The following is a 72,089-nucleotide window of genomic DNA, read 5'->3' as shown; positions in this document are numbered from 1 at the left end:
ACTTTGCATACTTCTGTAACTCCAAAAATTCTAAAAAATTAGGACAATCTAGGAAATTTGTATATAAATAATCAGTATTTTAGCACTTTCCTGTAGAAAATGAAAATTTATTTTACTAGGCGCAAAAGTTTTTGTTTTTCAGCAAGATCAAATCAACTATCACCATACACCATCTCAAAGGTCTTACTTGGCACTTTATTGAAACAAAAGCTACAATACATGATTACTACAGCAGCATAATCATGTGAACACACCAAAACAGTAGGGGTAAATATTGGGTTGTCTCCCAACAAGCGCTTTTCTTTAATGCCTTTCTAGCTAGGCATGATGATTTCAATGATGCTCACATAAAAGATAAGGATTGAAACATAATGGGAGCATCATGAAGCATATTACTATCACATTTAAGTCTAACCCACTTCCTATGCATAGGTATTTTGTGAGCAAACAATTCATGGGAACAAGAATCACCTATGCAAAACAAGTGCAACTTCAAAACTTTCAACACAAAGAGAGGAAACTTGATATTATTGCAATAAGTAAAAGCATATATCCCTCTCTCATAATAATTTTCACTAGCACCATGAATGAATTCAACAATATAACCATCACATAAAGCATTATTTTCATGATCCACAACCATAGAAAATTTACTACTCTCCACAAAAGCAAAATTCTTCTCATTCGGAATAGTGAGAGTATCATAAGAAACTTGAATACTATAAATTGTTTCCACATTAGAAGAGTAATATTCAGAAAAAGGGTAATCATAATCATGACAAGTTTTATAAGTATAATCATCACTACTTTTTATAACATAAGTGTCATCACAATAATCATCATAAGTAGCAACTTCGTTCTCATCATAATCAATTGAAACCTCTTCCAAAATAGTGGAATCATTACTAAATAAAGTCATGACCTCTCCAAATCCACTTTTATCATTATAATAAGATTCAACACCCTCCAAAATAGTGAGATGATTATTATCTAAAGTTGAGACTCTTCCAAACCCACTTTCATAAATATTGCAATCATCATAAATAGGAGGCATGCTATCATCATAATAAATTTGCACATCAAAACTTGGGGGGGGGGGCTAAAAATATCATCTTCATTAAGCATAACATCCCCAAGCTTGGGACAAACATTAATTGCAGCAAATAAATTTTCGAACATGTCATTCTCATCAAACATAACATCCCCAAGCTTGTGGTTTTGCATATCATAAGCATAATCACTCTCATCATTAATAGTATGAATAACACCAATAGTATATCAATTATTATCATCACAATTTTCTAAGTTGGTGCCAAATATATTCTCAATATTATAACAAGTATCATTACTATCCCAATCATAATCATCACAAAGAGTAATAGGCATAACAATAATAGGAGCAACATCATTTGGGGGGGGGGGATACCGTTTTACCTTTGCTTCTCCATCTTTTCTTTTTCTTCTCCACATCATGTGTGGGTTTAATCACCTTTTTGGAGCTCCTTATTGATGAGATTTGTTGAATAAAACACTCCTCCTCGTTACCTGATTCATCATAAGAAAAAATAGGAGGATATTGGGAAACCTCTTCCCCTTCATTAATATTCTCTTCATCTTCTATTTGTTTTCTTGTCTTTAAGTAATTGTCAATATAAGGATTCTCAATGCAATTTACCACACAATACATATAAATTTCCTCTAGATCAAAATCAAGAAATCTCTTAAGGTTATATTCTGGAATATCCCTAGTTATATGTTTCATTTCTTCATATACCAAAGCAAACTAAGTTCATTATGATGCGCAAGGGAAATAAAGTCATCACAATTTTTGGACATGATTCGATCAAGAACCAATTTGCATTGGATATTTAAATGGCCACATTCATTGCAAAGTTCACAAGGACTGCGAGAAAAATTAAATCTTTTAGCACAAACATCTAGCCTCTCTTGCAAACATTTAGTTTCTAAATACTTATGCCTCTTGCAAAATCTATCTTCCCTTTTTGGTATGTAATTGCAAACTCTATGCACTCCACAAAAATTGACATGCTTATAAGAAACATTTTTATCATGACTAGTGCAATCATCATTAGTAGTATGGATATTCAAAGAATTCATACTAACAACATTGCAATCATGCTCATCATTCAAATATTTAGTGCCAAACATTTTACTGACTTCTTCCTCTAACACTTGAGCACAATTTTCCTTTCCATCATTTTCACGAAAGACATTAAAAAGATGAAGCATATGAGGCAGCCTCAATTTCATTTTTTGTAGTTTTCTTTTATAAACTAAACTAGTGAGAAAACAAGAAACTAAAAGATTCAGTTGCAAGATCTAAAGATATACCTTCAAGCCCTCACATCCCCGCAATAGCGCCAGAAAAGAGCTTGATGTCTATTACGCAACCTTCTTCTTGTAGACTCGTGTTGGGCCTCCAAGCGTAGAGTTTGTAGGACAGTAGCAAATTTCCCTCAAGTGGATGACCTAAGGTTTATCAATCTGTGGGAGGCGTAGGATGAAGATGGTCTCTCTCAAACAACCCTGCAACCAAATAACAATGAGTCTCTTGTGTCCCAACACACCCAATACAATGGTAAATTGTATAGGTGCACTAGTTCGGCGAAGAGATGGTGATACAAGTGTAATATGGATAGTAGATATAGGTTTTTGTAATCTGAAAATATAAAAACAGCAAGGTAACTAGTAACAAAAGTGAGCGAAAAAGGTATTGCAATGCTTGAAAACAAGGCCTAGGGTTCATACTTTCACTAGTGCAAGTTCTCTCAACAATGATAACATAATTAGATCATATGGCAATCCCTCAATGTGCGACAAAATTCACTCCAAAGTTCCTATCGCAGAGAACATAAGATGAAATTGCTTGTAGGGTATGAAACCACCTCAAAGTTATTCTTTCTGATCAATCCATTGAGTTATTCCTATAAGTGTCACAAACAGCCCTAGAGTTAGTAGTAAAATAACACCATATGACACACATCAATCAACCCTAATGTCACCTAGATACTCCAATGTCACCACAAGTATCCATGGGTCAATTATACAATATGCATCAAACAACTTTAGAATCATAATATTTCAGTCCAACACAAAGAACCTCAAAGAGTGCCCCAAGATTTCTACCGGAGAAACAAGGTCGAAAACATGCATCAACCCCTATGCATGGATTACCCCAATGTCACCTTGGGAATCCGCGAGTTGAGTGCCAAAACATACATCAAGTGGATCAATAGAACACCCCATTGTCACCACGGGTATCCCACGCAAGACATACCAAGTGTTCTCAAATCCATAATAGTATTCAATCCGATAATAGTGAAACCTCAAAGGTAAAACTTAATTCATCACAAGAACATGGAGGGGGAGACACCATATGATCCAACTATAATAACAAAGCTCGCGGTACATCAAGATCGTGCCAAATCAAGAACACGAGAGAGAGTGAGAGAGTGAAAGATAAAACACATAGCTACTGGTACATACCCTCAGCCCCGAGGATGAACTACTCCCTCCTTGTCATGGAGACCGCCGGGATGATGAAGATGGCTACTGGTGATGGTTTCCCCCTCTTGCAGGGTGCCGGAATGGGCTCCCGGTTGGTTTTTCGTGGCTATAGAGGCTTGCGGCGGAACTCCCGATCTAGGTTTGTTTCTAGGGGTTTCTGGATTTATAGGAATTTTTGGCATCGGTTTCAAGTCAGGGGGTCCACGAGGCAGCGACAATGTAGGGGGCATGCCCTCCACCCTTGTCGTTGACTCAAGACTCTTCTGGCCCAACTCTTGTGCTTCGGGGGCTTCTTCTGGTCCATAAAAATCGCCGTAAATTTTCAGCTCATTTGGACTCCATTTGATATTCCTTTTCTGCAAAACTCAAAAACAAGAAAAAACATAAACTGACACTGGGCTCTAGGTTAATAGGTTAGTCCCGAAAATAATATAAAATAGCATATAAATGCATATAAAACATCCAAGATGGATAATATAATAGCATGGAACAATCAAAAATTATAGATACGTTGGAGACGTATCAGGTGTCTTGAAGGTAAACATGAATGTTCACACAATCTTGTTCTTCAAGACATGCTTGTGATAGGCTCAACTCTCACATGACCAATCTTTGGACAACTCCATGAATAACACCTTGGTCAATGCATAATCTTCTTCTTTCAACCTTGAAACCAACATATGGTCTTCAAACATTGCCTATGGACAAACCTTAAAGTATAACTCAAAGCAATCATTATTCCATAAGGATTGTCATCAATTACCAAAACCAAACATGGAGGCACCATGCTCTTTCTGCTAGAAAATCCAAATAACGGTCAAAGGAGCTGGAGGTGCCCTAGTTTCTAAAACCCCGGGCTAGAGTGGTGGAGGTGGGGTGTCGTGTCATAGGTTGTTCGGGGAGACGCACTCCTCTCACTCCCTTGTTTATAAGCACTACTAGGGAAAACCCTAATAGTAACGCTTGAAATATGCATAGCAGTAGCGCTGGGTCCAGCGCTACCACTAAGGCGCTACACCTAACTAGTAGCAGTAGCGCTTGTTCTAAAAAGCGCTGCTGCTACTTGTAAGTAGGAGTAGCACTTGTTCTAAAAAGCGTTGCTGCTACTTGTAAGTAGGAGTAGCGCTTGTTCTAAAAAGCGCCGCTGCTAAATTTTGCTGTATTTTTAAAAATGTAGCTTATTTTCATTGTGTGGTTTTATATACAGTACTTTCATCATATGATTTTATGACCATGATTACTTATTATATATAACAGTGGGTGGAATGAACGTGGAGTAGATTCAAGTGGAGGCAACATGTGGTGCATGTCGAAAGTACTACTCTAATCCAAACTTGATCTAGTTTGGATTAGTAGTACTTTCGATGTGCACCACATGTTGGCTTCACTTGAATCTAATCCAGGTTCATTTCACCCACTGTTATATATAATAAGTAATCATGCTCATATAACAACTTAGCATCATGCATCATCGATCATAATAATAAATAACTCATCATTGGTATCATAATAACAAGTCATACTCATCATCACCGATCATACAACTTCTACTCGATACCACATCATCATCATAGTCATCTAACCAATCCTACTTAGTTGTTCTTAGCACATGATCATGAGTATTATTAACTAGGACCTACTACCTTCTCTTAGGTAAAATAGCATAAAACAAGATAGGCCCTGACTCTCCATTATGGGGAATGGAGATTATCCTGTCTTCAATTCTTGCCTTTCGCATAATGTTGCAACCAAGTACCTCCTTACGACTGTCCATACATTTTTTCCATTTTTTGATTTTTCATGTCTCCACTTCTTTTAGAAATCCAATATGGACAGGTGAATTCGTATGATGACCTGGCCATATGTTCAAAACATCAAGGCGACCATTCTGATACATTAGATGAGGCACACTCATAGTAATAACCTCGTAGTTAGCAATGTAGTTAAGTTTTAAAAGAATTTATGCAAAAGATGCACGGATGCCTCAATACTAAAAAATCTTGCCATGACATCTCCATGGATGTTACCGTATTTCAACACGTGCACTAGTGGCATGTATTGACCATAATGTGGAGGAGTTTTATAATAGATATTGTAATTCTCAAGATCAGTACAAAATGCGACCAGATGATTTTTCTCCTGATAAGTTAACTCAGAGCCATCGGTGTAGTAGGTTCTGTCTACCATGTTCCGCACATTGTTTAAACAATGAAAATAAGCTGTCAATGGAAATAAGTTGTCAACTATTTTGAAATAAACAATATAAATTAGTTAATAACTATGTTTGAGAAACTCACATAGTGGTAGAATTGGAAGCGTATCAACAAGGACCCAAATGTCCATATTGTCTTGGTCGATGTTAGGATCATCAAGATCCATAGTGACAAGCATACCCTCATAAAAACCATACATCTTGCAAAGTGATTCCCAAATTTTGCAACCAAAATGGGTTACTCTCTCAGAATTATACAGATTTACTTCAAAATCCACATATGATGGGTCCTTAGGTGAACTTTCTTTGTTTCGAAATTTTCATGGTCTTCAAAACCCATCCTCTCCAAGACATAGCATCTTGCATGGCATGGGATAAGCTACTCAAATTGTAAAAGATGAAAATTACACGTTGAAATAGTTGAAGTCATGCTTAATTATGAAAAACACTTTTCGTCTTTGTGTACCATTTCAACATCGAAGGTCTCCTAGAGCTTAATGCTGAAGCGCCAATCTTCGTCCAGGTGAGGCCTGTCGCATAGACCTCGGTCGTCGTTGCACCAGCTACACTCCCCCAGGAGACTTTCATCGCCCGATGACGACATTTCCTACATTCATAATTCAAAGACTAAACTTGTACAATTCAATATATGTACTATAAAAAATAAATTAGATCATTATTATTCATCATGGGTTGACTATCGGTTTGCCGAGTCTATATGGTGGAGACTCTCCCTCACTGATTCCTCCCTGACATTTGCGATCGTCGGTGATGGTCGTTACTCCTCATTTCCCTAGTGCATAACAAAGGTCTAGCACAAGGAAAAGAAGGAGAAATGACCCCCACGACAACAGTAGGGCTTCTTTGTCCTCTCTCATATATGGTGGATATACTCCCTCACTGATTTTTCGACCTTCGGTGATGGAGCCTCGACAGACTTAAAGTCAACCCGAAATGTCGTTTAATTATTTTTCGAGAAAATCCAGGCCACTCGATATTTCCTACATATTCTAGCACAAGTCATGCCAGAATTCACGGAAAAATCCGGCATGACCTTTGCTAAAAAAGGACATATCGAGCGCCTGAAATTTTCCGGAACGGAAATTAATCAACACTCCGGCAAAACATAGGCCACTATAGGAGGTGTAACCTGCAAACATGGCCGGCCACTTGGGCAAGCACATACTATTTTAGCAACACAAGATATACATGTTTATATCTACATCATATGAGCATTCAATAAGCATTCAAGATATACACCTAAATTCTATTAACTATACCTAATTAAAAACCTACATTTTAAACATGCTTCGATCATAACTAGGGTTCATACTATGTTATTCTAAGATTAAACACCTAAAATACCTAAATTAAATTAACAACATGGGGTTGCTGGTCTCACCTCGATCGAGGTCGGAGGGGGTCGGTGACGGGGACGGCGGCGGGGATGATGCAGGGGCTCCTTGATCTCTGCAAAAACAAAATATAAACAAAAACATTATTATCGTCATCTTAGGACTTAGTGAAACTCTATAAGCTACATTGAATTATTCTATTCAAATTTACTTATAATTTCCTATTCTTTTCAAATTTTCTTATTCAAATTTACTTATAATTTCCTATTCTTTTCAAATTTACATATTCAAATTTTCTAAAAATTCCCTAGTCTATTCAAAAGATCTACATTTACCTATTTTTTCAATTTCATATTTTATTCTATTCAAAATTACTTATTCAAATTTCTAAAAATTTCCTATTCTATTCCAAAGACCTACATTTACTAAAAAAATTAATTTCATATTCTATTATATTCAAATTACTTATTCAGATTTTCTAAAAACAGAATATACTAAAACCCTACATTTACTTAAAAAATCTAAAAATTCTAAAAACTTCCTATTCTATTTACAGAAAGGGGGAGGTGGAGGTGGGAGAAGGAGGAGGAGGAAGGAGGAGGAGGGAGGAGGTGGAGGAGGAGAGAGCGGGAGGAGAGAGCAGGAGGGGGAGGAGGAGGAGGAGGGGCCTGCCGGAGAGGGAGAGGAGGGGGCCGCCGGAGAGGGAGGAGGAGGAGGGGGCCGCCGGGGAAGAGGGAGGAGGAGGAGGGGGGCGCCGAGGGAGAGGGAGGAGGAGGGAGGCACCTTGGGGTGGAGGAGGATGACGACGACGGAGGAGGAGGGATGACGGCGACGGCGACGAAGCGGTGTACGATGTGAGTGTGAGGGGGGGTGAGGGGACGCGCGCGCAGGCGGTTTTGGATAAGGGCTTTAGTGGTAGCGCTTGTTTCTAACAAGCGCTACTGCTACGATCAATAGCAGTAGCGCTTTTTCTTAACCAGCGCTACAACTAAGGCTATGATCGTTAAGGCATCAAATTAAAAAATGCATTGGTCATCATCGATCTTTTTGTGTAGAATCTGAATTGTCAATAGGAATCCTCGCCAGTTTAAGAACCGGCGAAGATTCCTATTGCGGCCACAGATCCAACACATAGAGTTTGATAAAGACCAAGTGGTTGTGATGGTTTGAGAAGCACCATATTTAAGGTGGTAAAAATTATGTTCACGGAGCGAGGTAGGACTAAACTTTGGTCTAGGAGGGGGCTAAATTTAGCAGTAGTGTTGGTCAGAGGAAAGCGCTACTGCTACGTACAATAGCAGTAGCGCTTTTTGCACACCAGCGCTACTAGTATACCTAGCCTGCTAGCAAACGGTTTGGCAATTATAGTAGTAGCGTGTTTTGTAACTACAGCGCTACCGGTAAATGCATAGTAGCAGCGCTTTCTGCGGCCAAGCGCTACTAATAATTAGTAGCAGTGTTACCTTTCAAAAAGCGCTACTAATAAGCCCCTGTCTATAAGGTTTTCCTTAGTAGTGAAGGGGCAAATCCTTCTAGTGTTTGTCGCTCCCTTCCCTAATTGGCTCAGGGCTCAAACAACTCACTCTCTTATACATCCTTCAGCTGAATCCATTTCGACTTCGGTCCTTCAAGTGTGTCACCTTGTAGGTTCATGCTACTTTGTACATAACCCGAGTACTACGACTCCATCACTAGTTGGTAGTGGACTCTAGCAAGACATGCCAACTACAAGACGTGAGTAAAGATCATATCGGATGACCCTACACAATGTTGCATACATGATATTCTTCCCTTTGTCTCATGATATTGGTCAAGCTCATGCTCGACCGCTCTTTCTCAATTAAGTGACTCGGAATTCTTTACTAGGTTAACTATTTAACCTTAAGTAGCACGGTCATGCATTTGTAGATCTGATGACTTGAGGACCCAAGAGATGTCTCTCATTTTAGAGAGGGGCAAATCCCATCTCGACTGATCATGTCGCGTAGCATGCTTCATCAGAAATAAGTAATCAGCCTTTATAACTATCCAGGTACGAAGTAGCATTTGGCAACCCCTAAGTAAGTCACTACAAATCTCAAGTACATACAATAATCTCAGGTCTAAGAACATAACATACACATTATAAGAGACAACCAAAAGCAACCCTGCTATGTGTCAAGTTTAGCGTGTCCAACCCCATGTACCTAACACGCATAGGCCACGTTACTCGTTCGACGTCTCCATGTCCATGCTCCGTGAAACATGGTCATCGACCAATACATGTGCTAGTCTAATATTAATATGCATATGTGTCCTCACATGAATTTTGACTATGGGCTACTTTCGAATAATCATTCAAACATACTTCCTTCGTTTCAAAATAGATGACTCAACTTTGTACTAATTTTAACAAACAAGCACTAGTGCAGGATGCTGCTAAGGCGACACATGAATCAAAGACCCTTCAACAAAACTATGTGCGATGCATGAATCGCAAACGGAGTCGTAATAAAACTGTCCCAATAATACAAACCATGTGCGATGGCGGAGCCATAAAATACGATCCAGAAAAGAGTCGCATGTGTGATATGTGGCATACAGTTGATACATACGTATTATTTGCGATGAGACAAAACAACAGAAATTGTTAGATAGATCAAGGTATGTGCGATAGACGGCATACGGGTCACTCGGATGAATTATTTGCGATGAACGAAAAAGAACACAAACGATTGCCCAGGACAAGATGTGTGTGATATACGGCATACAGGTCACCCGGATGAGCTGTTTGCGAGAAGCGAAAACAACACAAATGATTACCCAGGACAAGATGTGTGCGATAGATGGCATACAGGTCACTCGGACGAACTAATTGCGATGATCCAGAAGAACACAAACGATTCAGCTTAACAAGATGTGTGTGATACCCGGCAAACAGGTGAGTAATAAGAATTGTGTGGGAAGACTGATAATAACAAAGACGATTCCTCCTAATAAGTTGTGTGTGTTGTGAGCAGACGTTTGCTGGTAAAGAATTGTCAGTGATTGAAGAAATCATCACCAACGGTCAAAGACCTTTGACCGGACGAAAACGACGCGTAGGGGTATTTTCATAAGGGCACCAGACGAAAGAGGGACAAATTTACTATTTTTTAGGGGTAAAAATGAGAGTTGACACAAATTAGGGGGAAAATTTGTCCCATAAGATTAATACTTCCTCCACTACTGGTTGGGAATGATAACTAATTGGATACTTCCATGGATTTTGCTAAACGATCATATATCTCTTGCAGGCCATTAGTAACGTTCACACTTGGGACTAAAATCTATTTTAACACTCAGAACTCATTTTTTAGGTAACTTAGAACTCATATTAGTGCCTTAGTTGCTTGTCATTCTATATCAAAATCCACTTAGGGGTTTAGAGCATCTTCAACACCGATCCTCAAAATGGAAAAATATATGTCTGTGTAATGTTTGGACTCATCTTTGGATCTGGATACAGGAGTAGGTCATCCCTATATTTTTAAAGTCCGCAACACTTAAAAAATTAACATATCAAATCTTAGGTGACTAAAATTTTGAAATGCGAAGATAGTTCAAATATAAATATTACAATTATGATTAACAGATTTTTTCCCGAGACCCGATTTCATTTCAGTAATTGAGAATGTCTTGCAGCTCAACGTCATCATCCCAACTTCACAAGTCCTATGCACCAGCCTCCAGTTCGAGGTATGCAACATAAGGAAAATTAACTAAATTACGATTACAACATATTCAGCTAGCTTAAAACCTTATGCCTAGATTTTTTTTGGAAATAGAGGCGTATCCCTGGCCTCTGCATCATAATGATGCATGCAGCCATCTTATTAAAAAAGCCATGAAATATCATAAAGTCATAAAAGTATTACAGCTCGCAAGTAGAGCGAAGCGAAATAATAAAAGGAAAATACATGCTGACAATCACAACCGGTACGGCAATATGAAGGATAAATTTCCTAGACTCCTATCATGTTATGCGACCGTCATACGAACCAGTTGAATATAACCCGTGATAACATCTCCCACTGGTTGCACCCAGTAACCAAAGGCTCCCTGGAGTCCATAGGAGTGAGTAAGGACCATGTACGGATCCATGCGGTAGCTCTGAAGATGACCTGCAAGAAGTTAAAGTGTATTGTCTGTTAAAAATCAAATCATTCCTACAGTTCCATATAGCCCACAGAAGTGCACATATTCCAATCCGAATACGAGCCGCAGTAGTATGTTCAACCCCAGCTAACCACGGTCCAAACAACGACTCAATGTCAACTGGAGGATTGATGTTGAAGTCTATATGAATCGTTCTCCAAAGCAATTTGGCGAGTGGGCTGATACGTCTCCAACGTATCTATAACTTTTGATTGCTCCATGCTATAGTATCTACTGTTTTGGGCAATATTGGGCTTTATTATCCACTTTTATATTATTTTTGGTACTAACCTATTAACCGGAGGCCCAGCCCAGATTTGCTGTTTTATGCCTATTTCAGTGTTTTGAAAAAAAGGAATATCAGACGGAGTCGAAACGGAACGAAATCAACTAGAGAAGTTATTTTTGGAAGGAAACACACCTGATGGACTTCGACCCCACGTCAGAAGATACGGGAGCTGCCCACGAGGGTGGGGGCGCGCCCCCCTGCCTTGTGGGGCCCCCATGGCTCCCCTGACGTGCTTCTTCTGCCTATATAACTCCATATACCCTAAAACTTCCAGAACAGAGATTAGATCAGGAGTTCCGCCGCCAGAAGCCTCCGTAGCCACCGAAAACCAATCTAGACTCGTTCTGGCACCCTGCCAGAGGGGGCAATCCTTCTTCGGTGGCCATCTTCATCATACCTGTGCTCTCCATGACGAGGAGGGAGTAGTTCTCCCTAGGGGCTGAGGGTATGTACCAGTAGCCATGTGTTTGATCTCTCTCTCTCTCTCTCTCTCGTGTTCTTGATTTGGCACGATCTTGATATATCGCGAGCTTTGCTATTATAGTTGGATCTTATGTTTCTCCTCCCCCTCTACTCTCTTGTAATGAATTGAGTTTCCCCTTGAAGTTATCTTATCGGATTGAGTCTTTAAAGATTTAAGAACACTTGATGTATATCTTGCCGTGGATATCTGTGGTGACAATGGGATACCACATGCCGCTTGATGTATGTTAAGGTGATCAACTTGCGGGTTTCGTGACATTGGGAACCTATGCATAGGGGTTGGCACACGTTTTCGTCATGATTCTCCCGTAGAAACTTTGGGGTACTCTTTGAGGTCCTTTGTGTTGGTTGAATAGATGAATCTGAGATTGTGTGATGCATATCGTATAATCATATCCACAGATACTTGAGGTGACATTGGAGTATCTAGGTGACATTAGGGTTTTGATTGATTTTTGTCTTACGGTGTTATTCTAGTACGAACTCTAGGGCTGTTTGTGACACTTATAGGAATAGCCCAACGGATTGATTGGAAAGAATAACTTTGAGGTGGTTTCGTACCCTACCATAATCTCTTCGTTCGTTCTCCGCTATTAGTGACTTTGGAGTGACTCTTTGTTGCATGTTGAGGGATAGTTATCTGATCCAATTATGTTAGTATTGTTGAGGGAACTTACACTAGCGAAAGTATGAACCCTAGGACTTGTTTCCACGCATTGCGATACCATTTACGCTCACTTTTATCACTTGCTACCTTGCTGTTTTATAATTTCAGATTACAAATACCTTTATGTACTATCCATATACCACTTGTTTCACCATCTCTTCGCCGAACTAGTGCACCTATACAATTTACCATTGTATTGGGTGTGTTGGGGACACAAGAGACTCTTTGTTATTTGGTTGCAGGGTTGCTTGACAGAGACCATCTTCATCCTACGCCTCCTACGGATTGATAAACCTTAGGTCATCCACTTGAGGGAAATTTGCTACTGTCCTACAAACCTCTGCACTTGGAGGCCCGACAACGTCTACAAGAAGAAGGTTGTGTAGTAGACATCAAGCTCTTTTCTGGCGCCGTTGCCAGGGAGGTTAGCGCTTGAAGGTATATCTTTAGATCTTGCAATCGAGTCTTTTAGTTTCTTGTTTTATCACTAGTTTAGTCTATAAAAGAAAATTACAAAAAAATGGAATTAAGTTTGTCTCATACGCTTCACCTTTTTAATATCTTTTGTGAGTATGATGGAAAGGATAATTGTGCTCAAGTGCTAGAAGAAGAAATCTATAAAATGTTTGGCACTAAATATTTGAATGATGAGCATGATTGCAATGTTGTTAGTATGAATTCCTTGAATATCCATGATGCCAATGATATTCAAAGCCACAAGTTTGGGGAAGCTATGTTTGATGAAGATGATATTTTTTGTCCCTCAAGTTTTGATGAGCAAATTTACTATGATGAAAGCATGCCTCCTATCTATGATGATTATTGTGATGACACGTATGCTTTAAAGAATAATAATAACTATGAAACTTGTCATCTTCATCTTAATTCGCAATCACGTGATAGTTATTTTGTTGAATTTTCTCCCACTATTATTCATGAAAAGAATGCTTTAGATGCTGGTTATATTGTTGAATTCATTCATGATGCTACTGAAAATTATTATGATGGAGGAACATATGCTTGTATGGATTACAATAATATCAAGTTTCCTCTCTATGTGCTTAAAATCTTGAAGTTATGCTTGTTTTGCCTTCCTATGCTAGTTGATTATTGCTCTCATAAGTTGTTTGCTCACAAAATCCCTATGCATAGGAAGTATGTTAGACTTAAATTTGCTAGTCATATTCTTCATGATGCTCTTTTTATGTTACAATTTTTATCTTTTATGTGAGCATCATTGAAATCATCATGCCTAGCTAGGGGCACTAAAAGATAGCGCTTGTTGGGAGGCAACCCAACTTTATTTTTGTTCCTTGCTTTTTGTTCCTGTTTAATAATAAATAATTCATCTAGCCTCTATTTAGATGTGGTTTTATGCTTTTAATTAGTTTTTGTGCCAAGTAGAACCTTTGGGAAGACTTGGGGAGAGTCTTGTTGATCATACTGTAAAAAACAGAAACTTTAGCGCTCACGAGAATTGCTGCCATTTTTATTTAGAGAGTGATATTTAGTTAATTCTTTTTGAATATGATTAATAGATAAATTCCTCAGGTCCAGCAATTCATTTGAGAATTTTATGAGTTTCAGAAGTTTACGTTTGATTCAGATTACTACAGACTATTCTGTTTTTGACACATTCTATTTTTCATGTGTTGTTTACTTATTTTGATGAATCTATGGCTAGTAAAATAGTTTATAAACCATAGAGAAGTTGTAATACAGTAGGTTTAACACCAATATAAATAAATAATGAGTTCATTACAGTACCTTGAAGTAGTGTTTTGTTTTCTTTCGCTAACGGAGCTTACGAGTTTTCTGTTAAGTTTTGTGTTGTGAAGTTTTCAAGTTTTGGATAAGGATTCGATGGACTATGGAATAAGGAGTGGAAAGAGCCTAAGCTTGGGGATGCACAAGGCACCCCAAGGTAATATTCAAGGATATCCAAGAGCCTAAGCTTGGGGATGCTCCGGAAGGCATCCCCTCTTTCGTCTTCGTTCATTGGTAACTTTACTTGGAGCTATATTCTTATTCGCCACATGATATGTGTTTTGCTTGGAGCGTCAATTTATTTTGTTAGAATTTGCTTGCTGTTATTTATAATAATTTTTTGCATCTTTTATTTCAATAAAAGTGGCATTGATAGCCTTTACTATGCCTATGTTACAAGTATACATGTTGCTGTTTGAAAACAGAAAGTTTACCGTTGTTGCAATAATTCCCTAGAAAAGTCAGAATGCGATAAAATGTTGAAACCTTTTGCATATTAAGCTCTGATAAATTTACTACAGTGGGAATTTTATTTCATAATTTTTGGAGCTAGGGAAGTATGGATGTTGCAGCATTCTTTACAGACTATCCTGTTTAGGCAGATTGCTGTTATGTTTGCATTGTTTGCATATGTTTGCTTCTTTAATGATTATATTTGAGGATAGGACTATTAAATATGCAGAGGCATTCAGTATGCAATGTTGAATAATAATTTTAGTGATTTGCTACAGTAGAGTATGATAAGGTTTTTGCAATGGTTTATACTAACTTATCTCACGAGTCCTTGTTGAGTTTTGTGTGGATAAATCTTTTGAGATTTAGGGAGACCGTGATATCAGAGGAATTAAGGAGACACAAAAGCTCAAGCTTGGGGATGCCCAAGGCACCCCAAGATAATATTTCAATAAGTCTCAAGCATCTACGCTTGGGGATGCCCCGGTTGGCATCCCACCTTTCTTCTTCAACAACTATCGGTCAGTATCGGTTGATCCTAAGTTATTGCTTCTTCGAATGATGTTTGCTATTCTTAGAATGTCATTTTATTTCGCTTTGCTTCCTGTTTGAATAAAATACCAATATCTGAAATTATTAAATGTTAGAGAGTCTTCACATAGTTGCATAATTATTCAACTACTCATTGATCTTCACTTATATCTTTCGGAGTAGTTTGTCATTTGCTCTAGTGCTTCACTTATACCTTTTAGAGCATGGTTGTGGTTTTATTTTGAAGAAATAGATGAACTCTCATGCTTCACTTATATTATTTTAAGAGTCTTAATAGCATGGTAATTTGCTTAAAATCCTAATATGCTAGGTATTCAAGAATAATAAAATTCTCTTATGAGTGTGTTGGATACTATGAGAAGTTTGATGCTTGATGATTGTTTTGAGATATGGAGATGGTGATATTAGAGTCATGCTAGTTGAGTAGTTGTGAATTTGAGAAATAATTGTGTTGAGGTTTGTGATTCCCGTAGCATGCACGTATGGTGAACCGTTATGTGATGAAGTCGGAGCATGATTTATTTATAGATTGTCTTCCTTATGAGTGGCGGTCGGGGACGAGCGATGGTCTTTTCCTACCAATCTATCCCCCTAGGAGCATGCGCGTAGTACTTTGTTTTGATAACTAATAGATTTTTGCAATAAGTATGTGAGTTCTTTATGACTAATGTTGAGTCCATGGATTATACGCACTTTCACCCTTCAACCATTTCTAGCCTCTCTAGTACCGCGCAACTTTCGCCGGTACCATAAACCCACCATATATCTTCCTCAAAACAGCCACCATACCTACCTATTATGGCATTTCCATAGCCATTCCGAGATATATTGCCATGCAACTTTCCACCGTTCCATTATTATGACACACTCCATCATTGTCATATTGCTTGCATGATCATGTAGTTGACATCGTATTTGTGGCAAAGCCACCATTCATAATTCTTCCATACATGTCACTCATGCATCATTGCACATCCCAGTACACCGTCGGAGGCATTCATATAGAGTCATATCTTGTTCTAAGTATCGAGTTGTAATTCTTGAGTTGTAAGTAAATAAAAGTGTGATGATCATCATTATTAGAGCATTGTCCCAGTGAGGAAAGAATGATGGAGACTATGATTCCCCCACAAGTCAGGATGAGACTCCGAACGAAAAAGAAAATAAAAGGAGAAATGCCATAAAAAAGAGAAGGCCCAAAAAAAGAGAAAGGCCATAAAAAAGAGAAGGCCCAAAACAAATGAGAGAAAAAGAGAGAAGGGACAATGTTACTATCCATTTACCACACTTGTGCTTCAAAGTAGCACCATGATCTTCATGATAGAGAGTCTCCTATGTTGTCACTTTCATATACTAGTGGGAATCTTTCATTATAGAACTTAGCTTGTATATTCCAATGATGGGCTTCCTCAAATTGCCCTAGGTCTTCATGAGAAAGCAAGTTGGATGCACACTCACTTAGTTTCTTTTTGAGCTTTCATATACTTATAGCTCTAGTGCATCCATTGCATGGCAATCCCTACTCACTCACATTGATATCTATTGATGGGCATCTCCATAGCCCGTTGATACGCCTAGTTGATGTGAGACTATCTTCTCCCTTTTTGTCTTCTCCACAACCACCATTCTATTCCACCTATAGTGCTATGTCCATGGCTCACGCTCATGTATTGCGTGAAGATTGAAAAAGTTTGAGAACATCAAAAGTATGAAACAAATTGCTTGGCTTGTCATCGGGGTTGTGCATGATTTAAATATTTTGTGTGGTGAAGATAGAGCATAACCAGACTATATGATTTTGTAGGGATAACTTTCTTTGGCCATGTTATTTTGAGAAGACATGATTGCTTTGTTCGTATGCTTGAAGTATTATTATTTTTATGTCAATATGAACTTTTGTCTTGAATCTTTCGGATCTGAATATTCATATCACAAGTAAGAAGAATTACATTGAAATTATGCCAACTAGCATTCCACATCAAAAATTATCTTTTTCATCGTTTACCTACTCGAGGACGAGCAGGAATTAAGCTTGGGGATGCTTGATACGTCTCCAACGTATCTATAATTTTTGATTGCTCCATGCTATATTATCTACTGTTTTGGGCAATATTGGGCTTTATTATCCACATTTATATTATTTTTGGGACTAACCTATTAACCGGAGGCCCAGCCCAGATTTGTTGTTTTGTGCCTATTTCAGTGTTTTGAAGAAAAGGAATATCAGACGGAGTCGAAACGGAACGAAATCAACTGGAGAAGTTATTTTTGGAAGGAAACACACCTAATGGACTTGGACCCCACGTCAGAAGATACAGGAGCTGCCCACGAGGGTGGGGGGCGTGCCCACCCCCCTAGGGTGCGCCCCCCCTACCTCGTGGGGCATCCGTGGCTCCCCTGACGTGCTTCTTCTGCCTATAAAACTCCATATACCCTAAAACTTCCAGAACAGAGATTAGATCGGGAGTTCCGCCGCCAGAAGCCTCCATAGCCACCGAAAACCAATCTAGACCCGTTCTGGCACCCTGCCGGAGGGGGCAATCCTTCTCCGGTGGCCATCTTCATCATCTCGGTGCTCTCCATAATGAGGAGGGAGTAGTTCTCCCTCGGGGCTGAGGGTATGTACCAGTAGCTATGTGTTTGATCTCTCTCTCGTGTTCTTGATTTGGCATGATCTTGATGTATCGTGAGCTTTGCTATTATAGTTGGATCTTATGTTTCTCCTCCCCCTCTACTCTCTTGCAATGAATTGAGTTTCCCCTTTGAAGTTATCTTATCGGATTGAGTCTTTAAAGATTTGAGAACACTTGATGTATGTCTTGCCGTGGATATCTGTGGTGATAATGGGATACCAAGTGCCACTTGATGTATATTAAGGTGATCAACTTGCGGGTTTCGTGACATTGGGAACCTATGCATAGGGGTTGGCACACGTTTTCGTCGTGATTCTCCGATAGAAACTTTGGGGCACTCTTTGAGGTCCTTTGTGTTGGTTGAATAGATGAATCTGAGATTGTGTGATGCATATCGTATAATCATACCCACGGATACTTGAGGTGACATTGGAGTATCTAGATGACATTAGGGTTTTGATTGATTTGTGTCTTAAGGTGTTATTCTAGTACGAACTCTAGGGTTGTTTGTGACACTTATAGGAATAGCCCAACGGATTGATTGGAAAGAATAACTTTGAGGTGGTTTCGTACCCTACCATAATCTCTTCGTTCATTCTCCGCTATTAGTGACTTTGGAGTGACTCTTTGTTGCATGTTGAGGGATAGTTATGTGATCAAATTATGTTAGTATTGTTGAGGGAACTTACACTACCGAAAGTATGAACCCTAGGCCTTGTTTCCACGCATTGCAATACCGTTTACGCTCACTTTTATCACTTGCTACCTTGCTGTTTTTATAATTTCAGATTAAAAATACCTTTATCTACTATCCATATACCACTTGTTTCACCATCTCTTCGCCGAACTAGTGCACCTATACAATTTACCATTGTATTGGGTGTGTTGGGCACACAAGAGACTCTTTGTTATTTGGTTGCAGGGTTGCTTGAGAGAGACCATCTTCATCCTACGCCTCCTACGGATTGATAAACCTTAGGTCATCCACTTGAGGGAAATTTTCTACTGTCCTACAAACCTCTGCACTTGGAGGCCCAACAACGTCTACAAGAAGAAGGTTGTGTAGTAGACATCATGTGCATTTAAGAAATAAATGTTGTATTGTTTCATCATGATCACAGAAACAAAACCGTGAACTACCTACCCATCGCCTCTTGATTAAGTTGTCCTTAGTGAGTATTACTTGTTTGTGGACAAACCACATAAAAAAATTAATACGCAAAGGAACCATAATTTTCCAAATATGCAACGATCTTGAGACTGGGCCAGAATTAATCAAATCCATATAAAGATTTCACCGTAAAAACCCATTTTTAGCTAATTTCAATTGCATCAAATCCGGCTGGTCAGAGAGTTGAACATATATCAACCTCCTAACCAAGTGCATCCAGGCAGGTCATCTCTCACCAACTAACGCGCGTCTGAACTCAATATTCAAGGGAATCGTTTGGAAAACTGTGCCTACATAATCCTCCTTTGCATAATGTTATAAAGGGTTGGATATGTACGACCAGGGGCGTCTCTCCTAACCACGCATCCTCCCAAAATCTTGTTGACATCCCATTGCCAACCAAGAATTTGACCCTATGAAAGAACAAGTCCTTCGTTCTCATAAGCCCTTTCCAGAATGGCGAGTCAGTTGGTCTCATGGTAACCTGGGCAAGCATTTTCGACTGCAAACATTTATTGCGCAAAATCTATACCACATGCCCTCCGGCTCTGTCTCTAACATGTAGAGCCATTTGCTCATAAGGCACTTATTCTTGATTTCTAAGTTCTCAATACCGAGACCCCCCTGGTCTTTTGGTTAGCAAAGGATATCCCATCACGCGAGTCGGTATTTCCTCTTGGACTCATCTGACTACCAGAAGAACCGAGATATGAAGAAATCAAGTCGCTTTCGTACCCCTTTCGGAATTTCAAAGAACGATAATAGGAACATCGGCATACTAGTCAGTACCGAATTAATCAGCACTAGCCGAGCTCCATAAGATATAAGCTTGCCCTTCCAACAGCTCAGCTTTTTCTCAATTCGATCTTCTATACAGTTCCATTCTTTATTAGATAACTTACAGTGATGAATCGATATGCCCAAATAACTAAATGGTAAAGAACCTAATTCACACCCGAACAATTGTCTATATGTGTCTTGCTCGTCTTTGGCCTTCCCAGAGCAGAACAACTCACACTTGTGAAAGTTTATCTTTAAACCAGACAGTTGTTCGAAGAGACATAATATAAGTTTCATATTTCGCACTTTTGCAATGTCATGTTCCATGAATAAGATAGTGTCGTCAGCGTACTGTAAGATGGATACTCCTCCATCAACCAGATGAGAAACTAATCCCTCCACTTGACCATGCTGCTTGGCTCTGCCAATAAGAATGGCCAACAAATCGGTCACTATATTAAACAAGAGAGGAGACATGGAATCTCCTTGTCTCAAACCCTTGTGTGTGTCTGAAAGTAATGACCGATGTCATCGTTAACCTTGATTCCGACACAACCCTTTTGGACTTGAGAACCCACTTGGTTCCGCCAAGTCTCACTAAATCCTTTCATGTGCATGGCCTGCTGAAGGAAAGGCCACTTAACTTTATCATATGCCTTCTCAAAATCCACTTTGAAGATAACCCCATCTAGCTTATTCGAATGGATTTCATGTAGCATTTCATGCAAGACGACCACCCCTTCAAGTATGTGTCGCCCTGGCATGAACGCTGTCTGCCTCGGTTGTACCACTGAATGAGCAATATGTGTCAATTTATTGGTACCCACTTTTGTGAAAATTTTGAAACTCACATTAAGAAGACATATGGGCCTGAATTGTTCGATCCGAACTACTTCTTCTTTCTTTGGCAATAGCGTAATCATGCCAAAGTTAATATGAAATAGCTCTAGATGACTGTTAAAGAAATCATGAAATATAGGCATAAGATCATCTTTAATAAAACGGCTACGCTAAATATAGTCGACTAATTTTTTACTAAGTCTCAGTCGATAACAATCCGTGTGTACGTGTACGTTGGCTCGAACCAACTCTTTTCTTTCTCTCTACACGGGCCGGTGGAGATGAGAGAGCCTTTCTTTTATTTTTCTTCTGGGTTTTGTTCCCTTTGTTGTGCAGCCCAAATTTCCCGAGTGTGTTTTTTTAGTTATTTTTGTCAGCCTACAAGAAAAGTACTTTGTTTTATTTCTTTTTCTCGCCCTACACAAGTGAGTTTTGCCTGTAGGAGAGGAAGTCACGATGGCTTCTCTTTTTCCCAAAAGAAATTTTCTTTTTTCTTTTTTTCTTTACCTTTTTCTTCTTTTTATTGTTTTACTTTTCATTTAATTTATATAAGTCTTTAACTTTCCTTTTATTTGTTTTTACTTATTATTTGCTTATCCATTTCCATTTTTTCATTTCTTATTTAATTTAATTTTTCCTTTTGTCCTTGCTTTTTGATGTTGTGTTTTATTCTATTTGATTTTGGCATATTTTCTAAATTTCTAGCAGCCCTATTTTAGCAACGAAATTTCCTACCAATTTTTTGTTAATCATTTTTAGTTGCACATCCATCAGATGCTTTGTAAGTAAATGTTGGTTGCGATAGTTGAAATTTTATTACCTGGATTGCTAAAATTTAGTCGATTGAGTTTAACTGAAGTCCCGATACACATATATGGCTGTTAGATCACTGTTTCCGTAAGATTCACGCAACACTGCTTATCTAGTGTTACCCCGATCCCGCAACTGCATGTCCCCCAACATGGTTGCAACTCGACTTTTGTTTTGCCGGATGGGGTGCCGGGAGAGGGGGCGGGCCAGTTGCAAGCCCGACAACAGCACCGCAACTGCAAGTGCCGCACCCGACCGCAACTACATGTCCCCCAACATGGTTGCAACTCTACTTTTGTTTTGTCAGAGGGGGCGCCAGGAGAGGGGCGGGCCAGTTGCAAGCTTGACAACAGCCCCGCAACTGCATGTCCCCCAACATGGTTGCAACTCGATTTTGTTTTGTCAGAGGGGGCGCCGGGAGAGGGGCCGGCCACTTGCACGCCCGACAACAGCCCCGCAACTGCAAGTGTTGCACCCGACCGGAACTGCATGTCCCCCAACATGGTTGCAACTCGACTTTTGCTTTGTCGGAGGGGGCGCTGGGAGATGGGGTGGGCCAGTTGCAAGCTCAACAACAGCCCCACAACTGTAAGTGCCGCATTCGACCGCAACTGCATGTCTTTTAACCTGACCGCAATTGGACTTTTTTGTTCTATCAGAGGGGATGCCGGGAGAGGGGGCATGTTAGTTGCAAGCTCGACAAGAACCCCGCAGCTGCAAGCGCCGCACCCGACCGCAACTGCATGTCCCTGAAAGGATCGAGAAGAGGTGTCTAGAGGGGGGTGATTAGACACTAAGTGCCAAAAGTTGCAGTTTTTAATATTCTTAAGTTTAAGTGGAGTTTAAGCACAAGTTTAACAAACACAATACATATCAAGCAAGCATGCAATGAGTATATGAGCAGCGGAAAGTAAAGCATGCAACTTGCAAGAATGTAAAGAGAAGGGTTTGAAGTATTCAAACGCAATTGGAGACACGGATGTTTTTGTCGTGGTTCCGATAGGTGGTGCTATCGTACATCCACGTTGATGAAGACTTCAACCCACGGAGGGTAATAGTTGCACGAGTCTACGGAGGGCTCCACCCATGAAGGGTCCACGAAGAAGCAACCTTTTCTATTCCATCACGGCCGTCGCCCACGAAGGACTTGCCTCACTAGCGGTAGATCTTCATGAAGTAGGCGATCTCCTTGCCCTTACAAACTCCTTGGTTCAACTCCACAATCTTGTTGGAGGCTCCCAAGTGACACCTAGCCAATCTAGGAGACACCACTCGAAGTAACAAATGGTGTGTTGATGATGAACTCCTTGCTCTTGTGCTTCAAATGATAGTCTCCCCAACACTCAACTCTCTCTCACAGGATTTGGATTTGGTGGAAATAAGATTTGAGTGGAAATCAACTTGGGAAAGGCTAGAGATCAAGATTCATATGGTTGGAATGGAATATCTTGACCTCAACACAAGTGTAGGTGGTTCTCTCTCAGAAAATGTGTATTGGAAGTGTAGGTATGTTCTGATGGCTCTCTCCATGAATGAAGAGTGGGTGGAGGGGTATATATAGCCTCCACACAAAATCTAACCATTACACACAATTTGCCAAACTCGGTGGGGCCGAATGGTTAAACTCGATCGGACCGATTCAGCAAACCTAGTAACCGTTAGGATTTTTGGTGGGACTGAGATGCAACTCGGTAGGACCGATATGGTTAGGGTTAGGGCATAACGTAATCTTGGTGTGACCGATTACACAAACTCGGTGGGACCGATTTTGGTAATAAGCTAACCAGAGAGTTGGTCAGGTAAACTCGGTGGGACTGATTACACAAACTCAGTGGGACCGATTTTGGTAATAAGCTAACCAGAGGGTTTGCATTGTAATCTCGGTAGTACCGATTGCTCAAACTCGGTGAGACCGATTTTGGTAATGGACATACACAGAGAGATTACAATCCCATCTCGGTGAGACCGAGATCACTATCGGTGAAACCGATTTGCTAGGGTTTGTGGCAGTGGCTATGACATCTGAAACTCGGTGGCGCTGGATAGATAGAATCGGTGGGGCCGAGTTTGACTTTTGGTTTAGGTCATATGTGGATGTGGGACGATAGTTGAGGGTTTTGGAGCATATCACTAAGCACTTTGAGCAAGCAAGCCATTAAGCAACACCTCATCCCCTCTTGAGAGTATTGGCTTTTCCTATAGACTCAATGTGATCTTGGATCACTAAAATAGAAAATGTAGAGTCTTGATCTTGAAGCTTGAGCCAATCCTTTGTCCTTAGCATCTTGAATGGGTTCCACATCCTCTAGTCCATGTCACTCCATTGTTGAACTTATCTGAAACATACTAGGTAAAAGTGTTAGTCCAACAAGAGATATGTTGACATTAATTACCAAAACCATCCAGGGAGCACTTGTGCTTTCAGTTCCCCAACATGGCTGCAACTGGACCTTTGTTTTGTAAGAGGGTCGGCGGGAGAGGGAGTGGGCCAGTTGTATGTCTGACACTAGGATGCCTGCTGATTAAGACTTATTTAAATCTCAGTCGACTGGACCGTATCCACACCCCATTATTTACTTTGTTTTTCTTATTTAATATCTTTTTAATTTTTTTTGTTTCTCTAAAAAGAGGTGTTTTTATTTTTTTTTAAACGTGACACACCAATCCAGTTGCACCTCTGCAGCGCATGTGTAACTGAATATGATTGGCTCTCTTATTTTGTTAGTATTACCATTGTCAATTTGTGGATGATAGCAAAATTACAAATAGATGAGACCCAATCTAAGAAAAATGCAAGGTAAAACCATCATTAAATAATGCTAAACATTTTTCTAATTTCATGATGAATATTTTTAAACAATATTGTACATTATCTAATGGCACTCTAATTTTTTTAAATACATGATTAATATTTGTAAAAAATGAACATATTTCTTAAATAAATATCACGACTAATGCTTACATTTTCTAGAAACAAAAATAGTATAAATAAGAATGGAAGGAGAAAAATGAAAAGTAAAACCGGACAAAATTGATACTAACCGCATGTTAATTTTTTTCACGAACAACAAACTAATACATCCGGCCGGGTAGTCAATGGAGCAGCAGCACGGAACAAAAATACTGCCCAATCTCTGGCCCAACTCAGCTGAAAAACACACAAAGCAAAGACAAACGGGGCAGCCCAAAAGGCGACCAGAGATGACATAGTATGGGCTGGACAATAAAGCAAAAAAGCCAAAAAAAAAGGTGACGTCAGCCGACTAAGATTTCGTGAAGTCTCGGTCGACTGAGACCTAAACAAACCCTGAATAATATGCCAACATTTCTTATAGAATTTAGCTGGAAACCCATCTGGTCCCGGTGCTTTATTCGGTTTCATTTGTGAGATTGCATCCAAGACCTTCTTCTCCGTAAACGGTGCAGATAGAATATCATTCTCCTCTACCTGAAGCTGAGGGATATCTCCACAAACAGATTCATCTAAGACCACCGTGCTTGTTGGGGAACGTAGTAATTTCAAAAAAAATTCCTACGCACACGCAAGATCATGGTGATGCATAGCAACGAGAGGGGAGAGTGTGATCTACGTACCCTTGTAGACCGACAGCGGAAGCGTTAGCACAACGCGGTTGATGTAGTCGTACGTCTTCACGGCCCGACCGATCAAGCACCGAAACTACGGCACCTCCGAGTTCTAGCACACGTTCAGCTCGATGACGATCCCCGGACTCCGATCCAGAAAAGTGTCGGGGAAGAGTTCCGTCAGCACGACGGCGTGGTGACGATCTTGATGTACTATCGTCGCGGGGCTTCGCCTAAGCACCGCTACAATATTATCGAGGATTATGGTGGAAGGGGGCACCGCACATGGCTAAGAATATGATCACGTGGATCAACTTGTGTGTGTAGGGGTGCCCCCTGCCCCCGTATATAAAGGATCAAGGGGGGGTGCGGCCGGGCAGGAGGAGGGCGCGCCAGGAGGAGTCCTACTCCCACCGGGAGTAGGATTCCCCCCCTTTCCTAGTTGGAATAGGATTCGGGAGGGGGAAAGAGGAGAGAGAGAAGGAAGGGGGGGCGCCGCCCCCCTCTCCTTGTCCTATTCGGACTAGGGGGGAGGGGCGCGCGGCCCAGCCCTGGCCACCTCTCCTCTCTTCCACTAAAGCCCACTAAGGCCCATATACCTCCCGGGGGGTTCCGGTAACCTCCCAGTACTCCGGTAAAATCCCGATTTCACCCGGAACACTTCCGATATCCAAATATAGGCTTCCAATATATCAATCTTTATGTATCGACCATTTCGAAACTCTTCGTCATGTCCGTGATCACATCCGGGACTCCGAACAAACTTCGGTACATCAAAATGCATAAACTGATAATATAACTGTCATCGAAACCTTAAGCATGTGGACCCTACGGGTTCGAGAACAATGTAGACATGACCAAGATACGTCTCCGGTCAATAACCAATAGCGGAACCTGGATGCTCATATTGGCTCCTACATATTCTATGAAGATCTTTATCGGTCAGACCGCATAACAACATACGTTGTTCCCTTTGTCATCGGTATGTTACTTGCCCGAGATTCGATCGTCGGTATCTCAATACCTAGTTCCATATTGTTACCGGCAAGTCTCTTTACTCGTTTTGTAATACATCATCTCGCAACTAACTCATTAGTTGCAATGCTTGCAAGGCTTATGTGATGTGCATTACCGAGAGGGCCCAGAGATACCTCTCCGACAATCGGAGTGACAAATCCTAATCTCGAAATACGCCAACCCAACATGTACCTTTGGAGACACCTGTAGAGCTCCTTTATAATCACCCAGTTACATTGTGACATTTGGTAGCACACAAAGTGTTCCTCCGGCAAACGGGAGTTGCATAATCTCATAGTCATAGGAACATGTATAAGTCATGAAGAAAGCAATAGCAACATACTAAACGATCGGGTGCTAAGCTAATGGAATGGGTCATGTCAATCACATCATTCTTCTAATGATGTGATCCCGTTAATCAAATAACAACTCTTTTGTTCATGGTTAGGAAACATAACCATCTTCGATTAACGAGCTAGTCAAGTAGAGGCATACTAGTGACACTCTGTTTGTCTATGTATTCACACATGTATTATGTTTCCGGTTAATACAATTCTAGCATGAATAATAAACATTTATCATGATATAAGGAAATAAATAATAACTTTATTATTGCCTCTAGGGAATATTTCCTTCAGTCTCCCTCTTGCACTAGAGTCAATAATCTAGTTCACATCGCCATGTGATCTAACATCAATAGTTCACATCTTTATGTGGTTAACACCCATAGTTCACATCAATATGTGACCAACACCCAAAGGGTTTACTAGAGTCAGTAATCTAGTTCACATTGCTATGTGATTAACACCCAAAGGGTACTAAGGTGTGATCATGTTTTGCCTGTGAGAGAAGTTTAGTCAACGGGTCTGCCATATTCATATCCGTAAGTATTTTGCAATTTTCTATGTCTACAATGCTCTGCACGGAGCTACTTTAGCTAATTGCTCCCACTTTCAATATGTATCCAGATGAAGACTAAGAGTCATCCGGATCAGTGCCAAAACTTGTATCGACGTAACCCTTTTACGACGAACCTTTTGTCACCTCCATAATAGAGAAACATATCCTTATTCCACTAAGGATAATTTTTACCGCTGTCCAGTGATCTACTCCTAGATCACTATTGTACTCCCTTGCCAAAATTAGTGTAGGGTATACAATAGGTCTGGTACACAGCATGGCATACTTTATAGAACCTATGGCCAAGGCATAGGGAATGACCTTCATTCTCATTCTATTTTCTGCCGTGGTCGGGCTTTGAGTCGTACTCAATTTCACACCTTGTAACACAGGCAAGAATTCTTTCTTTGACTGTTCCATTTTGAACTACTTCAAAATCTTGTCAAGGTATGTACTCATTGAAAAAAAAACTTATCAAGCGTCTTGATCTATCTCTATAGATCTTGATGCTCAATATGTAAGCAGCTTCACCGAGGTTTTCTTTGAAAAAATCCTTTCAAACACTCCTTTATGCTTTGCAGAATAATTCTACATTATATCCGATTAACAATATGTCATACACATATACTTATCAGAAATGCTATAGTGCTCCCACTCACTTTCTTGTAAATACAGGCTTCACCGCAAGTCTGTATAAAACTATATGCTTTGATCAACTTATCAAAGCGTATATTCCAACTCCGAGATGCTTGCACCGGTCCATAGATGGATCGCCGGAGCTTGCATATTTTGTTAGCATCTTTAGGATTGACAAAACCTTCTGGTTGCATCATATACAACTTTTCTTTAAATCCATTAAAGAATGTAGTTTTATTTATCCATTTTCCAGATTTCATAAAAATGCGGCAATTGCTAACATGATTTGGATAGACTTAAGCATCGCTACGAGTGAGAAAATTTCATCGTAGTCAACACCTTGAACTTTGTCAAAAACCTTTTTCAACAAGTCTAGCTTTGTAGATAGTAACACTACTATCAGCGTCCGTCTTCCTCTTGAAGATCCATTTATTTTCTATGGCTTGCCGATCATCGGGCAAATCCATCAAAGTCCATACTTTGTTCTCATACATGGATCATATCTCAGATTTCATGGCCTCAAACCATTTCGTGGAATCTGGGCTCATCATCGCTTCCTCATAGTTCACAAGTTCGTCATGGTCTAGTAACATGACTTCCAGAACAGGATTACCGTACCACTCTGGTGCGGATCTCACTCTGGTTTACCTACGAGATTCGGTAGTAACTTGATCTGAAGTTACATGATCATCATCATTAGCTTTCTCACTAATTGGTGTAGTAGTCACAAGAACAGATTTTTGTGATGAACTACTTTCCAATAAGGGAGAAGGTACAATTACCTTATCAAGTTTTCTACTTTCCTCCCACTCACTTCTTTCGAGAGAAACTCCTTCTCTAGAAAGGATCCATTCTTAGCAACGAATGTCTTGCCTTCTGATCTGTGATAGAAGGTGTACCCAACAGTCTCCTTTGGGTACCCTATGAAGACATATTTCTCTGATTTGGGTTTGAGCTTATCAGGATGAAATTTTTTCACATAAGCATCACAGCCCAAAACTTTAAGAAACGACAAGTTTGGTTTCTTGTCAAACCATAATTCAGATTGTGTCGTCTCAACGGATTTAGATGGTGCCCTTTTTAACGTGAATGCAGTTGTCTCTAATGCATAACCCCAAAACGATAGTGGTAGATCGGTAAGAGACATCATAGATTGCACTATATCCAATAAAGTACGGTTATGATGATCGGCCACATCATTATGCTGTGGTGTTCCAGGTGGCATGAGTTTGTGAAACTATTCCACAATGTTTTAATTGAAGACCAAACTCATAACTCAAATATTTGTCTCTGAGATCAGATCGTAGAAACCTTATTTTCTTGTCACGATGATTTTCCACTTCACCCTGAAATTATTTGAACTTTTCAAATGTTTCAGACTTATGTTTCATCAAGTAGATATACTCATATCTGCTCAAATCATCTGTGAAGGTCAGAAAATAACGATACCCGCCGCGAGCCTCAACACTTATTGGACTGCATACATCAATATGTATTATTTCCAATCAAGTTTGTTGTTTGCTCCATTGTTCCAGAGAACGGAGTCTTAGTCATCTTGCCCATGAGGCATGGTTTGCAAGTACCAAGTGATTCATAATCAAGTGGTTCCAAAAGTTCATCAGTATGGAGTTTCTTCATGCGCTTTACACCGATATGACCTAGATGGCAATGCCACAAATAAGTTGCACTATCATTATTAACTTTGCATCTTTTGGCTTCAATATTATCAATATGTGTAACACTACGATCGAGATCCAACGAACTATTTCCATTGGGTGTATGACCATCAAAGGTTTTATTCATGTAAACAGAACAACAATTATTCTCTGACTTTAATGAATAACGTATTGCAATAAACATGATCAAATCATATTCATGCTCAACGCAAACACCAAATAACACTTATTTAGTTTCAACACTAATCCCGAAAGTGTAGGGAGTGTGCGATGATGATCATATCAATCTTGGAACTACTTCCAACACACATCATCACCTCACCCTTTACTAGTTTCTGTTTATTCTGCAACTCCCGTTTTGAGTTACTACTCTTAGCAACTGAACCAGTATTGAATGCCGAGGGGTTGCTATAAACACTAGTAAAGTACACATCAATAACACGTATATCCAATATACCTTTGTTTACCTTGCCATCCTTCTTATCCGCCAAATGCTTGGGGCAGTTCCACTTCCAGTGACCAGTCCCTTTGCAGTAGAAGTACTTAGTCTCAGGCTTAGGATCAGACTTGGGCTTCTTCACTTGAGCAGCAACTTGCTTTCCGCTTCTTGAAGTTCCCCTTCTTCCCTTTGCCCTTTTCTTGAAACTAGTGGTCTTGTCAACCATCAACACTTGATGTTTTTTCTTGATTTCTACCTTCGTTGATTTCAGCATCACGAAGAGCTTTGGGAGTTGTTTCCATTATCCCTTGCATATTATAGTTCATCACGAAGTTCTACTAACTTGGTGATGGTGACTAGAGAATTCTGTCAATAACTATCTTATCTGGAAGATTAACTCCCACTTGATTCAAGCGATTGTAGTACCCAGACAATCTGAGCACATGCTCACTAGTTGAGCGATTCTCCTCCATCTTTTAGCTATAGAACTTGTTGGAGACTTCATATCTCTCAATTCGGGTATTTGCTTGAAATATTAACTTTAACTCCTGGAACATCTCATATGGTCCATGACGTTCAAAACGTCTTTGAAGTCCCGATTCTAAGCCATTAAGCATGGTGCACTAAAATATCAAGTAGTCATCATATTGAGCTAGCCAAACGTTCATAACGTCTACATCTTCTCCTGTAATAGGTCTGTCACCTAGCGGTGCATCAAGGACATAATTCTTCTGTGCAGCAATGAGGATAAACCTCAGATCACGGATCCAATCCGCATCATTGCTACTAACATCTTTCAACACAATTTGCAAAATACTACCAGGACTAAGTTCATGATAAATTTAAGTTCAATTAATCATATTACTTAAGAACTCCCACTTAGATAGACATCCCTCTAATCCTCTAAGTGATCACGTGATCCAAATCAACTAAACCATGTCCGATCATCACGTGAGATGCAGCAGTTTCATTGGTGAACATCACTATGTTGATCATATCTACTATATGATTCACGCTCGACCTTTCGGTCTCCGTGTTCCGAGGCCATATTTGTATATGCTTGGCTCGTCAAGTATAACCTAAGTATTCCGCGTGTGCAACTGTTTTGCACCCGTTGTATTTGAACGTAGAGCCTATCACACCCGATCATCACGTGGTGTCTCAACACGAAGAACTTTCGCAACGGTGCATACTCAGGGAGAACACTTCTTGATAATTAGTGAGAGATCATCTTAAAATGCTACCGTCAATCAAAGCAAGATAAGATGCATAAAAGATAAACATCACATGCAATCAATATAAGTGATATGATATGGCCATCATCATCTTGTGCTTGTGATCTCCATCTTCGAAGCACCATCGTGATCACCATCGTCACCGGCGCGACACCTTGATCACCATCATAGCATCATTGTCATCTCGCCAATCTTATGCTTCCACGACTATCGCTACCGCTTAGTGATAAAGTAAAGCATTACAGCGCAATTGCATTGCATACAATAAAGCGACAACCATATGGCTCCTGCCAGTTGCCGATAACTCGATTACAAAACATGATCATCTCATACAATAAAATTTAGCATCATGTCTTGACCATATCACATCACAACATGCCCTGCAAAAACAAGTTAGACGTCCTCTACTTTGTTGTTGCAAGTTTTATGTGGCTGCTACGGGCTTAAGCAAGAACCAATCTTACCTACGCATCAAAACCACAACGATAGTTTGTCAAGTTGGTGTTGTTTTAACCTTCGCAAGGACTGGGCATATCCATACTTGGTTCAACTAAAGTTGGAGAAACTGTCACCCGCTAGCCACCTTTGTGCAAAGCACGTCGGGAGAACCGGTCTCGCGTAAGCGTACGCGTAATGTCGGTCCGGGCCGCTTCGTCCAACAATACCGCCGAACCAAAGTATGACATGCTGGTAAGGAGTATGACTTATATCGCCCACAACTCACTTGTGTTCTACTCGTGCATATAACATCAACACATAAAACCTAGGCTCGGATGCCACTGTTGGGGAACGTAGTAATTTCAAAAAAAATCCTACGCACACGCAAGATCATGGTGATGCATAGCAACGAGAGGGGAGAGTGTGATCTACGTACCCTTGTAGACCGACAGCGGAAGCGTTAGCACAATGCGGTTGATGTAGTCGTACGTCTTCACGGCCCGATCGATCAAGCACCGAAACTACAGCACCTCCGAGTTCTAGCACACGTTCAGCTCGATGACGATCCCTGGACTCCGATCCAGCAAAGTGTCGGGGAAGATTTCCGTCAGCACGACGGCATGGCGACGATCTTGATGTACTACCGTCGCAGGGCTTCGCCTAAGCACCGCTACAATATTATCGAGGATTATGGTGGAAGGGGGCACCGCACACGGCTAAGAATATGATCATGTGGATCAACTTGTGTGTGTAGGGGTGCCCCCTGCCCCCGTATATAAAGGATCAAGGGGGGTGCGGCCGGGCAGGAGGAGGGCGCGCCAGGAGGAGTCCTACTCCCACCGGGAGTAGGATTCCCCCCTTTCCTAGTTGGAATAGGATTCGGGAGGGGGAAAGAGGAGAGAGAGAAGGAAGGGGGGCATCGCCCCCCTCTCCTTGTCCTATTCGGACTAGGGGGGAGGGGCGCACGGCCCAGCCCTGGCCACCTCTCCTCTCTTCCACTAAAGCCCACTAAGGCCCATATACCTCCCGGGGGGTTCCGGTAACCTCCCGGTACTCCGGTAAAATCCCGATTTCACCCGGAACACTTCCGATATCCAAATATAGGCTTCCAATATATCAATCTTTATGTCTCGACCATTTAGAAACTCTTCGTCATGTCCGTGATCACATCCGGGACTCCGAACAAACTTCGGTACATCAAAATGCATAAACTCATAATATAACTGTCATCGAAACCTTAAGCGTGCAGACCCTACGGGTTTGAGAACAATGTAGACATGACCGAGACACGTCTCCGGTCAATAACCAATAGCGGAACCTGGATGCTCATATTGGCTCCTACATATTCTACGAAGATCTTTATCGGTCAGACCGCATAACAACATACGTTGTTCCCTTTGTCATCGGTATGTTACTTGCTCGAGATTCGATCGTCGGTATCTCAATACCTAGTTCAATCTCGTTATCGGCAAGTCTCTTTACTCGTTTAGTAATACATCATCTCGCAACTAACTCATTAGTTGCAATGCTTGCAAGGCTTATGTGATGTGCATTACCGAGAGGGCCCAGAGATACCTCTCCGACAATCGGAGTGACAAATCCTAATCTCGAAATACGCCAACTCAACATGTACCTTTGGAGACACCTGTAGAGCTCCTTTATAATCACCCAGTTATGTTGTGACGTTTGGTAGCACACAAAGTGTTCCTCCGGCAAACGGGAGTTGCATAATCTCATAGTCATAGGAACACGTATAAGTCATGAAGAAAGCAATAACAACATACTAAACGATCGGGTGCTAAGCTAATGGAATGGGTCATGTCAATCACATCATTCTTCTAATGATCTGATCCCGTTAATCAAATAACAACTCTTTTGTTCATGGTTAGGAAACATAACCATCTTCGATTAACGAGCTAGTCAAGTAGAGGCATAATAGTGACACTCTGTTTGTCTATGTATTCACACATGTATTATGTTTCTGGTTAATACAATTCTAGCATAAATAATAAACATTTATCATGATATAAGGAAATAAATAATAACTTTATTATTGCCTCTAGGGCATATTTCCTTCAGTGCTTGCTTCCGGATGCCCAAAAAGTTGTTTGTAGTAATTAGAAATATAAGCTTTCAAATTCTCATGCCCCACAATTGTCCCCTCGTCCTGTTCGAGTTGTATGATTTTCTTTTTCCTATGTTTATCATTCGCAATCATATGGAAGAATTGTGTATTGTCATCCCCTTGAACAACCTTAAGCACTTTAGCACGCAGTGCCCACTTGAGCTCATCTTCTCTAACAAGAGCTCGTAAGCCTTGCTTAGCTTCGGATTTGGAGTTTTTCTCATTAACTGTAAGGAGATTCCTTTCAGCTTTTAAATCTAGTGCTTCAATTAATTGAGTAAGCCGTTCTTTTTCTTGTTTATAAATCCCACTCTTGTTTTTGGCCCAACCTCGCAAAAACTATCTTAGATGTCTGATCTTATTTTGCCATCTCCCAATACTAGTTCTTCCACTAACAGGCTTTGCCCATTCGCGTGCAATGACCTCCAAAAAGGTTTCTTTCTCGAACCAACCTAGCTCGAAAGAGAAAGCATTCTTGTTTGCAACGTGTGTAGCCTCTCCCGAGTCTACAAGAAGTGGTGTGTGGTCTGAGATCGCTCTCTACATCGCATGAACCGACACCAATGGGTACTTTTGTTCTCATTCCACACTAGCGAGTACCCTATCCAACTTCTCATAAATCGGAGTGGGTAACAAATTGGCCCACGTAAATTGTCTATCGGTGAGCTCAATTTCTCTCAAATTAAGACTCTCGATAATCATGTTAAACATCATAGACCAACGTGCATCAAAATTGTCATTGTTCTTTTCATCTCTCCTCCGAATTATATTAAAGTCCCCACCGACTAGGATTGGCAAAGTTTCATCTCCACATATTCGCACTAGGTCGGCTAAAAAATCTGGTTTAAGTTCAAGTTGTGCGGCCCCATATACAGCCACAAGAGACCATCGGAAACCATACAATTTTGATCTCACCCGAAACTTGACCGCAAAATCACCCTGAACCACGTTAAGCACCTCAAGTGTTTCACACCGAACCCCTAGTAATATCCCACCAGATCTTCCTTTAGGAGGTAAGACATGCCAATCAAAATCAATTCCTCTGGATAGAGTTCCAAGGAACTGTGAGGTAAATTTATCTCGTCGTGTTTCCAAAAGTGCAATAAAATCTAAATGTTGCTCTATCGTTGTCTCCGCCAAGAACCTACGTTTAGCCAAGTCAGCTAGACCTCTGCTATTCCAAAAGATTCCTTTTATAAGTCATCATGGATTTTTTTTCTTAAGCTTAACCCTAGCACTTCTACGAACCGCCGAAGTAGGATAAATTTTCCGTTTCCAGGATCGCTTGGGCTTCTCCCCATCACCCTTCGGGAACGTAGGATCGGCAGAACATGAGACAGTGCCCTCCATCATTAGAGGCTCTACAGTGTCCGTAGTCTCCGTCCCCTCCTCATCTTCGGCCTCCTCACTAGGCAAGAGATTATTGCAAATGTTTTCAAGGGCTACAATTCCTAAATTGTTCATGTCATCGTCATTCATAGGTTTAACTGATGCGAGGTTCCGAATTATTTTAGAAGCCCGCTCTGCTTCTAAATCTAAAAGATCATTAACAGATTTCGGATGAACGCAAGGGTCTCATCCTTAGGGATTGTAAAAGTGAACTGCTGTTGAACTCACGTATATCAGTGGTGAGCACACAAAATTGACCTAAGGGTTTAAATTCAAACCGTTATTTAGCAACCTTATACGTCAAACTTTCTCTTTCTACCATTAGCAGACATCACCAAAGAACAAACTTAAATGAAGATCAGCAAAACCACTCCTGATGGAGCGACATGCTGAATTTCAGTTCCAAAAACACGACAAATTCGACAACATCAGTGGCATGGTACACCATGCTCTGACAAGCAGTTAGCCACCTCTATTGAAGAACTACTTAAGCTCATATGATCATCTTGTTGAAGATTCCATCAGCTTAGTTTAATAGGACTTACGAGCGCATTGAGCAGCATATGCCATGATCCTTGACCCCGGAGATCTCTGACGCCTCAACTACTAAATTGGTCTTGAGTTAATGCCTTTCTCGGGTTGGTGTGCGTGTTTGTCCTTTGCTGTTGTTGTCCTCCTTGCAGCCACTGACTAGCTCTCTCTATATGGGCTTTGTAAAGATCCACAGACATAACCAGATGGAAAATGAGTGAAGAATATCTGTGGTTTAGGAGGATGCAAGCTGAACCAAAAAAAGAGAGGATGCAAGCAGTGGCGGAGCATAAACGGAAAATGAGAAGAGACAAGAACAAAAGCTGGATTTAGCTTAAATATATGTAAAATGTATCAAAAACTATGTGAAACTAGGCTAAATTGATGTAACTTCAGACTTACAAAGATAATTACCGAAACCATTATGCGCTGTATGTGTCTGAATAGTAATCAAGAAAAAAATTTGGGACCCAGGACCTCATAACCAGTCTAGAAAGCCGTGCAAAATAAGAAGTTCAGGCATTTGCCGCTCGACGGAATAATGATTTGATATTTGGCATTCACGTCTCACTGACAGGTGGCCTGTGTGGTCATAGAACCCACATGTCAGTGGGGCATCCAGCAAAAGACCTGAGAACATCTTAAGCAAGAGCATATTTAACTCGCTGAGAACGTCAAAAGTTCTATGATCATAATCATCGCAAGGGAAGAGGCAAAAACAATAACCAACTTTGGAAAAGCCGTGGTGGCATATGAATCGCCTAATTTCGAGTACTCATTTTGCCTGCCACTTTGGACAGGGTTGAATTAGTCTCATCATGCCATCGCCATTGACAGTTGAATCCCATGCATAAGCAAGGAAAATCACCCTAGCCATGATGGCCCATTCTATACATGCGATGAGCCCATGAGGTATTGCAAGAGCAGGAAAGTATGCACTGCTTCAATGAATTATTGCACGGTACAGCTTTTGCCTCAACGAATGCAGAGATTGCACTGTGGACTATTGATAAGGAGGTAATAGCACCAGTAAGTCCTTGAACTTGTCTAGAATGTGATGATTTGGTCTTCAAACTTGTAAAAGGCAACTGGCGCTATTACCTCGTTGATAAGACATGAGTGATAAGTTTTAGGACCAAATAGTTGACTTTTATAAGTTTGAGGACCAAATCATCACATCCTAGACAAGTTCAAGGACATGTGGTGCTATTACCTCATTGATAAGAGCATCTCCAACACGGAGAGTTAAACCTTCCGCAACCTTTGAGACCGAGAAATTCATCCACCGCGGTTCTGTATCGGTCCGTAGAACGGTCCGGACGCGATTTCTCCCACGCGTATCCGGTCAATGCCGCTCTAGAGCGTCAGCGACCGCATTCATGCCCGGCCAGAGCGGACGCGACAGCTCACTAGCGTCGGCATTGAAGCGGCACGCCGGCCGAGAGAGCACCGCCCGCGCCGCTTACCGGTGCAGGCGACTGCCGCACGTTCAAACGACACAACGGCCACTCGTCCGTCCGCCTTCCTCCCACATTGATGGCACACAGTTGCCGAGGCGTCTCCTCTGGCGCCACCCGTCCGTCCCTTGCCGCCTGCCATTGCTAGATAAACCATTGCCCCAGGCCATAGCCATAGTCATCCGCCTCCGATCCCTCTCCACACCACTCCCACCATGGATTGTTCCCCCGCCAAATCTCTCTAGGACGGGCTGACGCCGGAACAGAAGAAGGAGATGGCCGCCATTGTTGCCGGCTGGATGGCCGACCGGCAACCGGAGGATGACAACGTCCCAATGGAGGATGCGGCCGCCGCCGACGAGTCGGCGCACCATCCTCCTCCTCCGTGCGGCCCTCCTCCTCCTCCGTGCCACCCTCGCCAGTGCACTGCACCTTGACCATCGGTGGGGCCCGTGCCCATTAACTGGACATGCTACGGGAGGAGCGGGAGGAGTAATTCTGGGAGGCGCAGGCCGACGCCGCCTACAACCACCACCTCCTCCAGAAGCATCTGCAGGCGGAGGAGCAGCTCGCCAGTAGGGCGGTCACGCCAGACGTTGACATGGCGGAGCAGGAGGCGCGTTCGGTGTTGGCGCGGGTGGCCCGTGGCGGCCACCCCGTCTACCAGCCGCTTCTTCGGGCAGAGGGAAACCTAACCGCGGACACCCTGGGCAAGCGGTTCCTCTCCGGCTTCAAGGTTCGCACCATACTCTGTTGGACGATCTACCCATAGTAGGAACCGTCAATGGAAAATTTTGTGCTAGGGTTTGATCGTCATCCTCCCTGGATGATTTCCAGTCGTTGGTGCTATCAGATTAGCAAAACGCCTTGTCTACAGCACCACATAAATGGTTGCAAGAATTCGTGGGCATAGCACGAAACATGAGATGAACCTCAAGTATATAGGTTGCTATATCTAAGATTCAGATTGTACGATTCTTTGCCTAGCGACAGGTATATAGGTTGGAACATCTTTTGACATCAAGCTGTTTTTTCCTTTGGGAACCTCAAGTAACTTTATTATTATTAGGTAATACTCCATGTTATACGTCCATTTTAACAAATTCAAGGGAGATATGCAGATGTTTCAAACTTAACGAATGCTTCAAATAAGATAGGTACACATGTTTCGGGGAGGTATCAGGCAAAGTTCAGGTTTTAGAGATCTTTACATCAACTACTAAAAGATTAGTCTTTCTCTTTGACATAAAATAATTATTGTGCTTAAAATGGATGGTGAGACCCCATGCTCCTTCCGTTACATAAATTTCACTTCTACGATTTGAACATGTATACTTGTTGGCATTCAAAGTATGAGGACTTTCTTGCATTTCTAATTTAATTCGTGTGTACCTCCATGGGCACCACCAAGATGCTCCTTGAATGGTAGTACCTATTCAAGTATTGATCTCTGGCGGATTTCTTCTCATCAAGTGTACACAAAACCAAAATCATATATACAGTTATAATAATAGCCCAGTTTGCAAGCTTCCAACTTTGGATCCTTTCACCTCTGTTTATATCAGTCTTGGATCATACGGGCTGGGCCTCCTTGGCTACTGCGGTTGGACAACCTTACTAATCAACAATACTTGGGCAGTTATTATTGTTACTGCCCAACAATACTTGGATCATACTCATTTTGCTCCGTATGTAGTCCATATTGGAATCTGTAAAAAGTCTTATATTTACGAACAGAGGGAGTAGGATTTAATCTATGGTATTATTGATGTTGTTCTTTCATTGGTGACATGCAACACAACTGTGGATGTATTACTTCCTAGGTTGATCACGTATTTTTATACTTTGTTTTATTGCTATGAAATTGTACCTTTTGCTTTTATATATGTTCTATAATATTCATGTAGTGAATGTGGTTCATGCTGCAGGGACGCGACTTTTATTCCATTTTGGATAAGCTGCATTCTTCTGAGATTTTTTATCCTGTCGGTCCTATTCCGATGCTGTTCGCTTTCACTTTTTTTATGGGAACAATGATACCCTACACAATTTATAGCATCAAAAGGGCAAAAGAGAGCGCCAAGGAGTTGGAGGACTGGAAGGCTGAATGGAGGGCTTACGAGGCTGATCGTCAGAAGAGTCATTGATGAAGATAACATATGGCAATATTGTTGTATTTGTTAAATGAAGTGTGATGCCTTTCAAGCTTGATCTATATATCCTGTTTTTTTGTGCTAAGTAAGGCTGAACGTATTTGTTAAATGGAAAAAAAACTATATATCCTGTTAAACTTAAGTAGTGTGAGACAGTATACCGCCGCCATTCCGGCTCGGCCCCAGCGTCGCGTAACCTAGGCGACACGGGCGGCAGCCCCCCATCGCGCCGCCAGGCATCGGCTAGGAGATGGCGATGGCAATTGTGTGTTCGGTGTTGGCACGGGTAGCCGCCGTCTCCCAGACTGTTCTTCGAGCACAAGGAAACCCAACTGCGGACACCCTGGGCAAGCGGCTTCTCTCCAGCTTCACGGTTCGCACAATACTCTCTCGGTCGATCTACTCAAAGGATGCGTCAATGAAGGATTTTGTGCCGGGGTTTCATCGTCATCCTCCCTGGATGATTTCGTTGGTGCTATCAGATTAGCAAATTGTCCTTGTCTAGGCACAGCATCGAAGGTTGTAAGAATCTTGGACATAACAGGAAGCATGAGATGAGCCATAACCGTATGATAGAGGATTCTATGCTAGAGTGTCTGACGCTTCCGCGTCAGCCTCCCTTAATGTCTAAGTCTCAGATTAAGATTGTATGTTCTAGGCCTAGCAACAACAGATATAGGTTGGTATATTTTCTGACCTTAAGCTAGTAAAAAAAATTGTAGGTAGTCATAACATGTTCCACGTCCATTTTGACGAATTCACTAGTATTCCAGGGAGTTATGCAGATGTTCCACGTCCATTTTGACAAATTCACTAGTATTCTGCCAAAACTCTAGGATTCATATTACTTAACGAACGCTTTAAATAAGATAGGTATACATGTTTCGGAAAGGTATTAGGCAAATTTCAGGTTTTAGACTTCTTCTTGTGTACCCCATGTAGCAACTACTAATAGATACGTTACAAATTATTGATGTTGTTCTTTTATTGGTGCCATGCAAATGCAATGCAAGTGTGCAACTGCGGATGTTATTACTTCCCAGGTTGATCACGTGTTTTTATGATTTGTTTTGTTGCTGCAAAACTGTACTTTATGGTCCATGTAGTGACCGTGGTTCATGCTGCAGGGACACCGCTGTTATTCCATTTGGAATAAGCTGCCAACTGTTGACTTCGAACCTATCGGCCATGTCTATATGACGGTGGCTTTCGTTTTTGGAATGGGAACAGTGGTACCCTACGCAATTTCTAGCGGCAAAAAGTCAAAAGAGGGCCAGAAGAGGTTGGAGGACTTGAAAGCTGAGGTTGAGAAGAGTCGTCGCCGATTAAATCAAGTGTAATGACTTCCAAGTTTGATGTGTGTATCCTGTTAAAACTTTAGTGTGGAAAATCATGTGTCTTTAGATCATTTTCCGGGTTTGGTTTTTCCTTCTGTGCGCTCCAGTTTCGACTGACGGCGAAGGTTGCCTAGCCTCTGGCCTAGTCGAGGAACGTGTGAATTTTTTGTACCTCGGGTGTTCTACAGGCCTTCTTCAACGAGTTCTTTTTCAGGGTGGTGATATGCTACATCGACAATTTTTCTCTAGAAGCTCTTGGGTTTCAATAAGGTTGCAAGCTTAGAGACGGCAACGAGCTTTGCACATGCAACAAGACTATGAGAGCTATGATACTCAAGTCTTTACATGTCTTTAGGGGTTGGCATTTGGCAATTGGCAAGATGGGATGAGATACCTGATACCTCCCGTGATTTCTAGGGTCAGGGCGACAATGAGAATGCACTGCGACCAAAGACAAAAAAACGGTTGCCTGGTGACTTATTACGGTGAGCAAAAAAAATAATTTCTTTGTCAGCCCTGGATGATGAGGGCGAACATTTCGATGGAGTAGAGCACGTGATAATGCATGGGACAGGGAATGCCATGGTCTTGGGGCTGATACAGTACGGGACAAGGAATCACAGCCAGCTGCTTGTTTCACCCAAAGCCATTGTCCTCTTGTGACCGCCACTCGCGGAGACAAGCATAATAGGGCCATGAACCCCTGACAAAGAAGTTGTTATTTTCCAGACAACTTCTTCGCATGCAGCTGTAAACTGTCTTCTTCCTATGACACACAAAAATATGTCTGCTTGAAGAGAGCGACAAGCCTTCCTGGCATTTTCAACCGCACGAGTGACTGGCAATCACAAACAAGAAACTCCGTCCAACAAAGGGTCGTCAACAAAGCTAGAAAGAAACTCAGCCATTTTAGACAGATCAGGCTATCATATCATGTAACAAAAGGTCATATGATTCCAGAAGGGTCTTCCATCTTGTTATCATGCACGTGGAACAAAAAAACGGCAGCACCTCCAGCGTGGCTGATAAGAGTAGCCATACAACCGAACCGATCATCAAAACTATGACACCCTAGCTACAAAAAATACGATTAACTGCACTACGAGTGCGTTTACATCTCATATTTACTACCATGCCAGGAACATATTCTTTGCTTCTACCCTTTCCCTACTCCTATTTGTACAATTCGCACCTTTGTGCCTTGGTTGCACTCTCCTAAAGCTACGGCTGTACTTGGCCACCGATGTTAGAAAGAACAAGTAACATAGCACGGGTAAGAAAAAAAGAATGAAGTTAGCTTCACAGTTAGCTCTTTACAGCAGCCAGATGTTGGCACTGAACACCTGCTGGCCGAAGGGAAAAAATAGTCGACCATTTGCCAGTGAGACCTGCTGGCAAGAAAAAATTAGTTAGACCAGCACAGTTCAGTATATTGTTTCAAACTAAAGTTCTGTGTGCCATACCGTGGTGGGAGTACTGTTGTACTGTACAATTGCTTCGATGCATTCTACTTCCACTGGTCATTGCGTCCATTCACACGCCTTTTCTCGCCTTCAAAGACGCGGTGCGAATCCATGGTCCTTCGCATGCATCCGACAGGGCATGCATTTGCCCCGCAGGCAGATCAAAATCACAACACTGGAGTTGGTCTCTCAGATCACCCACCATCTTTTCCTCGCCTACTTGTAGATCTTGTTTTCTCTAACGTTTGTTTCGCTTGTCGGCTTGGATTCGATGCTTTCGAGTCCTATGAGCACATCAAAAAACATAAATAAACGAACGCTTGAGGTTGAGTAAACTGCAAAACATATAAAATAAAAGGATCAATACATTTTTACTGGCCAACTGAGCATTCTTAGACTTCTCTGCTTCTGCCTCTTTTTGAGCTTTTTTCTTCTCAAGCTCGGCTTGCTTGATATTCTCCTCGTGTGCTTTCCGGAACATTGTTACAAATGTCAACAGGGTAGACATAACTGCAAGAGGATGGTCACGATAGAGTAAATGTGAGGCATGTTAGCAAGCAAACACACAGAACATCATGGCTAAAATTGCACAGATCAGATATGCTTCAACCCATTGCATCCTCAGAAAATAATTCATATCCTAGAAAGTGTGTTTGAGCATGCCCAAGTACCATATGCAATTGAGTAGAAATTCCATGAGAAATAAACCTTTAGAGGTATTACAAAAATATATAACAAGCACACACTCATTAAGATGAATCAATAAAACTGGTATCATACCTTGCTCAAATGGGCAACGGACAGGATCCTCACCAAAATATTTGATCAATTGATCAGCCTTTTTTCCCTGCCAAAACAATGAAACGAGAAAATCAAATACAAGAAGAATGTATGGCAAGTAATCTTCATAGAACCGAACAACGAAACATACCACTTCAGAGAACAATGAAGACAATGACTGCACATCTGCTCCAGCATTGTCAGTGAACTCTTTCAGTTTCTACAGAATCAAGTAATACCAGTTTAGACCAAATACATTCATATGCACTCCACAACTTCACACAATCAGGAACTCAGCATATAAGATTTATTAAGTGAAGGAAATGCATGCGCACGCAGTTTGTGATTATAATTACTATTCAGGGAACCTTCAGGATACTGAACATAAACAGCCTGTTAAGGCATGGGGTTCGCATTTACAATCAGGTAATTTATCTACAAAATACGATGCAGAAATACTTGCGGAGTCAAAACATCAGGTAACTAACAAAGGAACCTGCGCTATTATATATCACATCCTTTAAATTTGGCTTCAGATTTATCCTGTTAAAACTAATGCATATCTGACTGTTTGAGCACTCGAGCTACAGGGATGTATTCACTTCTAAGGTCAGAGTACCAGCTAACTATATGTAAACAACTTTAAAACCTGAAATTCAAATGAGACAGTGTTTGACCTCACGGAAAATTTCTGACACTGGACCATCACTTTCTGAAGCTTTAAACTCGTGCTCAACTTTTTCCAGCCCTTTACTGACTGCTTGCATTTCTTCTGCTAACATTTTCAGTTGTATCTGTTCAAATGCATCAATAAGACGAAAGCATGTGCATCTTAAATGAACAGAAAAATACATATGCTACATAGTTAACTGATAGATTTTTCAATTTTTTGCGAGTGAACTGATAGAATATGACGAGAAAAACGCAAACCTTTGATGTAGCTTCTAAACTAACAAGATCCACATGGAAGTTCAAAAGCTGTGGTGATTTTGCAGCAAGCACCTGATATTAAGATGTTCTTTCTGTTAGCATGCATATAGGAGACAGAGACCAATGTGGTAATGTGTAAATCATTTGACTTAACTATAGTTTATTAGACCGAGGACTACAAGTGACCGTGCTCAGATGCTTAGATTGTAGATTGCTTTACGATACAGAACTGGCACATTGCATAAACTAAATGGAGTTTGTATTTTACTGTCATGCAAAGTCAATTAAAATCAATAACAAACACATTCAGAAACCTGAAGGTCAAAGTTGTTCGTATTATAACCTGGTTACTGGTTTAGTATTTCAATGCAGACTGAACACTGACGTGCTCAAAGTTGTTCGATTTCTGCCACTGCTTTAACTATTAGATGAACCCATACTGATTGACAAACTTACATGAAGTTGCATAATACAATCTCGATAAAAGACTAGGGCTTATTGAGTTACTGTTAGGTTTCATGTAGCTTTGCTTATATCTAGGATTCTGAAGACCCCGAAACTTAATTTATCCGATCTCCATATCCACTTTGCAGCGGAGAGTCACAGAAATCCAGAAATATGCTAGTTACTAGCACAGGCCATAGCCATCTGCCATTCTGTTGATTAAACACACCATGCCAACCTAAGTTCCACCATGAAATCGAATTAAAACTTCATGCCCTCAACGAATCTCCTGGCGCTGAACGAATAAATAATTTGATGCAGACCATGGATCATAGTTTACAACTACAAGTTACCCATTGGTGCAAGGATGTTAACGTACACATGAGAACTGACACTTCATTGCTCTGAGCGAATTTCATGACACTTAACAAATAAATAAATGCGGGCCATGGATTAGAGTTTGCAATACAAGTTACCTATTGGTGAAAGGGTACTAACACACACATGAGAACTCAACAGCACAGACCAGGTAAAAGGCATACCTTGCAGAGGTAGTGCATTAATGTCATCTTATTGTTTGTTGCCCGGGTATCTGTAAGTTTTAGCAAACTATCCAACCGGAAGCCAACTGCAGCACCTGTAAGAAAATATATAGATATGAACCTGGCAGCGAATGATACTTTTCCTCCACATGCATTTCTATCTCCAATTAATGACTTCAGTTGTCAATGCCTTAATGTTACAAGATCACTGCTATTCATTTCACAGGTCCCGTACAGAAGTTTCTTGTAATCCTTCTCTAAATCTCTAATCCGAATTGCCCATTTTGGAGGAACGTACGGAGTTCTTGAATCTTATGGTTGCGAGATCTTATGGGTTTCACCTCTAGCCTACCGCAACTTGTTTGGGACTGAAGGCTTTGTTGTTGTTGTATGGAGTTCCCGCAAACTTAATGTAATGTAAGACAAAATATGAACTTTATGATTTGGCATGACACTGACTAGCTCGAGACAGTATGCACACATAATATTCAAGTGGTGCAACTCCCTTCACATCATCTTTGCAATGCATCATACACCAAAATATGTTAATCCTACTCTTAAAGGATGCTGTATAAAAAATAGAACCTTAATATGATAGAATACTGTCAAACAAGCTATAAAAAAGGCTTACAAAATTCATATATTCATTCATGGGAAGGGCAGGCAGTTCTTATTACCTCTAGCAGTTCCCTGGTTCAACGTATTTCCAAGGAGCAGTATTTTCTTCATTATTTCCTTCAACTTGAGAGAACTTCGGATCTGATACAATTGAATTTGACTTAATAGACAGCAGGTGAAGATTAATTGCAAATCAATATGCCTAACTCTCAACATACCTCATTACATGAAGAGTCTATGGTTTTCAAACTTTTCCCAAGATCTGCGACTTGTGAACCAAACTGGATCTTGAAGGAGAATACTCTCAGTTTTGACTCCATTCGTGGGACTTTCATCAGTTCTAGGAAGAACTGCAACAAAATGCAATAGTTTGTTGGATACTGATAATACTCAAATAGGTAAGCATAACTGTTGTGCATAACTCGTAAGAACATTTCATGCAAAATTAGGTTTAACACTCGTATCTAACAGGCTCACATGTGTACGTTAGATCCAACCTGGCTATTTTAAATGCCAAACAAAGGAATGGATGTAAATGATCTTTGAGTCTTGGACTTTTGAGTCAAAAAAGGCTCAAAAACATAAATGTCTTTGACTAATGTTGCTGTGTTTTGATGTAAAATTAAAATAGTGATCGATTAAGACAAACCAAATATGAGATGTTGTGTTTTTCATGTTTCAATAAGTCTGGGGCGATCAAATTCAGAAAGAACAACATCAGTAAACTTTCTGATACTGGTATTAAGTACCACAAAAAGAATAAAAACATCATAGATCATAGATAATCATTACCAGTTCACATTTCCCAAGAAGTTGCTTGTCTCCGGTGTAGTTCTGACAAGAAAAATGGAAGGTGACGCTGTGTTAAAATGGGATCACAAAGGAGGCAAGGCAACATTGCACTAATACTCACCTTAAGAAGCTCCATTTCCTCTTTTGTAGGACAGAACTTTATGAGATTCTCCACTTGATCAACATCCAAGGTAGACTGATCCAGTGCCAGTGCCGCACTCTGTTGAAAATTTAGTGACTAAATAAATAATCTTATCATGTCATGCTTAACATTATCTTTGTTTTCATTGCTCAAATTCTTACCACCAAGTCTGGCAGCGGCATCTTCACTTTTGTAAGCATGATCTCCGTGTTGTTTGCCCTCCTCAACTCAATCTATTTACATAGACTACCAGATTAGATGAAACATGGCTTACAAAGGGATATCAGATGGGGAGACTAGTTCTTTCTCAAAACTATACAGTATAATATCTAATTATGCTATAGGGTTAAGTAACAGTGTACCTAAGCAAATGGTAGCAATCATATCAGGAAAATAAAAAGCAAAGAATCCCACTACAATCTGTACTCACCGCCAAAAAGGGAAAGAATATCTAGTTACTCTAAAGAGTTAAAATTACAAGGCAGAAATCACAGTCTATTGCTGAATGCTGAAATTGTTCATGCTAAAATGAGTAAAATTTTATACTGCGAATTTCATTACTCCCTCCGATCCATGTTACTTGTCTTGTACTATTTGTCAAGATACGGATGTATCTAACACTAAAACGTGTCTTGACAAATCTAAGACAAGTATATGGATCGGAGGGAGTAACCAAATGTTAGCATTTTACTTACCAGCTGAACTTTCTCTGGCTTTGATCCAAGAGATTTTCTTCTGTCGGTTTTGGAGGTGTTATCCGTTTTTGGTACGGCTGCTGGAAAAAGGCTCTCGAGTTCTGACAAATCAAACTCCGATACACTACAGAAAACAGTTTCCCACATTATTAAGATAAAAAATATCAAAAGACGTTGATGATATTAAGGTGATGTGATCATCATGGCATAGTGCTTTAACAAGATTTGAACAATGGCTTGGTCTAAAATTGATCCTACATCATGTACTGTACAGCACTAAAACTAAGAAGTCTGAATTCAACCTTATAACAAGTAGCAACCACTCCCTCCGTTCCCAAATATAAGTCTTTTCAGAGATTCCAACAAGTGTACATACGGAGCAAAATGAGTGAATTACACTCTAAATATGTCTACATACATCCGTATGTAGTCCATTTGAAATATCTAAAAGACTTATATTTAGGAACGGAGGGAGTACATCATTGGAAATGTTGCATGTATAATAAGCATACTTGAGATGAAAGTATATGTTTAAATGTTTAATCAAGAGGACAGAAAATTTACCTATGTGGGTCATCATTTCGCTGCAATTCCTCCAGAGACTGCCTTGCATAGCTCTTGTCACTTTGACCCAATGCAGCGGCTTCAATGTTGATTTGCGTGCGGCTGCAGCCCCAAAACCTGACCCTGGAGGACGTACAGCACCACGCCCTCTACCTAAAGAGTTTGCGGGATTGCCTCCTGGTGGTGGTGGTGCGCCTGGTGCTCTAGGAGGAGCTGGTGCACGGCCACCTGGAGGAGGAGGTGGAGGAGGCCCACCAAGCCTTCCTCCAGGTGCAGGTGGTGGTGGAGGTGCTCTCCCTCCAGCTCCAGGTGGAGGTGGGGGAGGTGGAGCGCCTGGTCGGCCTGGAGGAGGTGGGGGAGGTGGAGCTCCTGGTCGGCCTGGAGGAGGTGGGGGAGGTGGAGCTCCTGGTCGGCCTGGAGGAGGTGGGGGTGGTGGAGCTCCTGGTCGGCCTGGAGGAGGTGGGGGAGGTGGAGCTGCTGGTCGGCCTGGAGGAGGCGGGGGAGGTGGAGGGCCAGGACGTGCACCTGGAGGGGGTGGGGGAGGTGGAGGTCCAGGGCGTGCACCAGGAGGAGGGGGCGGGGGAGGTGGTGCTCCTGAACGGGTCATCGGAGGTGGTGGTGGTGGCGGAGCAGTAGAATATGATGTGGGAGGTGGTGGTGGTGGTGGAGGTGGAGCACCAGAACGTGTCGCTGGAAGCGGGGGAGGTGGTGGTGGAGGTGGAGCACTAGAACGTGTCACTGGAAGCGGGGGAGGTGGTGGTGGAGCTGGAGCACCAGAACGTGTCACCGGAAGCGGGGGAGGTGGTGGTGGAGGAGGAGCACCTGGACGTGTTGTGAAGGATTGAACTGGAGGCGGCGGTGGGGGTGGGGGCGGGGGCGGAGCACTTGAACTTGGTTTCGGTGGTGGAGGTGGAGGCGCAGGTGGAGCAACAGCACTGCCATTTAACCTTGGCGGAGGTGGAGGTGGTGGTGGAATGCTTCCACGGACCCCTAACCCTGGGGGCGGAGGTGGGGGAGGAGGGGGAGGTGCAAAGTGCCGTGTTTGTGCTCCAAAAGACATAGGAGGAGGAGGAGGAGGAGGTATGTTTGACAAGCATACTGAAGCCGGTGGTGGTGGTGGTGGTGGCGGTGGTGGTGGTGGAGGAGGTGGTGCTAGGTGTGTAGCTGAACTTGAAGAAGCATAAAATGGAGGTGGTGGTGGTGGGGGTGGAGCAGGAGCTGTAGCTTGGATTCTTGGCGCAGCTTGTGCAGCTGACAACAAGGGTCGTCGTGCAGGGAATCGAGGAGACAACATTGCATCTTGTGTTAAGTGATTGCCGTACAGCGTTCCAGGTAGTACTAGAGATGGTCCTTTCACAAAATTGCCTTTGTTATCTGTAGACACGGAACGGATAGCTAGTGCAGCTGGAGAACTGTCATATCTGGATGGAGGGTGCGATGGCCTACGCACAGAGGCAGTTTCAGATTCCTTCTTGGGTGAGATCCATCTACGTATTGTTTTTGGTTTGGCCGGCTTTGATTGTTCTTCCAGTTGTTCGTTATGCCCAAGCATTGCCTCCAGTAACACTGACCCAGGTGCATTACCTACTGGTATCTTCTTTGATACTGAGGACAAGGATTTATCATCCCTAGCTTCTATTTTTCTTTGAGGAAGAGGCATGCCAAAATCCTGTCTGCCACCACACTCTTCTCGCTTGGTTTTCATTTCTATTGATATTTCATTAGCTGGTAACACAACAATACTATCCTGCAGACTGCTTTTCTTCGCATGTATGGTATCTCCAAGATCAGATTTTGATTTACTATGATTCAGTCTTCTGTCAGCTGTATCAGCAACCTTAACCAGTTCTACATTGTAACTGTTATTATCTTCTGAGACAATATTCTCAGTAGCAGTTCTGTCTATCTTTGAAATAACACTCTCTTCCTTGACAACAGTTTTTACCTCCTGCACAAGGTTTCCATTATCAACTACTGCTTTCTCCTCATAGATCAGTAGCTCACTGTCCAAAGTTACTGTGTTTTCGGTAATAATCTTGATGTCACCATTCTGGTGTCCTTCATTTGGCAATGTCCTTAAGTGGATATCCTCGTCCACACTTGATAATATTCTAGGAGAACTGAAAGCAGTGTAGTCCAGATCAGTGTATGTCGATATTTTCGTGGAATCACCTGTGTGACACTGAACTTCATCACTGCAACTTGGATCTGTTGCAGTAACTAAAGTTTGTGCAATTACACCTTTCGTATCCTCCTGACAGTTTGATCCAAACTTGCGCCCTTCTGAGTCTATAGAAGCAGCAACCACCTGTATGTCCTGCACAGCATTGTCCTCTTGGTCACTTATGTTGCTTAGTTTAGACTTCTCGAGAACCTTGCATGCCTGCTGTAAACCTCCTGGATCTTCCAAAGTTGGAGTAGGTGCTGGCCCGTTGTCATTCATGCTACCTGAATTTTCGGAGATAATAATCTTCACATCCTCATCAATCACATGCTTCCCTAGGCTGCCGTTTTCCTGAACTGCCACCCCACCATCCGATTCTGTGTTGCCAACTTCTAATGAAATTCTTCCGTCAGTTGACTGAGTATCTGGATCTCTCCTAGCATCATGCCAATCCTCCTCTGCCTCATAAAACTCATCTCCTGTATCTACGGAAGCAACATCAGTCTCATCTCCGTCGTCGCCTACCTCTTCTAATGCAGCAGCGGGCTTGAAGGAATGAGGGTCTGAAAAGAGTACCTGGTTCAGAAGCTCTATTCTTAGATTTCATAATGCACAGGAGACAAACAGAAAAGAAAATTGAAGAAAGGCATAGAAGCAGGTGAATTTAGCACCTCAGCTCGGAAGTCCCTTGGGAACTGATTATTCACATTCCACGCAGCATCAATATCATCACGATTCAATCCAAGGACATTTGATTGAATGAATGCAGTGTTGAACATGACGCGGAACATTGTTTCCTCACGATCTAGTTTTTCGCCAATGTGGATGCATTCAAGAACCACGTCTCCCTGAACACGGCAAGAAGCACTAATTTTCACCGAAACTTCAGCCTGCATTGCAACCATCTGTCAGAGTAGAACTTGGGTAGTGATAAATATCTCCACAGCTTAGGAGTAATCATTACCTGCCCATGCCGCTGGAGATGTTTCTTGGTCCTGGGCGTCTCAAAAAGAACCTTTGCACTCTTGTTACCAGGACTTGAGTCTTGCCCGTGAATACGCAAATACGGCCTACAGCCCCCTTCGGAATCAAATCTAGGAACTGTGTGGAGAACTACAGAATCCAATATGAGAGGCCGGCTAACTGGAGGCCATTCTGAACCACTTCCATGTCTTGTTACATAGTGCAAATACCTCAGATGAGAAGACTGGGGATTCAACTTTAGGAATTGCTGTATGAAGTCCCTGCGAGCCTGCTTGTAGACCATCTCTAGAGTCTTGTGCTCACCAGTGTACGTTTTCCGATATAGAAGTAGTCCAGCCAACATGAATGCAAGCACTGGCCATCCCCCTCTTTCACAGTGCATTAGAAGCATGTTCTGCTGCCCTTCCACTGACAACCAATTTTCACATGATTTCAAGAAATGGTGGATCATCTCGAGCTGAAGGAGTGGGCAACCTTCGTATTGCTGTGGGTAGTCCATGACTGTCATGTCGTACTCAGACAATACATCTGAAATCCGACTCCTCTTGTCCCCAGACCAGAAATTGGAGACCATGAATGACGCATCGGGAAAGTAGTCCTGCAACTGCGCAACAATGCCACTCAAGTAATCCCTGTACTCATCCTCACCCATGGCCTCCACGGCGAAGCAACAGTCGAACACTGAAACCAACATACCGATTGAAATTAGCACGGTCTCATGCTCAAATTTGCATCGTTCAACTAAGACTACAAAAATGGAGAACAGATCAAGTGCTGGCATGCTACCAGGAACCTCATCTTCATACTGCATATGTACTAAGCTCATGTTTCTAGACACAGCAAAGTATTTTATCCGCATGGTTTCATCAAGAGATAAGCACGCCATTATAACTAATAACTAGGTTAAAGGGAGTGAGCACCAACTGAAAATGTGGACATAATAATGCAGGCACTACTAGATGATTGTTGCATGTTTATAAGAAAAAAAATGCAATTAAATCCAAAGCTTCCCTAAGGGCCAGCATCCGACAAGGGCAAGACAAAATTCGAATATGGAAAGAAATAAAGCCGATTTAGCAGCTAAATCTGAGTCTTGTGCGCGCACACTGACGACCCAGAACTGGAGCGAATTCAACTTAACATCAAAATTTACTAAATCTAGCTCGCAGTGCTTCCGAACGCACTGAATTCCAGCTCAAATAATAGCGATAAATCCCCTGAAAGCAACAGTTCCCCGGAGCCCGAACCCCAAGCCGCGGCGAAAGCCCAAAATCCCCCTCGGAACAAGCAAATCCCCGCACTCCGGCGGCACGGCTCGACCCAGGGACGCGGGCATTATACCATAGACGCGCTCGGAGATCTCGAGCAGCCGATCCGGCGTCTTCTTGAGGAAGAACTTGCGGAACAGCGCCATCCTCCTCCTCCTCTTCCCCTCCCTCCCCTCTCGCCGCCGCCTCCGCCTCCCCGGCGGCCGGCGAGCTCCTCTGACGCCTCGAGCGGCCACCGATCGGCTCCGATCGGGGCGCCAAAGGCATGGGGGCGGCCCCGCCCCCGCCGCCGGCGAGCTGGGGGCAGTGGGCGACGCCCGCCGCGCCCCCTGGCGAGATCTCGCGCGGGCGGCCGACGCTCGCTCGCCGCGGCGGCCCTAGGGTTCCGCGGTGGCGGTAGGGGTGGTGGTGGTGGTGGTGGTGGGGAGGCAGCAGGCGGTCGAGGCGCCGTGCGATTGGGACTCCTCTTCCTCTACTACTGCTGCCGCTGCCTCTTTCTCCTCTCGCTGTTTAAACTCTACTTTAATTTTTCCCTTTCTCCTCCTCCCCCTTTCTTCCTCCCTCTCGCTGCTAATCTTTCCCCTCTCGCCGCGCAGCTGCTTCCTTCCTTGCCGAGTTTTTACTGCTGCGGCCCGTGCGCTTTTTCCGTTTTGTTTTCGGCGCCTTCTGCGGTGAATGTTTCCGTGACAGCGGTGGAGGCTGCGTGCTCTGCTCTGCTCGGCGACGCTGGTCGTTGGGGCCAGCTGCGGCGGGGACGGAGTGTCAGTGACCTGACGTGGACTGGTTAGGCCTGGGTTGGCGTGCGGGCGCGGAGAGGATTGGGCCTCGGGGGCTCTGCCGGTACGGACGTCTCCGGATTTTCCTTCTCTTTCCTTCCATTGCAGGCGAGGCGACGGACGGACGACTCGGATCTGGCCGAGTTTAGGGCTCCTTTGTTCATAAGATAGGAATATTGTAGGAATAGGAAAATCATAGGAAGTGAGATGACATGCATCTCAATTCTTATAGAAAAGGAGATGTCATTTGATGCATAGGATACGAATTTTTCCATTGAGTCTTAGCTAATGTTTTTTTCCTTCAAAATGTGAACGATTGATTCCTATCTTACATGGGAATATGAATCCATTCCTACAAATCAAAGGGCTTTAAAAGAAATTTTCCTTTGCAAATCCTATCCTATAGAAATTCTATGAAATTTCTATAAACCAAAGGAGGCCTTAGCCCGACGATTCTTCACTGTGGCTCCCCTAAGTTCCCGGGGATTAATGAGTGGGGAGGTTGGTGTGAGAAGAAGATCGTTGACATGAACGTGCATGGACTTGCTATTTTCTGGGAGGATCATGTGGTGCTGGTCAAATTGTTCTACTGCCAATTCTGAGCAAATTATATTACTGCCATTTGTACCGAAGGTATTTGAGCTCAGGTGGTGCATCAGTTATTTCTAAAAAGGAAGTACAATACAGATTAGAAGATGAGATGGATTTTTTGTATGACTGTAATGGGCGAACGGTTATAAATACTTTGATGGGAAGAGATAGTAGTAGTGCCAGCTGCCTCCAGGGTCAGTTCGGCTGCTTCTATTCTTAATTAATTAATAAACTATAATACTAGAGTACTAAAGTAGTAGAGTAGTGTGCATTTTATGTAGTAGTACTATACTAGCTCTCCAACGGGAGCAGCATTTTGTTTGTAATGCGATTATCAATGCATCCTCACGGATCATGGAATAACTTTTTCCTCTGAACATGAAATAATTTATGTTTTCAGATGAGGCATAGCGGGGTGCACTTCTTAAATAAATTGGGAAAAGGAAAAAAGGATCCGTGGTGCTTGAAAAGCGTATTGCTGCATAACAATTGTACAATAGTGGTAGTACTAGTAGTTGTATTAAAATGTGACCACCAACAACCAACAATATTAGGACAAGAAACGGTGACCCCAGCAGCATCTTATCTGCTAGGTCCGGCAAGCAACGCATTATTGTCGCCTCTCCTTGATGTGGAACTCAACTCATGTTATCAGCCCACTGTTAGAGAACAGCGGAAATTGACGCTGCGATGTTACCTAATCTGCTCAGAAAACAGTTTAGCATGCGTGCTAAATTGAAGAAGTGACCTAGCTAGCTGACGGAGTTCGGATAGGCAGTAAATTTGGTAACGCTCAAGCTGCAGTGAAGCAGTAAATTTGGTAACGCTCAAAGCGTAGCGCCACATTGAACCCACGAAATTCCACATTATTCTAGAGGTGACATTATCATCAAATTATTTGTATTATTTACCATCTATCTACTTTACAAAATACGCCAAATAAATAAGTCACCGAGGTATCCGTTCTGAAACTAAATCGCCAACAACTGTTGAAAAGACGTCTCCAGAAAAACTTCACCCGCAAGCAAAGACCCACCTCGGCAAATCCAACGGCGTAGATCGCTCAGCACCCGACAAACGGACGGCTCCCCGCGCCCCACGCCCAGGATCCCATGCGGAGGAGCGAGAAGGGAACAAGTGGTGGTGGATGGCCGGGAGGAGACACGTGCAGACATGGAGAAAGGGGCCGCGCGCCAAACGTGGGGAGAAAAAACTGTAACGTGGTCAATTGTCAAAACGGAAAAGGTTACCGCACGGCGTGGGTCACTTCACTCACCGGCCGCCGTCGACAGGAAGGGGTGTGCAGGGCAGCGACGGCGACGGCGAGGCTGGACGGAAGCTTGGGAGATACGGCGAAGGCGGGCGATCTGAAAGAGTACGTACCGGATGTGTACGGGATGGCGACGCCTGCGTTTGTCGATAGCGTTTTGGGGCTTCCGGTACGGAGATGCGGATGGCGCTGAGCGGTACGGGGACGTGGGATGTTTCCTTTCTCTTTTTTCTTCTTTCCGTTTTGCCTTCCGAGATACTGGGGCGACGCGCGAGGCGGGAGCGGGATACAGGTGTGTGGAGACGGGGCGTGGGTAGATCTCCACGTCGCGGGGGAGCTCCACCGTGTGGCGGCCCGGCGGCATGCGGGCCGTCGTCACGTCATGGGTGGCTGACCGGTACGATGTCGCGGCCCGGCGAATCTCGGTGGCATAGCATAGCAGGGGCATGGAAACATCTGCACCTGCACGCGCCGGGCCACCGGGTGGGTGTGGGTAGCATAGCATAGCATGCATGCATCCTCTCCGTAATGAAAGCGGCGGCACACGCGTCACGGGGGCGTGCAATGAATCCAGACCACCGGCGCTCCCTGCTCCGATCCTAGAAATAAATAATCAACCGCGAATTAATCACAACTCACACTCTCGCAAGATGATGGGACCAAGACAGTATGTGGTATGCATGATTTTACCCTGTTCCAATTTTATTTTAATAAAAGAAATTAGTAGTACGTATCATCATCTTGCTTATCAGTACTCATGCGCCCGCTGCGTGTTGCTGCTGTGGCAACGTTGTTTCAACAGTGCGGCTAATTGTGATTATTTGCTCATCAGCATCCAGGGCATTACGCGTGCAATAATCACGCCGTTTATCCGGCGTCATTACTGCCACTTATTCACAGTTCACTCCGATCGAGCGGCAGCCCCCGTCCCCGTGAGCCACGAGCCTCCGCACGTACTCCTACGTAGCCACCCTGGGTATAGTCCTCACCATTTCCATAGCTGTATAGCAGGCGTACGTGTACACATACTGCAGCAATGGCGCGCTTACGTACGTACATCTCGTCCCCGCGTAGCACGCACGGACGCTTGGTGTACAAACGACCGCGACAGGCCACCTACGAAAAAGATGGCAGGAGCGTCTGACAGGGTGAGGCCCGCTCTGCATCCCTTCGCACTTTTTCTCTAACGCCGTCAGGGGCAGCGATGATTGCCGTCGTCCGTCCATCGGCCCTACCCGCTAGTCACGAAGCCTAGTCCTACGTGACGTGACTACGTCCTTCTAAACTGAATTAGCGATACGATCGCTCAATATCCATACCGGGGAGAAGAGCACGCCAGCTCGCTCGCGTCCAAGCGGAACCCGGCCGGCCGGGCGACCGAGTGGAGTGTGATCAGCTGGCTGATGGGATCTTGGCTCGGAAATTAGCCCGCGTCGTGGCACATATAATACGGCGATCGATTTGGCGCTGCATGCGTGGGTGCAATGATAGAGGGGGGGCGTCAGCGTCCAGCTTTTCGGAGGCGCCACTGCTCGGTAGGTGTCGCTGGTCGCGCCCGCAGAGGGGCAGCTCGCTAGCTAGCTAGCTAGGGTGGCCTCACGCACGCACGCAGGGAGGCGCCCGCTGGGCGTGGGCTGCACGCGGCGGTGCCGGAGCCGGGCACATGCCGCTGCTCCTCCGCTTTTCAGCGGCAACCGGAATATTGGCCAGCCAGCCAGCCCACCGCACCGTACAGCATATGGACAGTATAGAATTACCCGAGAAACACTTGCAGTGTGTGCGTGTGTGTACTCGCCCAGGGCCATGATCACCACCACTGTTTTCAATATGCCCGCGGGCTCCAAGGTTTTAACTTTACGATGGTACTGTACTCTGATCCTCATGATCCTTTAATACGTTTCTGGGGAGTACTGCACCGGTGTGGGTGTGAATCAGGTGATGCCGAATCGGCCTGTTTCGCTTTTCTGAAAGTCTGGAATGGAAATCAGGATATTTTACCGATGGTCCTTTAATAGATGGGATCGAGCATTTGGGTTTTATAGTCGTAAAGCAAAGTTGTTAGGGTGTCTGAGGTCTGATCCTGACGGGGGAGTTCGTTTCATCTGTGTCTGTCTGGTGCGATGCGATGCGACGGCAGCAGCGGGTTCACGAATAGAATAGCTCCCCACCTAAAAGCGGCCTCCAAATACACATCGCTTTCCGCTTATCCACGGCGGCCGGCACCCGGTCGTCGGTAGGCACGCACCCATCGTCCGTCCGTTCCTCCATTCGTACTCCACACCGCGACGCGCGCGGCCGCGGTGCACGGCCGGCGCGCTTCACTCGCGGTCGCACCCGAGTGCGGCCGAGGCCTGGCGCCGTGGCCTGCCAGCCGAGCCACGTCTATTGCGTCGGCCCGCGGCGATGCCAACTTCACTACTTCTCTGGGCCGGAGCAACACAGGCCATTGGCCCATGACTATTCTTAAGTTTTGAAGGCTACACAAGAAAATACTGTGATTCAGGTCGAGAAAATACTAGTGTACTAAATACCCCTAAATTGTCTAAATAAACAACCCTAAAAGAACTAGTCTCTACTTCTCTACTACTAACTAGTATAATGTTCGTGCGTTGCCACGGGCTTTTGAAATATTTCGCTGGAATTACGTAAACATAATGCATGTTAAATTTCATATATAAACAAAGATAGCATGGGCACAATCGAGTAATAATTTAAATCCACTTCACTTGCAATGTAAATCGATAACAAAAAGTCAATTTGGCCATGCATACATATAAAACGATGATCTACCTAAAAATCGGTTACAAATTAAGATCTATTTAATGCGCTTAAGAAATTCTCGCACAATATCAGAAATGTTGTATTTATCTTCATTGACACGATATTTGAGCAAGTATAATAAAAACGTCTTCCTCAACTCGTACCCATCATGCACAAGCAATATATGCAATTAGCATGAATCCTTCAGGTTGAAGGTCTTAATATGTGTAACAGGGAATACTCACTGTACAAATCAGAAACTAATTCTTTACCATTCCACTAGATCATAACAAAAAAATAGCCAAAAAATCTCTGCAATTTGCTAAATTAATATTATCTTGAATATATAGTGATAATGCAAATAAAATGTATTAGTATGGTCATGATGCATGTTAGTTCCAAGGGAGTGCCTTTGCGATTAACTAACAAGAAATTTATGTTTTAGTTGAACTCGCTTGTCGCTGGTCTTTCTCCAATTTTTTGTGTTCTCTCTTCACTCATCGATCCAACCACTTCCACTACACCCCACTTGAGAGCATCGACATCCTGGCACCCCAAACCGTCCCTATACGCATGGTCGAATGGACCGGTCACTAACAGCTATGATGTCTGAACCTCCGCCTAGTTGTTAGTGCAATGTGCGTATGCTTCAGAGATAGCAATTTCGAAGGCAACATGCATGTGCTTTCACCTCTGAAAGAGCTATAGAATATGCTGACTTACCTATGTGCACTTCCTAAATCAGGCGAAAAAAATTTATTTCTATCGGCAATATAAAAAACTTAATATTAGGTCAAATTGAATAATACAGCAGAATTGCCATTTCAGAATTTTCATCCATCACTGAATACAAAATGAAGGGACAATGTCCACTAACCATGCAAATATGTTGACCATGGGATATTTAGGCTGGCATATATGGGAAACCAAAGCTACAAAATGACTCAGTATGTTAGGGATAGATAAAAAATACTGTAAAAGGGATAAAAACAAATCCGCAGCAACTCACGACCCTATGAACTCGTATTCTCAGGGAGCAAGCGAGTGAAGCCGCCACGGCAGGCTAGCACCGAGGGACAAGGGTGACAACTGCCTCCCCATCCAGTGCCTAGTGATTTTGCCGGCGCCACTTTCATCATGAGCCCACCAATACCACTCGTGTGTTGTAGAGAAACTATGAATTGAAATTATCATCGAAAGCAAGAAAATGAAAATGTTCCTCTCCTCTCCCCTCCCTCATGTGAAATACCCAATTCATGGTTGCCTCACTACATTCAGCGTAGCTCGGATGTGCAATGTTCTCCTCCAACGCTTAACAAATTCATCATAGCTCACAACTGGACGGGCCTTGCGGGTTGAAGAAAAAAAATCCAAACCTAAACAAAAACAACAAATTGAGGACAACTTACAAGGTAAAAGCGAGGAAGCACACACCTACATGCTCAAACAGAATAGAAGATGCAACTACACTATATAATTTGGGAAATGCTTACCATCACCCAGCGGATCGCAGTGGCCGCGTCCGCCACCTTCCCTGTGTGACACGTGTCCAATTGAGGGCGAGCATACCATCCTTCATCGAACACGCTTCTGCAACAAGTGCTATGTTTCTGAAACAGACGCGGTGTTGCAATGGACTATGACGGTTTATGTTTTGCAACAAAATCTCTGTTGCAGAAATTTTTCTGCAACAAGACCTTAGTTGCAAAAATTGCAAAACAAACTCAGGTAAAAAAGAAAAAATTGCGACAAAACAGCTGCTGCAACAAGACTCGTGTTGCGAAAATAAAATAATTTTGCAACAAAGTCTGTGTTGCAATGGTGAAGACGCATTCAGCCGCTCCATGCAACACATCATTTTGGCTAGCGACCCGGCTGATCTATTAAAAAGATCAGCCGGCGGACGCGTAGCACGCCCCATATAATTCACTCATTAAAGGAGGCATCACTCACTGTTCAAGTCTTAGATGTAATTTAGATCGGACAATAATAATGCAACTTGCACATTGAATTTATGGAAATTGAGACAAAACAATATGCACTAAGAAGTTTTGAAAATTCAATATGGGTCATACTACTATATAGTCATATTATCTGCATCATCGGTCCTCATAGGGATTTGCCATCAAAGGGTATAATGAGCCGTATTGATATAGGGTGGAGCTTTATGTACAGTGTTTCTGACATGGAACAACCATCATTTATTGATGGACCCATCATGCTGGTACTTTATGGTCTCGCTGTTTACCACTTTTCATAGACCGGCTTACACACGTTCTTGGTCCGGCTCCCAGGCATACCATGGAAGCCAGGGCAGGCGGGACTGGGATCCAGTGACTGCATTCACAGCAACATGCGCCCAGTTCAGCCATCCAAACATTGGCGCAAGTGAAAACAACCCCCACTTTTCTTTTTGACATGAAAACTGCCCAACACTTGACGCTCAGGCATTCAGTGCAACAGAACATAAAGGAGAGACTCGGCCATTAGACATACAAACAACAATTTGTGTTCGAGTCATTAAAGAGTACAAACAGCATTTATATATTCAGTACTACCGAATTTGATACATTAAAATTCAGACTTAGCAGTCCTTAACACATCAAAAAATAGCAGTCCTGTATGTTGTACCAAATCATCAATATTTAGGCCCCGTTCGGCAATGCGCCGGCTCGTTGAAATCCGTGGATCTGCGGAGCATCGTTTCGCCCGCTCCAAGACTTTTCACTGCAGCTCCGTCCGCTCCCGGAGCGGAGCAGTGGAGCGGATGGACACCGAACGGGGCCTTACACTCAGAAAACCCATTCATCACAAGAAATTTCAGAAGCACTTAGTTAGAATTCAGTACCACTTGTCATTGACATATCAGAAGCACTTAGTTAAAATTCAGTACCGCTTGTCATTGAAATTCAGAAGCACTAAAAATTCATATTCTGGCCAAGTGCTACTATTGATCTCGTTGCTAAACAATACAAGAAGATAAGCACGGATGTGAAAAAAGGAAAGCATTGGAACCTCTCTAACTTGGAATGCATGCTGCCATCAGTACATATACATGATTGGGCTTTATGTGGAAACATGAGCAGAGAAGATACTTCAGTTATTTGAAATCGATGCGAGTCAAGGATATTTTTTAAAGTAGGATATGCCAAATAAATGAAAGGATGCTGCAGATATGCACTTTTATTAAGACTAAGACAAGCTGTCAGGCAGTACATTTAGAGCGTCGACCCTGCCCTGCCCGCCGGCATGGTTCGCCATCGCAGGCATCACTTTCCCGTCCAGCTCGCACTCACCGGCTGCCTCTCCCGCGACCCGCTACACAACTACGGGGCTCCTGCTTCCATGAAAACGCAATATAATTTATATTCACCAAGAAGCAACAGAAGTAAGATCACTACATTGCATCCTAGTATGATGAACCATTTATGCCGAGATACATACGGAGCAACACATAGGTTAAAGTTAAATCTAGCAATATAGTACACTTGGCACCGGGTAAACCACAGATTAAACAATGTGGTAGATAGTTGTTTACCTGAATGCTGACAGAAGTATACCAAGTAACAAAGCTAGTTACTGGCAAAGCTCAATGCCTCCAAACCAAAGTTTAACTCCTAATACGAAATGTCTCCGAATCAAGCTAGTTGTGGCCAAACTTTGGAACCTGAAAAAATGGAGTGGAAAACAAAATTAGGAAATGCAAGAGAAAGAAAGTAACATAGGATAAAATGACCTCATTGCTCCAAACATATACAGTACTGCTAAGAAATCTCCTTATTAGTTCTTTTTATAGAATTAGCCCATTGATGAGATAAAGATACTAAATATAGTTATTTCTTACAATAATCTCTGGAAGATTAGTATTACACCAAATGTTGCCAAGAAACATATACACCAGGAGAAATGGTTCTGTTTTAGAGAACTAACCGAACAAAGAGACTTCAACTAATAAAGTAGCACATAATCCGTGATGTAATCCGTAGCCACACACTTATGCCACCTTGGCTCTACCCTATTAGTGAAATAAAAGATGACATATTTTTAAACTTAATTATTATCACATCAACAAAGAAAAAAACAAAAGTAATTTACTACTCCCTCCATCCCAAAATAAGAGTCGCTGAAACTCATCATGCAACGGAGGGAGTACTATAGTTTAGCACGTTTCTCTTTCACAAGTATAGCAGTTGAATAATGCGCAGCAATCTGAAATCCTTCACTTACAAAGAAAGAGGGAAGACATAATACAGGCTTGTTAGCTCACCCATACACAGATGAGTCAGTGATGAAGTGGATTGCCAAAAAGAACATACGGGGAATAATCATATCCATGTGTGGCATACTCAGCTCCACCCTTTCTCATCACTATCTTTGGTCACTATATTTGCTAGCACCACACCAAAAGTATGAAATTCCTCACGTTGAATACCTATAAACAAAAGGAGAAATAGGAGGTTATGTCAGCGACCAATCGAAATCATCGAAACTTCAGCACATCAGTACAATGTGTTGTAGATATTTGATTAATGGATGCAATCAACTTACGCATATTTCTTCATCTTCGGATTCAGGGGTGCAGGTCCTGGATGGATTCTGTGGTGCGCCTCTATGGTCAATGCAAGCTGCGGGGAAAGAAAAGTTGAGATGTGATATCTTCAGACCAAGAACTACAGTTACAGGTTCAGATTTGCTTCAAATCATTTAGGCGCAACCAAGAATACCGAGATTAAACGTTCGCTTGTAGCCCTTGATGAATCTCAGGATCTTCTCGTTGAAATCGAAGTCGGGGTTCCAGATCAGGGACCCATACCCGAAGACCCGCACCACCATCTTGTTGTTTGTTTCCCCTGCAGACAACAACAAACTGAGCGCACAAGAAGCCATTCCCCTTCCTCGAACAATAATGTCAACATCGCCCCCAAACCAAAAGCCCCAAAACAGTTCAACAAAATCCCCCCAAAAAGGTACGGGTAGGGGTAGGTGGATTCGGTTACCTAGCACACCAGAAAGAATGCCGCTGGTGGGTCGGCGGCGCGCGGGGAGGAGCATGATGGGGATTTGGCTCCTCTTACCTCACCCGCGTCTCCTCTCCTCCGCCTGCAGTCTTCTCTCGTCGGATGGATAGATAGGGGTTTCTGGTCGGAGAGGGGGGAGAAGAAGACAGTGGCCTTCTCTCATCTCCTCCGCCATGGTCTCCTCTCCCCGGTTCATGCCCACGCCCATCGGCTCCCTTGCGGCGCTCGTCCTTGTTGCCCGCGCCGCAGCCGCGGCCACGCCCTGCCAAGATGATACAACAATAAGAAGCCAGGGGGTGAATCATTATCCTTTAGCAGGGACACCATGATGTTTCAGCGTCTTGTCATTGCATTGAACAGGAAAGAACCTTCTTAGCAAAGGTGCATCGCTATTACCTTCGGCGGAGCGAATATTGCCACTGAACAACACTCATGATGCAAGATAGAAATATTATTAAACGGTAAGCTAGTTCAAGTGATCATGAATAGCAAGGGAAACGGCGTGTTTTATCACTGATATTATATAGTTGAAATCTCAGTGCACATGACATATATATTTTCTAGCAATACCAAGCTTGATCTCAAATAGAACATATCCACATTACCCTCAGGATAACTGAACAATACCTGACTATGGGTCACCCAGTTGAATCCATCCATCTTGGCACCAAAATTGAAAGTTCCAGGTAGCTCCAGCTTGCCAAATAAAAACAGAATGATTATGATTTATGCACCTAGGTGATATCCCTCTGCAGATCATGATCGTTATACTGTACCTGTTGCCAACTTTGCTAGCCACATCATAGAAATTAACACCTAAAGGGTTGAAGCACAAAATATTCAGTACTTACTATGAGTAAAGGAAAATCATAAGAAATTATATCTATGGACTTGCAAAGACAATCAAGAGCAACGGCTGATGTGAAAGCTTACACTGGGTGTATATACGACTCATCTTTTTCCACCAAATTGTCAGTGATAGCACAAACATTTGTAATTTGGAACTAACTGGACAGAAAAATAGGATGCAAATTTATGTCCTCTTGCATGAAACATATTGTTACAGCTGCAAAAATCATGTCATGGAATAGAAGCTACCATTAATCATGTTAGTGCAAGAGGCCACAAACATGCTACCTAGATACACCCTTTGGATCACCCTGGTAGCAGCCAAGCCCTCTGCCGTTCCGCCAGAAGGAGATGAGATTCTTATATCTTTTATGCTTCTGAAAAAAATATAAAAGGCCGACAGATCAAACCATCATATATATGACCATTTCAGTTTCAATAATTTATTGATTCTCTTAAAATTAAATGATGTCTCGTCATCTTGTGTTTGCTTAAATATATAATTAATAGCCAGGGATTAGAGGCCGGATGTATAAAAAAATTAAAGCTTGGCTCTTGCACAGTCATTACCAGTTGCATGGACACAAGTGGACAGAAAGCTAGATAAGCAGGATGCCGCTTTGCAAGCTTACTCGTGCATCAATGAACCGTTGAAGAAGTGAAATCTATCCACATACCCAGGTCGCAAGCTTACTCGTGCATCAATGAACCGTTGAAGAAGTGAAATCTATCCACATACCTAGGTCGCAAGCTTACTCCTGCATCAATGAACCGTTGAAGAAGTGAAAACTATCCACATACCCAGGTCGCTTTGCAAGCTTACTCGTGCATCAATAAACCGTTGAAGAAATGAAATATATACACATACCAAGGTCTATGACAGGAGCCTAGAGAGGCCATCTAGTACTGTCACCAAGGGGAGATCACTTCTTGTCGAGATTGATTGAGCCTCTTCTCGAGCTCCTGGGTCTCGATGTGTCCTGTCTTCCTCAATCTCACTGCACCATTCCTCTCCCCTTGCGGCATCCTCTCTGCTTCATAAATCATATATTGCATTTGCAAAAATATAAATGCCATTCTCAGTACTCCACAGCTTACAGTAGTAAAATATCTAGCTGATTCTCTACGGTTCATTTACTTGAGAACTGCTGACAGAATTGAATACTGGAGAGTAGCTAAAATCGAAAGAAGAGAAGGAACAAGGATGTACACGCCTGCTGGAAAGTACCTAAAACTGAAAGAAGAAAAGGAGCAAGGATGTACGCACATGTTAGGCTCCCTCTTCCCCAAGCTCGCACCTGCACCTTCTTCTCTCTACCTCTCCTCCTCCCTGAATCTTCCTCTTTCTCTCTTTTCTAACAGGGAAAACTAAAGCCCCGCCATGGCTTGGAGCTCTCCCTGCCAGCCATGGAGACCCGCCTCTACCTGCAAGGAATTCACGCCGCCGCACCAGATCACTCCGTCTCACGCGCCCGTCCGCCGTCGCTCAGGTCCGGGGAGCTCCTGCCTAGGTCGCTGGATCCCTCGATCCGGCCTTCATCGTCGTCACCGACGACCCCCGCCTGGATACCTCGCTCGGTGAGCCCCGCCTCGCCGCCCGCCTTCAGATCAACCAGATCCGTGGAGAAGGCCGGGGTGTGCTCCTCCATGGAACCGACAACATCGGTTGTGGCCACGGCCAGATCCGTGGAGAACGACGACGGGAGGTCGGGGAGGAAGAAGAACGGTGACGGTGGAGGTCTCCCTTTGTCGATCTAGGAGGAGATCGATGGAGGTTGAGGGTTGGCGGCATCGATGGAGAGGAGGGCGTCGGTGGTGGCCATGGCCGAATCACGGAGGAGGGGCGGCGATGGTGACGTCTTGTGGAGGAGGATGGAGAGGGCAACGGCGTCGTCGTGAGGTGGAGAGCCAGATCGGGGATTGGGGTGCGGCAGCGGGTGTGGCTGGAGGCGAGGAGACGAGGGGTAGCTAGGAGGCTGGAGGCGGGGAGGGACGAAGCCACGTTTGTGCGGGCAAGCGTATCGAGCGCATCGAGGGCACGAGGGATTGATCCCAGGGACGAAAAAAAACGGAGGTGAGAGGATGACGAAAATAAACCAGCGAAAATAAACCGTCTCGGCTGAGCGGGAGGTGGGAGGAAGTACCAAAGAAGTACCAAAAAAGACCGGATGAGGTGGGACGAAAATAAAATCCGGAACGTGACCTACCAACTGAGACATTAGGAGTAGAGATAAACAATCAAACATTATCTTTTCTACGCGCACCCAAGCAAACGTTTATGGACACATTAACACCACATGATTAAGCCCAAACGACTCAATCTAACAGGCATCATTAATCTAATCACGATCTGATGTACGCTTAACAATTTACCTAGGCTGGCCGTACTCCACCAGGCTGAAAACCACCGCGTTCGCAACCCTGCCATATATCGCGCGACCAGAAAATAAAAGAATAAATTGATTCACGTGATTTGTGGCCTACATGCAGCGGCGTTATCATGGATTGGTTCGGTCTGCTTAAGTATTAATGACGAATTAAAAGGGATGATTACGTACCACGCAAAAAAAGAGAGGAAAGATTGGATGGAGAGAAGATATAATGAATGCATGGGGCACATACTAGGAAAGAGCGAGGCGGATGCATGTGATTAAGGGTTGATTAATTACGCGGACGGTTTGTATTCCCGGATTATCTGAGGATCACGAATAGATTAATAAACTTGACTGGAGAGTGCTAAAATTACGGGCCTGCTATTCACGTTACGTTGTGCAAAAATCACGGATCTACTGTTCACGTCACTATTCGAGGAAAATGACTCCTCTAAGCGCACAAGCGATAGGGTTGCACCGCCGCCGCTGTCCCTTGTGCTGCTCCGCCCGCTGCATCTCCTCCCCGCGCGACTCTCTGGCCCGAGCAATCCTACATCTACGGGCATTTTTGCACGGAAGAAGACCTACAGGCAGAGCTGGCCTCACCTAATTTGGGGGAAGGAGGCCCCACCCTGCAAATCAGGGTGGGAGGGGTGAATTAGGAGGCAGCACGTCCGTCCGTAGGACTCTGGGCATAGATTGAGTCCGTAAGTGGAGCATTTTCGCTCTGGCCCTCCAGGCCTTCAAGTCTACCTTTCTCTGCCCTTGCTCGCTGTCTCCTATCCTAGGTCACGGTTCTCCTCCGATGTATCGATGTCGTTGGCTGTCGATTCTGCCGTTCCGTTCCTGCTGTTTGTGGGTAGGTGCTCCTCCCCTCGCTGGCGGGCGGCCTCCGTCGTCAATCGTCTGTTAGTGCTGGTGATCAGCTGCATGCATCCAACGGAGAAGGGACGGGGCAACCATTCATGTTCTGGAACACGCGTAGCAATAATCCACCCCAAAACCAGTCGAATACGAATGCAACCTCTAGGTACATTTTTTCTGTCTCTCTAATATTTTTCTCTCTCACACAGTGACATATTTGCACCATCGGTCCTTTCTTGCTGCTAATCTTCTTTCCGAGGCGAGCGGCCACGCAGTACGAGACTCAGTTGAACGATGACCATTGTCCAGAAGCGTTTGATTTTTTTTTGTACATTTGGTGACTGGATACAAATTTGATATTATTACCAAACTCATTTCATTGCTTGCTTGCAGTTTACATATTGGATTTGCCATGCAAAACATTCTATCTAGGCAACATTTTTTTTGCGGGAATAGGCAACATCTTTTTGTTCAATATGTACGTGAGTGTTTTCTACCGTTTTCCACTTCCCTATATGAAATATGTTGCATACATCATCCCTAGCAGGCTTAGGCAGAGAGCAACGTACATCTCTACTGTGATTTTTGTATTACCTTGTTCTTTTGGGCACCATCAATAAGAGTACAGCAGCCCAAGAATATTAGCGTTTTTTAAAACGCAGGTATCAGCTCATTGACCGCATCTTAATGTAATTTTTTTGCGGGGAGCATCTTAATTTATTTTGTACCTCCTCTTTCACTGCTATCGAATATTTAGATTGTCATTAACTAATGCCCATACCATCTTAAGCTATGAGCAGACTCACCCAGGTGATTATTTCCTATCTGCTCTTGCCAACATTATCTATACTTTTGAAAAATCTAAGTTATATTTTCTCTCATGCAGTAAGTTTTGACTTGTTGAAGATAGAAGGTATAGCAGCTCTAAGCCTGATGTAGTATTGGCGTCTAATGGGGCATTAACAAGCTGTGTGTAAAAACTAATTTGCTTTATTGCTGTCGGCTCTGAGAGGGAGGAGCATCAGATTGTGAACATTTTTATCTTCAAAACTTTTTTTTTTGTTAGTCAGCTGTTTCCATAAAGAATTAGTCAACGTTGTTTCTCATGCATCAACTTATTTTAGTGGAGCTGAGCATTATGAAGATTTGTAAAGGCTTTGGGGTTGCTAATCTGAACAACCATTATGATAAATGGAAGTATGTTCATTCATGTTTTTTTTAGGAAACATGTCATCATATAAAAGATCTACAATAAGCATCACTGCCCAGCGTCTGGATATAACTCTGTTATATCTGCTTGGGTTTGTCCATACTAGTTAATTAGACTAGCCCCTTTAGTCCATGTATTTGTATCATTCAGTGCAGCCAAGTTTATTTAGCAAATGAGTGCGACTGGGTTAATGAAGGCGGCCGAAGAAGCACATCCACCTTACACCTCGGCTCTGGCTGTCTTGGCTATCTTGTGAATTATGGGTTTGTATCTTTGTAAGACTTCTTTCTATGTTGCTTTTCTTGGTTTGATTTTTGTGGTGTCCATCCTGCATGGTATCAGATGTAGCTAGGAAAAATAAATGTCGCTCCATGCTTGGAAACGCCGGCGTCAAGAAGCTCAATTAGGATATAGAAAAACATGCAAATCAGTCGTGCGTTGCACGTGCATGCTTATTAGTGTAGTTAAATGTTGTAGATTTTATTCATGAGTAGAGCCTCTAAAGTGTAGAGGCACGTAATCTTGCTACATATATCCTGTAGATTGGCTGTCGTGTGGGATGCGGAGTTTCTCAGCCCGAGCTCAAATGAGCTCTCGTGAACAGTAAAAAGAAAAAACAATTCAAAAAATCTGATTTTTTTGTGTGACAAAAACTGACAAAAGTTATAAGAACTTGCAGAGATTTGTCATGAAATCACATTTGTGAAAGTCATGGCAAAAAAACAAAATCAATAGTCTGAAAATGCTATTTTCGAAAGCATTTTGGAACATTGATTTTTTTTTGCCACAACTTCCACAAATGTGGTTTCATGATGAAATTTTGCAAGATCTTAGAACTTTTGTCAATGGGTTGAGAAGGTTACTTTCCTGTGTGGCTTTTTTCACCCATTGTTGTTGGCATTCCAGTCGCCTTGACTATTAAATAAAGGGCATTGATTCAAAAAAAAGCATGTATTTACATTTTACGATTAGCATCATTTATATTCCCCAAAAAAGATTAGCACCATTTCTTACATGCCCACTTCTATTCTTCTTGTGCACCAACCATCACTACCATCATTTGATTATGATGCGCTCACCAGAATATCACTGCAACTCTTTATTTTTCTCTCCTTTTGCACTCTTCTCACATGCCTTGTGCTCACCGCCCACCCCTCTCGTCTGTTCTCTTTGACGAGCTCATGGAACGTTACAATTCCAGTCGTGAAAAAGGTATCCAGAGCATCATACCGCGTCGTATAAGGGGCCACTGCCTTCAACATACACATAATCCCACACCATCAACAACAACAAAGGCAATGGTAAACCAACCCGTGGTTGGATGGCTAGGAGGACTGTGGTATCCCCATCCCATCAGAGTTCAAGTTCTAGACTTGATGTTGGTGTTCGCATTTTTTTGGATTTATTGCAGGCCTTCCGGTGATGTGCGTTCAATGGAAGGAGACGCTCCCGTCGAAACGAAGGCGTATGTGGCGACTTCATCAATCTCAAGATGACAGTCTGATGGAGAGGTGCTCATAGGGGTAGGATGTGCATGATTGCATTCATTGGGATGAGTATATGCGTGTATGCATGAGCGTCTGCATCTGTACTGTGTTAAAAAAAGGCAATAGAGGCAGCCCAAATATATTTTTTCATGGTAAAACCAAAGTTGGAAGTTGTTACCGTTGGGGTTGGAAGCTGATTTCTTCCATTTGAAATTTAATTTGTCAAATATTGTTACGACTTTGGTCAAAAGTTAGTGTTGATCTAGTAGAAAGCATTTAAATCTTTTGGTTGAAAGTTTGGCATATTCAAAGCTTCAACTAATCTGTGAACTTCGAAGATTTCCATTTGTTTGGTTGCATGTGGAAAGGGTAGAAGAAGAAAAGGAGGGAAAGAGGGGAGCGAGGCTTGTTCCAACGAGAGCAAAAGGGAAGAGAGCCGGCGATGGTGATTAGGGGCGCCCTCCTTCCACGGCACCACCTTGGTTGCTGCACCAGCACCAGAGTTCCAAGTTTCTCTTCAGATACCAACACCATAGTCCAGGCTTGCAGTACCCAGGAAAGGGGTTCAAGTTCTAGACTTGATGTTGGTGTTCGCATTTTTTTGGATTTATTGCAGGCCTTCCGGTGATGTGCTTTCAATGGAAGGAGACGCTCCCGTCGAAACGAAGGCGTATGTGGCGACTTCATCAATCTCAAGATGACAGTCTGATGGAGAGGTGCTCATAGGGGTAGGATGTGCATGATTGCATTCATTGGGATGAGTATATGCGTGTATGCATGAGCATCTGCATCTGTACTGTGTTAAAAAAAGGCAATAGAGGCAGCCCAAATATATTTTTTCATGGTAAAACCAAAGTTGGAAGTTGTTACCGTTGGGGTTGGAAGCTGATTTCTTCCATTTGAAATTTAATTTGTCAAATATTGTTACGACTTTGGTCAAAAGTTAGTGTTGATCTAGTAGAAAGCATTTAAATCTTTTGGTTGAAAGTTTGGCATATTCAAAGCTTCAACTAATCTGTGAACTTCGAAGATTTCCATTTGTTTGGTTGCATGTGGAAAGGGTAGAAGAAGAAAAGGAGGGAAAGAGGGGAGCGAGGCTTGTTCCAACGAGAGCAAAAGGGAAGAGAGCCGGCGATGGTGATTAGGGGCGCCCTCCTTCCACGGCACCACCTTGGTTGCTGCACCAGCACCAGAGTTCCAAGTTTCTCTTCATATACCAACACCATAGTCCAGGCTTGCAGTACCCAGGAAAGTGCTAAACCAGATCAGAATTATCCATCATCGCAAGTGAGTGAGAGAGGTGCTTCAATTTTTAGTTACCCTTTGCAAAGGCTACCTAGCTATACAAGAATCATCATTGCGCCATCGCGTGGTGGTTATAGATTCAGCTACACAAATGGCTGACTGGTTCAACTCAACGCAAACCCCGAATTTCACCGCATTCGTCAGCTGTTATTCCTAAGCACAAAAACAGTGGAAAAGAAGAAGAAAATTGAAATGGCATAGCCGTTTTCAGTCTTCTAAGTACATGCCGGAGTTATCCTCCGGTGGATGCAGTTATGCTTGATTTTGCCGTGAGCCCGGGAATCATAATGTTCCCAGCAGTGGTGGTCTTCGAGTGAACGATGTCGTGTTATGGACAAACGCAGCCAAGATGAAACATGTCATGCAAGTTCCTGATTCAGACGACAAGCCCCCTTCGCTATGTACACGTGCCTTGCGTGCAGCTTCTGTGATGGAAAAAATGGTCATGCTTTTCCCCTCACTTTATTCCTGTTGCCAATGTAATAACACCAGGCAGTCATCAGACTCAAAGTCATAGTACAATATTATCAGATCAAGAAGCAGATGCAATGGAAAATAGAAACCATAACAGTTGAAGGGTACCGCACTCCTCCCTACCCAATTTATTCGCTTATTACAGCGCTGTGAGTTTGCACAATACAACTACAGGTAGTGGTCGTATGAACATAAAAAAAATCATTTCAAAACCTTCGGATTAGCATGCATTTCCTATACTGACTAGATTCCTGAAAATATTTCCCAATTAAAATATAGCCAAATATTCTATCCACACCAGCTAGTGATTGGTTTGCCAGCAACACATGTTATGAGGTATCAGGTTCAGCAAAACACTTAAGTGTCTGTTATAGCAGCATGCTGGGTATCAGGTTCAGCAGAATACTCAAGTGTTTCTTTCAGGTTAGTAAAGCGACAAGAAGAACTAAAACAGTTAGATAAACGAATTAGTACTTGAAATCCGAATACAAAAAACTACTTGAAGTGTATAGGTTGTGGTATAATTTTATTGACGCTTCGGTAAATGTCTAGCCCACAATTACGAGATCTCCATACAGAGAAAGAACAAAAACAGAGTATTTGAGTAGGTTAGACAAAATTAGGTAACAAGTATCCATTGATTTATGAAACCACATACCTCTCCTGAACCACGATTTTCGGACCACTTGCCGAATGTGACGCTCATGTTTCTCTAACAGTTCATCAACCTTGTGGGACTGGGACAATAAAGGGCCTGAATATTCAACCCTTTCTCCTCCTTGATAGTGGTCATCCTGAAGTTTCAAATAGCACACATTACTTGCATCTTCCTTAATATGAAAGAAACAGAAACTATCAAATAAATCAATGCCTCACCTTCATGCTATTTTTCGATGAGAGAGCATCCCCAAGATATATTGCATTCGAAAAATTCTGAGAGTGGTAAGTGTCGCGAGAATCAAATGAATCTGGACGCTCTAACTGTGACCACTTCTTCAGAACTGCACGCTTTGCGACCTCCTGAGGCTCTTGGACCTTGGAGTTGACACGTGCTACATGCACGTCTCTGTTATGTTGTTCCTCCAATCCAATG

At 42.8% G+C, this 72,089-nt stretch overlaps 2 protein-coding genes, 1 long non-coding RNA gene and 1 pseudogene across 4 annotated transcripts in view; 1 reads left to right on the top strand and 3 right to left on the bottom strand.

The window, feature by feature from the left end:
• The first annotated feature begins 37,615 nt into the window (after nucleotides 1-37,615).
• On the top strand, nucleotides 37,616-39,291 carry LOC123191599 (uncharacterized). Its single transcript, XM_044604268.1, has 2 exons — nucleotides 37,616-37,880; nucleotides 39,073-39,291. The coding sequence occupies exons 1-2, from the start codon at nucleotides 37,746-37,748 to the stop codon at nucleotides 39,289-39,291; spliced, it is 354 nt and encodes a 117-aa protein (XP_044460203.1). The 5' UTR covers nucleotides 37,616-37,745.
• A 2,250-nt stretch (nucleotides 39,292-41,541) lies between these two features.
• LOC123188069 (formin-like protein 5) lies at nucleotides 41,542-52,627 on the bottom strand (annotated as a pseudogene).
• Nucleotides 52,628-60,268: 7,641 nt separating this feature from the next.
• Nucleotides 60,269-62,191, bottom strand: LOC123185038 (uncharacterized). Of its 2 annotated transcripts, XR_006493146.1 has the most exons (5): nucleotides 61,966-62,191; nucleotides 61,685-61,849; nucleotides 61,348-61,432; nucleotides 60,956-61,084; nucleotides 60,269-60,754 (listed from the first exon to the last, which is right to left on the bottom strand). It is a non-coding gene; the product is annotated as an uncharacterized lncRNA (long non-coding RNA). The 2 variants fall into 2 exon arrangements; XR_006493147.1 differs by lacking the exon at nucleotides 61,348-61,432.
• Nucleotides 62,192-70,470: 8,279 nt separating this feature from the next.
• The window catches only part of LOC123188068 (protein IMPAIRED IN BABA-INDUCED STERILITY 1), a 6,703-nt gene continuing 5,084 nt past the window's right edge, over nucleotides 70,471-72,089 (bottom strand). Inside the window, exons 7-9 of the mRNA XM_044600103.1 lie at nucleotides 71,873-72,089; nucleotides 71,655-71,790; nucleotides 70,471-70,990 (exon numbers count right to left, since the gene is read on the bottom strand). The exon at nucleotides 71,873-72,089 is cut by the window's right edge and continues 314 nt beyond it. Of these exons, the coding sequence (XP_044456038.1) occupies nucleotides 70,980-70,990; nucleotides 71,655-71,790; nucleotides 71,873-72,089 (364 nt within the window). The 3' untranslated portion in view covers nucleotides 70,471-70,979. The remainder of the gene's footprint in view (nucleotides 70,991-71,654; nucleotides 71,791-71,872) is intronic.

Source organism: Triticum aestivum, chromosome 2A (genome assembly GCF_018294505.1).
Source record: "Triticum aestivum cultivar Chinese Spring chromosome 2A, IWGSC CS RefSeq v2.1, whole genome shotgun sequence".
Taxonomy (NCBI): domain Eukaryota; kingdom Viridiplantae; phylum Streptophyta; class Magnoliopsida; order Poales; family Poaceae; genus Triticum; species Triticum aestivum.
The sequence above is the reverse complement of the archived record's forward strand: the minus strand, read 5'-3'. Positions and strand labels throughout refer to the sequence as shown.

Coding starts and splice junctions, on each gene's coding strand:
- LOC123191599 (XM_044604268.1), top strand. CDS start 37,746: ATGGCGGAGCAGGAGGCGCGTTCGGTGTTGGCGCGGGTGGCCCGTGGC. Junction 37,881..39,072: donor GGTTCCTCTCCGGCTTCAAG/GTTCGCACCATA, acceptor TTCATGCTGCAG/GGACGCGACTTTTATTCCAT.